This window comes from Mytilus edulis, chromosome 1 (assembly GCF_963676685.1).
Source record: "Mytilus edulis chromosome 1, xbMytEdul2.2, whole genome shotgun sequence".
NCBI lineage: Eukaryota > Metazoa > Mollusca > Bivalvia > Mytilida > Mytilidae > Mytilus > Mytilus edulis.
In genome coordinates this window covers 108,560,991-108,619,417 of record NC_092344.1, presented here as the reverse complement: position 1 = coordinate 108,619,417, position 58,427 = coordinate 108,560,991, and the positions used below count along the sequence as shown (strand labels likewise).

The window sequence follows — 58,427 nt, the reverse complement described above, 5'->3', positions numbered from 1 at the left end:
ATAGAACAATTTCATACTGACGGGATCTTTTATAGTACAGTGTCAAGTTATAAGAACCATAGAAATACAAAAAGTCGCATATACAAAACACACCACCAAAAAATGAAAGACAATACAATCACATTGACGGGATGTATAAAGTCATGCATGCCATACCAGAAGATCACAGGTCCGTCATATGTATGCTTAAAGACAATAACAATCAAAACCAAGGAGTAAACATAGACTCACAAAACCAAAGGACATTTACATCAACAGTTATAAATAATAATTAAGAAACAACACGAACGCCACTAAAAACCGGGAGTGAAATCAGGTGTTCCTAAGGTAAAAGCGATCTTACATGTATCAATCAGCTAATTTGGAATTTTTAAGTTGAATAACTATATAAAAAAAAATCACCTGAGCGTTACCACCCAAACTGTATAGTGAATTGTCATAAATTAAAATTTTCCTGAAACCTTATGTCGATGATTTTTAAGGTTTCAGATCGATCTCGAAATGAATAGATGAAATTGACTTAAATTGACTGCTTATTGCCAAAGGACCTCATATCAAAAGCCCCTTATACTATATCTGTATGTCTTAGTTTATGAGTTACCCTAATATACATTTTTACCACTTGTGTTAAACAAAAAGGGGAAAAACCTCTAGTTACAAAATTTAAGCCTTATCGTTGAACTTTTCGGAGGAGAAAAAAGCCGTATATTGCAGTCTAGACATTCATATGTTTGTATAAATTTTTGCCCAAATGACAACATGTATCTGTGTCTTTACTTGATTGTTTACAATATTTTCGTTTACATTGATATTTACTCTATTGTAAGTTAATTGATAAAATGAAGATATGTTTTAAGATACTACTTACCTCCACGACACATTGTTTTATAGCCACTATGACAAGAACGTGTGGCAAAACACCAGGTAGTTTGTTGGTAATGCGTAAGTCGGACACAGTCTTGTCCTTGCTCAAAGAACATCGAACAATTAGAGGAGGATGTCATACAGTCTGGTTCATTGGAATTGGTTGGACCTTCAGAACACCAATGAACCCAGGTCAAAATGGTATTATCGAACCAAAAAAAGTTCTGCTGGACTGGATCCCATTTCAAACCAATCCAAAACTGAAAACTAAACAACAAAAATGCTATAAATTGTGTGTTTAATTTTGAATTAAGAAGAACATCGAGTGCCGTTCATATCTTTTCTTAGAAAACTTATCTGAACGTCTGATATATGAATTTATCGATGCGCTCTTACTATGAAAAAGAAGGCTTGTAGAATAACTAAAAAGAAGTTTAATGAATATAAAACAGAAGATGTGGTATGATTGACAATGAGACAACTCTTCACAAGAGACTAAATGACACAGAAATTTACAACTATAGGTCAACGTACTGCCTAGAGTAAGTTCTTTTTCAGTATTCAGAACACCAAATAATAGTTATATATCGCCATATTTGTATCTGCCATGAGCAACGTGTTTTAGTGTGATTGGATTGAAATGTTTACTCTGACAGAAAGATTGACTTTAGTTTAGATTTATGATAAAGCATTCTTTGACTTGATTATTTATCCATTTCAGTACGTTTTATCATTAATGACAAAATTTACACATCTTTTCCTTTGTTGAAATGATATTCTAAACTCAATCACATATACCAGGAATAAACGTAAACAACAGAGTAGCGTTCTACCTACAAAAGACCCATCAGTGACGCTCCAACAAAAAAAGACTAAATAAAGTACGAATTTAAAGAGGATCGAGGACCCAAAATTCTGAAATACTCTGGCGAATTCTGATAAGCAACACCATCATCTATATGCCATCAAAGGCGTTCTACGTTTCCATATTTCACCCAATTCATATTAAAATAATAATGTAAGCGTTTACCAAAAACAATTACAAAAAAAGGTGATAAACCTAGTGGAGTTTAAACGTCAAAGTGTCTAAATAATATGTACCGTTAAAAAAAATCTGCGATGTTGTATGTACCCATAAATTCAAAATGTAATTAAGTGCTATACATTTCACAATTTTGATACATTAGTACATATATTATATGTTTTTTCCAATTTAAAAAAATATACAAAACCAAGTTTAAGTCTCGGGATAACTTGTTTTGTTTTAAGGTTATGTAATGTCTTTATGACTTAAGACTAGTGTAATTTCTTTTTGAAAAAAAAATAATGCCACAGTAGCTTTGTAAAAAAACATTAAAATTATATGTAATGAAAAAAACGCAATTACATTTCCTTCGTTTCAAATAAGAAAACGTTTAGGAAGGCAATATAATGCATGTATAGATATAGGAAGATGTGGTGTGAGTGCCAATGAGACAACTCTCCATCCAAATAACAATTTATAAAAGTAAACCATTATAGGTCAATGTACGGCCTTCAACACGGAGCCTTAGTTCACACAAAGGAACAAAAAGGTATAAAGGGCCCCAGTGTAAAACCATTCAAACGTGAAAACCAACGGTCTAATCTATATAAAAAAACGAGAAACGAGAAACACTTATAAATTATATAAACAAACGACAACTACTGTACATCAGATTCCTGACTTACGACAGGCAGTGGGATTAATCGTTTTAATGGTACCAAACCTTCTCCCCTTATTTCTTTAAAAAAAATTGATGTGTCAAAGCGACACGTGTGGCCCGTCTCTCAAAAATTTGAAAAATCTGCAATTCCAATAACACATGTGGACACAAACATGATTGTAGTCTTACATATCTAAAATCAGCTCAAAATCTGGAAGCGTATAGAAAAAAGTCCGTGTAACTGTGATTTTCAACAATATTTAAAGTTGTAAACCCTTAGTTTTGGCAAAAATTAGCGGAGCGGAACGAAACTTAAACTTGATCTGTAACTCATCATTGTTAAAGACATACCAAAAATCAGTCCAATATCTGAAAGCATTTAGAAAAAAGATCCGTATAACTGTGATTTTCAATTATTTTAGAGCCCAAAGCCCAAAATTGTAGCAAAAATTAGCCAAGCGGAACGAAACTTAAACTTGATCTGTAACTCATCATGGTTAACTCACATACCAAAAATCCGCCCAATCTCGTGTAATACGATATTTATCCACTATCGACAGTTGAATTTAAAATATTTAACTGTCTCGAGTGGATAAATATTGTATTACACTCGATGCAGTGGTAGAATCTATATATATATCTTTCTAGAAACTCACCTGATAACAACAGATTCTGATGTTAATTTGTTGATTACTTCGTTATAATCACTGACCGTCTTGATCATCATAATTTCCATATTACCATTTTCCTGGCACCACTGTCTTGAATCGTCATAGTTTCTATTATTGAAATTCAACACTATGACTGTTTGGTCTAAAATACAATATACAAGGAGATGAATTATGTATGCAAATCAGGGTCAGTGTCATCGAACTAAGCTATGTCATAAGACTATCTTATGAGAAGTTTTTGCTCTTAGCCATGATATCGAAACTATTTTATCTTAGGATATGACATAATTTTGGTCCCAATTTTAGGACTACTAATAAGCTGTCTAAGGTCCATCTTAACTTTTAGGAAAACTTTATCAATGTGTATATGTGCGAATCCCGAAATACATTTCACTGTATCCGCTATGAACTTCTTATGTAGAATGATAAATAAACAGACAACAAATTCATGACTTTTGAATAAAATAAAAAATAGATTAAAATGTACTGTTTGTATAAATTCATGATTAAGGTAAAAGATGCAAATGGGGTTTCATCGCACCTAGAGCCATCCTGGTGTAAAATTGATACACAAATAGCTAAATATTAAGAATAGTCCCCGAACAGAGCGTACAAGATTTTCAAAAGCATCAGTTAAGTTTCATTTGCACAACATGAGTATTGATGTTTTATAACTTAACACGGGTTTTGTCGTTCAGCTTGTTGATATTGAATTGAATTCCACTATGCTTTTATCCTGTAGCGATTCATGATTACTGACATTTGAGTTGCATTTTCAGTGTAGGGCAATTCATTCATATTGCATATGCGATGATTCATTTTCACAGAAGGAATTGAATATTAATTCAGCCGAATCTCTTACAAACGTATGAAATCAGATTGACTAATTAAATATGCTTACTTTTTGAGTGAAAGTCTGAGGAAATATATGAAAAAAAAACCTTAACAAATAGCATTTATTGCTGATATAGTAAATTCTATTTTCTCTTATTATTTGTAAAAACCTATATATCATATGACACACCATTATTGAATACATATTCCTTGGACAGTAAAGCAAATCCTCGTCACCGAAAAAGCAAAGTTCTTGGTTTCGGTCCAAAACCGCCAACTAAAAAACTTCATAACAGCTAAATTTCTGATGATTGTAGTTTAAAGGTCTAAGCTTGCTTGCTTTGTTTGTACTCTTGTTTGCTAAAATATTGTGATACAGTTTAAGCAAACACTTATACAAACAAAGAAAGCAAGCCAACCAAACCTTTAAACTACAAGCATTAGGAAATAGCTCCAATGTATGTATTTCAGATAACAAAGAGCGTGCAAACTACGATCTTCATTTCACAATTGAGTGAGCGGTAACGTTTTCATCTCGCTCTTATAAATGCCCTACATATGACTTAAGGATGACTTGATATTCGAAATTTCACATATCGTTTTGTATACATCTTATACAGTAAAGAAAGTTCCAACAAAAATCGAGTCACCTTAATTTATGTTAGAATTTCTAACAAATTAATGTTACAAATAAACAAAAACGTTATAGTAAGAAAACAAGACCATATAAAATACATGTTATAATTACAGTTATAGTAGTTGCAAATGCTTGCTTACAAAAAATAAAAGGTATGTATCTGAACAGAAACAGAACATTATATTCTCGATGGTTTACTAACGAAAGGTACAGAACTTTACCGAAAACAAGTAACAAACGTACAGAAAAAATCCACTTACGGTACACTTTGCTCAACATACGGATTCAACCATGATACGTTGGTTATACCTGTATATATTCAACTACGCTTCTGCGACATAAAATTGTAGATATCATTTAATTTAATAATAAAGTCATTAAAAGACTTTTTCAGTTGTCGAGTGTCACTTTGTCAAATAAAAAAACAAATGAAAATTCATCACACCTCCATAAATTTCACATCAGAAATTATAACACTTATAGTGATAATGGATCGCATTTATAGCTAGAATTTATCGCATATATCAATATTATGGATTGAGCTGCCTTAATTACACTTATTTTGAGCCGACTTTAATCATGTTATTATACATTATTTTTTATTAGTTCTGATGATGTTGTATATGAACATACTTTCAAATCATTTTGACGTTGTTTTCCCCATCATCCTTTACTCTCCGATAGACATACTCGCATACGACAGTGAAAATTAACTAACTGGATATACACTTATATCATATGATTCATATTCAATCTAGTTTTGATTGTAGTAAAATATCCATTCGGAGGCGACCATACTAGATTCTAAAACGCATTTTGTCTTTATAATTCAGAACAAGTTATGTGTTGCTGTTTGTTTTTTCTTTAAAAAGACGATAATTTTGAATTATTTCGCGTAGCGTAAATAAGTCATACTAATCATTTCGACAAACACTTTTGTTTTTTTCTTATTTGCTCTGCCTTTTAGTGGTACAACGGATTGGGTTTGATACATTTGATGTAAAAAATGGAAAACAACACGTTTTATAATTTATTGCGTCCGAAGCGCTTTTCGGGATTTACCTTCATCAGGAACGCTCAAAGCCAAACATATGAAATCCGAAGATGTATAAGTACCGAAAATCGTTGAAGAGCTTTATGTATCTTAAAATAAATAGCCAAATTCATCTAAAGCCACATTTGCCTGAGGGAGTTGAAACCTTAGTTTCATAATAATTTCAAAATTTATAAACAGACAATTTTAGTAAAGTTTGTTAAATCATGTCAGACCGAAGCATTGACTACTGAGCTGATGATACCATCGGGGACTGATAGTCCACCAGCAGAGGTATCGACCCAGTGATGTAAAAGAGTATCATTTAATTATTTTCATGACCCAATAACAGATCTTCCAGCGAATTAAACATATGTTACCTCCTAGTATTGAAGATTCTGTCACTAATGTTGTGACAGTTTCTTCTGTTGTTTCCTTCATCGTAGACACTAATGAACCTATGGTTGTTCTCGATTCCACAGTAAAAGTTGTTTCCTGCATGGTAGATACTGGTGTACTTGTTGTTGTTCCTGATAAGATGTCTTGACATTAAAATCTATATTTTTTTCACTATTACATTACATTTCTGTCCGCCAAAAGTTGGTGGTACCATTGATTAAAACCAACAGTTTACATGTTTTAGTAGCTTTTCTTATTATAATTCTAAAATATACATGTGTCTTATTTATACATTGCCTAATGATGTTTTAACTAATAAAGGTTAGTTCATGTTCATCTTCGTGAAAAGTAAACACAATGTTTAACGGACAAAGTATGATGCTGTTGACAGCTTAAGAAATACATTTGTTTTGTTTCGACATTTTTTGGGGTAAAAAAATCGAAAAATATAGAACTCTATATAAGTCACTTGGTTTCTTACTAAGTCATTTCTAACTCGCTTAAACGTTTTGTTTAGCCTTTTTCATCATTCTATTTTTCAAATCCTTGAATATATAAAAATGTAAACAATAAAAACGTAAAGGGTAAAGAAAAAATATGCCATTCCCCGGATAGACTTTTACAGTAACCACTCTATTAATACACCTATAATACACGTTATGATCAATCTACTAAGGACATTCATTTGAAATTCTTATTTCAATTTATAAATATATGTAATAACAAGAATGTGTCCCGAGTACTCGGATGCCCCATCCACACTATCATTTTCTATGTAAAGTGGACCAAGAAAATTGGGGGAAATCTCTAGTTTGGCATTAAAATTAGAAAAGTCATATCAGAGGAAACATGTGTTCTAAGTTTCAAGTTAATTGGACTTCAACTTTATCAAAAACTACCTCGACCAAAAACTTTAACCTTAAACTTAAACCTGAAGTGGGACGGACGAACGGACGCACTGACGGACGAACGAACGGACGAGCGGACGCACGCACAGACCAGAAAAAATAATGCCCATAAATGGGGCATACAAATAGTGAATGAAGAATTCCAAAATCACATAAAAAATAGGCATTAATAATTGTATTTCTAGTGCTTTTTAAAATAACATTTTTTTTTATATTTTGCAATGTGAAGTTAAAAAATCGGTCTTCTAAAGAGACAATCAATGTTGATGTACATGTTCATAATTTACCTTTTTGTAGGATCAGAACTGCATCTTGAGATAAAGAACTGTTAGCAGAACCAAGCTGAGATTGACGATACAATACACACATCCTTGTTGTAGTATTCAGAACTGTCGTCATACAGGTAGAGGTTATTACACACAAATAAGCACAATGTATACTACTCTCTGCATATTCGACTCCTATCAAATAATCATTCCCCGGGGGTAGGCCTGACATAACATTAAAATTATCTTTTTGTTGTAAAGACATGACCAACATCATAAGTCTCAGAGTAAAGATGACTTGTAGTATACTGGTTTTTATCATTATTGATGGACATATCATTCCGAAATGGTTAAAATATCAGAAAAATTATATTTATATTTTTATGTGGGTCTGAATGTCATCGATACTATATCAATCAAATTCATCAAAGATACTAGACTTATAATTAACGATTTGTTATAATGACAGTGTCCGTGTGAACTTACAAATATTTGTCGATTGTGTTGTTGAAAAGATATGACAAAGAAAAAAGACAAGCCTACTAATCATATACAGGTTCTTAGTAATCATCTACAATAAGAATTAAAACCGGGGCCTCGTTTTCTAACAAATAAATCTATATTTTAATTACTGTTTTCAGTATTTATATCCAAACAAGTAATTATTTCCGAATCTATTTATTTTTCATCTTTAAAAAAAAACCATATTTGTTTCCTATAAATATAACAGTGAATTTGTTGTCCAGATATCTTGAACTAAAGCGTAGAATTGAATTATGTTAATAAACGGATTCTATTAAAACAAATAGATCCTTAATTTAAGTAGTGAATCATGTGGAACAAAACCTAAATTATTTCAACTCCCAAGTCAAAATCGTGAGTTTTGCTAGTCATCTATTTAATCCAGTTATACAACTCTTAAATATCTTAGAGATTTTACAAAATAAACAATTTTACAAATTAACATTAGAATATACACAGCAACTTTTGCATAATTACTATTTCTGTACTAAAAATTTGTAGCACTGAAAATCTACTTTTAAAATTCAGTACTATTTTGTTACTCTAAAATTATTGTTTAGGTTCCTGTATTTTACAGTACTTTATTTGTACTTGAATTTTAGGAACTACAGATTTTTGGTTACTACCGTTACATTTTCAGTATTTTGAAAGTATTTCTATTTCAAATCTCTTAAAGTAATGATTTTCAAACATGGAATATTATATTATTTCTGTACCAAAATATTTAGTACAAATCGAGTGCTGTAAATTACAAGTACCTAAATATTACATTAGTTTTAAAGTAAAGAAATAGTACTAAATATTGAAAGTAAATTTCAAGTACTGCATTTTTTTAGTACAGAAATAGTACCTGTGCAAAAGTAGCTTTGTATAGGAAAAACAATTATCACAGTACTAAACAAGAGGACGAACATATAAAAATAACATAAAGAGAGGATAATCAGTCTGAGAACAAATGGAGAGAGAATGTGAGATGTTGGCATCTAGACTGAAAGTTGAAACGTACCTTATCCAAAATATCACAAGTCATATTCCTTACTTATAATCAGAAGTATGCATTATGTTTAAAATACATCTTTATTTGAGTTGATTGACAGCGAGAGCTTGGGGAAAATAAGACCAACTTATTAAGTTTTACTAAGTAAGGTTTCATCAGCCTATAGGGAAGACATTGTTTTGGGTGATCATAAAAACACAATGTCTCTCTCCTTGTAAATTTTCAACTAGATTGGTAATGCAAAAAATAATGAGAAAATATTAATTTACGTAGTCTAGTTTAAACCAGGTATACAATGATGTTCTTAGGAATATGATATATTTTATAACACATTGCTAATTAATTTTTTCATTTAGTTTATGGTCGGTTACAATATTGTAACTTAACGATATAATTATAAATGGAAGTCGTCTATAGATGCAATATATTATGGTCAATATTGTTTGAAGCGAAGCAATAAAGGCCCGAAATTAATTTTGATTTTGTTTATAGGTTTGTTGACTGGTTAATTGTTTGGTGTTGTTTCACAAAAAGGACAAGAACGGAGTCCTATGCCACAACTATTGGAGACATGTAAATACGAAGAAACACATGGTAAGTTCAAACATTTAAAATTCACGTTTGATCGACAGAACACAATTTGTATTCATTTTCAACAAAAAATTATTACATATTTTAATAAAAATCAAAAGATAAACTGGATTAAAAAATCATCTGTTTTTATTTAACCTTGAACTACTGTGATCCCGTGGATCTGTTTGTAAATTTCGGATAGATAAACAAATTAAAACATTATTTAGTGAAAAGACATCTTCATAAACGTAATGTTTTTCAGAGGACATTGAATTTTTCCACATACAAGAAGGTGCAATGCAAATGAACAGTTTCCAACTAATAAGATTACTTGTACTATTCCAAGTTGAATGGTATGCTACATTTGCAGAAATTACAGACTTGGTAAGTACTAAACTTTTTATAAATGTTAAAAAACGTAAATCTCTTAACCAATTTGTAAAGTAAGGATAAGAACAAAATTTAAAGATAAGAACTAGTACTTTAATTGTTAAATGGTTCACGACGAGTATTGTGTCATGACAAACACTAACGATATGGCCCAACATTTAGTTATTAAATCAGTATTAAATAAGATGATCTGGTATTATTTCTAAGACGACAATAATCCACCATAGTCAAAATGACTTTGATTTAAGAAACATCAGTATGAATTCGAATTTCTCTTGCTTTGTAGCATCTACATTTTAAAAATATTGTTTAGGTAAGTGGCAATGAGAGATCCTTTTATCAAATTGATAATTACTCATATAAAATCTATTTAGATTTACACGATGTAGCCTACTTGTTTCATGCGGCTACAGTGTACTCTATGATGAATGTTCATATCACAAATAGACATGGAGTTTAGGTCCCTTAAATTTAAACAACACCGAAACGGACACATTAAGTTAGCAGTGTTATAGTGATGAAAGGAAATACTTTTCCTCAATTTTTATCTCAAAAATTAGACAACCATGTTTCTCATATTTATATGAATATTCAAATGTTTTATAAAGCTAATTAAGAATACAAAAATAAAATATTATTTGAATACTATTTAACATTGTGTTTTACTTTAATTTTCTCTTTAAACAGGCTCCGAATGGAATAGGTTTTAAAGCAGTATCGAGATATTATAAAATCATGGGACCAGTTGGGCAAAGTCGAGAGGCGTTTGAAGAAGAAGAAGAATTAGAGGTAATGCTTTAATCAGAACAGGAGGTCTGTGCCTTTTGAACCAAAATTGTTCACTCTCGTATATGTAACAGTATAATATATCAATAGACCTTTTACAAATAATAATGTGTTTTAATGAGAAATGTCCTACAAAAATAGAAGTGGTATATGGGGATTATATCCTTCAGGTATTATAACAGCAGCGTAACTTCAAGTGCCAAAAATTATAATTAATCAAAGGTCGAAAACAGTAAAAAAATGTTACACTGACCACTTTCGGTGATAAACCTGGTGTCGTTGATAAGTTTCTTATACGATTGTCTATGAAGAAGACTGTAAAAGTCTTGTTATGTTTACATAAGATTCAAAACTGACATAAGTTGTAAATTTCTGTGTCATTTTGGTTTCTTGTGGAGACTTTTCTCATTGGTAATCATACCACATCTTTTTTTTTCTATAAAAACATTACAAAACTTGTTTATACAGGGTTAGATCAGTATACCCCTGAAGAATAAGTTTATGTATAGGAGGTTTTTGTTGCTCAAGGAAATCTCATAATGTAGTGAATCATTGTTTTAAAATAATTTATAGTTATTTGATCCGTTTTGAAATTAACTCTCTTTTTAATGCAACGCACTAGTTAGATAATCTGCAACGGTCAGTTTGGTACCAACAGCGCTTTTAAAAAGACTCAGGACTATATTAATAACAATGTTCTGTCTCCAAGTCGTCAAAATGAAGTTCTCTGTGATTAATTCAGTACTGTTTAGGCAATTCACTTGCAGTACATCTGTTCAGTTGATATTTAGACTGTTTAGCTGTTTATCGGAATATGAACTTAATGATGTGAAATATCCGGATAATTTTAAACATTTTTAACATTTTACTATGTTTTTCAATTTGTATTTGTTAAAAAGATATATATTTGTATATATAGTGTCTCATAAGCCTTTCTAGGCTGAGTATTTGTCTTATTTCATTATTGTGCAATGTATTTTATATAATCTGTATAAAAATCTGTAGACAAGTATGTGACACTTTATAAATTAGTATTATTATTATTCTTAACAACTTAAAAGGACAAAACATTTTTTTTTAGTTTCAGCCTTTTCAAATGTTGTTAAGATCAAGTGACCGTTTGAGATTCAAATTCGTTTACTTCCAAGTGGTAATCTACGAAAGCGTTTTAGCGCCACACCTTTGTTTTTTTTTTTTATTAAATTTCATTCTATGTTTGCGTATAACGCAAACCTTTGTGAAAAAACACAAACCTTTACGATTAACGCAAACATTTTAATTTCAATTGTACCAAAAGTTTTGTATTTATATGTCCGTCTGTTAAAGTTTGGTTGTGATTTAGTGTGAAGAACCATAAATACAAGGCGAAATCATTATAATAGATATGCGAAGGAATAAGGGATCAACCTTTTAACTTTTAGGGGGAGTTTATGGTTTGTTTCTCCCTAAAACAAATATTCTGATCCCAAATATGCAAACAAAATAATTCTGGTCAAGCAAATGAGAAAAAAAAATATTCTGATCCAGATTTTCCCCATATCTTGTAGTATTAAACTTAGATGATGTGATTGATAGCATCGACAAACTTAAAAGAAATGTTAGCGCTATGCTCGAGAAAAAAAAAATCTGAATGAGAAAGAAACTATTACCCCCCCCCCCCCCATCCCCCCCAATTTTGAAGATAATGGTTGCTCCCCCTAAGTGAATGCTTGAAGTGCATTATTCACAAATAAATTATTTTTTTTTATTTCAGAAAGGTATATAGTTTACCAAGAAAATAAATATGGTATAGGCATAATTCAATGGAATGTCCAAGATTTTGAACATTTTGATTAAGCAGATAGAGGAAAATAATGTGAAGGTCGTTAAACATACCCTTTTAGTCATGTATTCGTTTATATGAAGTATCTGAAAAGAGAAGTATTGACCAGTTTTTTTTACCATGTCATTGTCAGTTTTTTTACTATTTACAAGTCTCAATATTCTTTTTGTATCTGTCGCCTTTCTTTAATAATGAAATTGCGTACTAACGTTTAGACTGTCAGAAGAGAATTATATACGGAGACAACCTGTGTTGTTCAATTGTACTCCATCATTGCATTAGTATTGTACTATCGCTGAATGTACCGAGTTTCGATCTTGTTAACGGGTGTATTGAAAGTGGACTTTCTAGACAATAGACTTGGGAAATGGTCCTTGTTTTAATAAGCCAAGCAATGAAACATTGTGGTATTGCAGAGTTCTCTCAGTGTTTATTATCAAAATCCTTCACAAAAATCTATATTTATCCTTTCTTAAAACATCGTTTGGCAATTGTGATAGGTTGCCGGACTAAAAAAGCAAGAATAAGGAGATCTAAAACTGGTATGGTTCATCCAAATATTGTATTGCCTACGTCTGGAAGAATCCTGACTAGTGAATATATGTTTTTAAATAGTATTGATTTTCGAATTCAAGTGATTGAAAAAGTGGTCTGCATTTTCAGAAAATTGTACTAAATTTAAAAAACAAATCAGTAATTGCCTTAAAAAATACATTCTTAAATCTTCATGTGCATTATACTGGAGCTTCGAACGTGCAGCCTAAACTAATCAAAGATACCAGATTTATAATTCGGGATGTCACACACTTTTTGTTTTGTTTTGATAAGATTGATTAGTGAACCTCGAATCAAACCAGTCGGATGGTCGAATCATATACAAAGTTAAATAGCATTAAAAACCAAAAATTCATAAAATTGAATACGGCTTGTGCAATATATGCATGGTGTAGAAAAAACATTTTTTTCAAGGAATATACCTTTTCATAAACAACCATTTTTAGATAAAGACCAAATAAATATATATCACACCAACACATTTTTTTTGAATTGCTGACTACTGGGTTAGTGATACGCTGGGACGAAACCTCCACAAACAGTGGTCTTTAATCTGTAATCTTTTTTGAGCAAACAAATAAAATGTTATTCAATATATTGAAGTCTTTTTAAAGAAACTGATAATTACTTCGATAATTGCATAGATTTAAGAGAACGACTGTAATTAAAATATTCCTAATACCTAAGTATTCACCAATCTATGAAAAGTTTGATTCCTACTATGACATGTAAAGAGTATACATTTTTTACCTTTTAAATTTCTTTATTCGAAATTGTATTATTACTTGTTCATCTATTCATTACGAAAAGTAGGCTAAAAAAAAGTATAATTACTTATTTAAAACTGTTTTGTTTCCCAATAAATACAATAACGAACATAGTATATAGAAAAAAAGCGATTATAATAAAATCGCTTTATATTATTCAAAGTGTAAAGAGATTCCCTTTTTATTCACCCGTTACCAGTCAGCGACATCTGACGATGTACGATCACTGATGCATATGTAAATTCGTTTTGGTTCATCAGCATAGGATATAAATCATGTTTTCTTTTCACCACCGTTCCCATGACGTGAATTGTCAATTAAAATGTCAAATATGTAAATTTCAATCAATATATTAATTGCCACACGGACAGCGGAACAGATTTTTTTTAAAGATTAACGGTGGCTAACAACACTGTGTTACGGTTTGTTATCCAACTGTTAGACATTAGTTACTGATTTTTTCAGAACTTAATTATTCACTATCCCAAATAAAATCTGTACAAATATGAATACATAAATACATAAAAAAAATATATTAAAAAACCTATACTTATATAAAGGAGATCTGGTATGGTTGCAAATGAGACAAATATCCACCTTAGTTCAAATAAAGTGGATGTTATCAATTAAAGGCAACTTAACGGCCTTCAACAACGAGAAAAACCAATACCGTATAGTCGGATATAGAAGGCCTCGACATTCAAATAAGAATAAATTCAATTGAAAAAAAACTAGCGGCCTTATTTATGATATGTTTGTAATTTTTTTAAACTTATTTTTGTTTGGAAACGATTCATCGATTGTAGACAGATAATCCCAGATACAAAATAGATTAAAAAAGAAATTAACGAACATAGTATTGGAATTAAACGATTGTCATTAAGCTTTGAAATATTAGAATGAAAATATAAACGAATCAAAATTTTATTGAAATCCTGTATATTTGTTGATGATGAGAATATGCATTCTTATTATTTGAACGATAAGGTTTGCGGAAAAAATCGTTTGGTAAGAGCATTTCAAAGGGCTATTGTTGACCAAAACTCGGACAGGCAACATCTATTAGGTAATTTGAATTCTCCTCAGGAATCATGGACAAAAATGAAGAAATTAAAACACATTCTTTGTTTCACTATATGACAGGAAGAAGTTAAAGCAAAGGAGGAAAATGACGAAACATCTGGATACGAATTTGAATTACAGCGGGAAGAAGAGAAATATATAGATTACCAAGAACAAAGAAAATTAGCGAGGGAGAAGGGAGAAGATCCAGACAACGTTAAAGAGTCGTACGATGCTAAACACTATGAAGTATGTTCACAATATGTCTATACTCATTCGATAATATCAGAGTTATAAAAAGGACCTGGATTACCCATTGGTTTAAGTAGCCGAACAATTGTATCACTAGCATGTCAATACTGAGGTGCTCTCGACTCTCAATCTTTATTTACTGGAACTGTTAGTTGTCCTACAAAGGAGTAAGGACTGGTAAGGACTGATTCTGGCCTCAAATTTCAGGTTTATCTAACGAAAGATTTTGGACACTTTTTAATCACTTTAGTTTCTATTTCAGTTGATTCAATTAATGTATGTGAAAGTTTTTACCGATTTAGTCATTACAAACGCTCCGATTCAAGCTTAAATATATAAAAAAATCTATCAAATACGTCATTTTTCAGTTGGTTTGTGTCAAAAATGAAAATGGCCGCATCCGTGTTCATCCTCAACCTTTATATCTGTTATGTATTATCATCAAATACAACTTACATCTCAATATTATGAATGAAAACGAATGCGGCCACTTTCATTTAAGACGGAAACCGTCTAAAATTTAACTAAAATGCTGAAATTGTGAAGATATCAGTAATTTAGCATGACTTTATAATGCTAGTACCCGATATATGTGCATTATATTGTCAAAAACAGTCCATATTTATGTAGCAGAAGCATTCTTCTTTCCAATCAATAGCTAACAGATTACATTTTCACAATTCTGTAAAACTGCTCTATTTTGGGGCCAAAAAGGGGTCTAACTGAACCTACTCCTTTGTCGGTGGTGTGGTTCTCTCCCGTAACGGATAAACGCGGCATCCTCTACCAATGAAACTGACCACCACAAAAAAGACAAATGTGCGTAAAGTGGCGTCAAATCAGTCAATGTAACAATCAGAACTATTAGCAGTTAGATTATATTCAAGTTTAAATTTTTAGACTTCATAACATCCATGTTTGATGTCTTAAAAAGATGTTTACAGTTCCAATATCATACTTCAATTGGGAACCTAAACTTCGTTTTTGTAAATTTTAAATTCACATTGCTACCTAAAGAAAAGAATATGGTGCTATTATATGTTACCTGATTTTATATTATAATTTCCGATTTCGTTATTGATTTTTTTTGTTTCATGTCAAAACGTAATAATCTGTTATCGTTAAAAAATTTTTTTTTTTTAATTCAATCACTGCATGTTATTTCATGTAACGGTTGTAAATAAATATCGAATCTTACAACCTGGACAACACGAAAGGTGGACGATCAGGTGTAAAAGGAAACATTTTGTCTGATGTTTTCCCTAAGTTGATGTTTTTGTTGATCCTTGATGCTATTTGGTTACATGTTTTCCTTTTTTTGGCGTTATGAAAGTAGGTAGGGGAGGAGGGAAAGGGGGATGAATTATGAGTTTAACCGATAATACTCTTTTATAATGACTGAAACATTTTATTTCAGAAAAATTATCACGTTGGACAATCTTCCAAAAATAAATGGCCAAAGAAGACAAGTAGAACAAAGAGACTTGCCATTGAAGACTCTGATAAGTACTGGGATAAAGGAATTATTCCTTATACATTTACAGACACAATTGAAGGTTTGCTGTTACTTTTGTTGTGTATTGCGATAAAACCAAAGCTTATGCCAACATTTTGCATGTTTGTCTATTTATCTTTGTTATGATTCTATTAACACATGAAAAATTAAGGCAACTGTTGTATACCTTGTTCAATATTCATAAATCGATTAAGCGAAAACAAACCCGGATAACAAACCAAAACCGAGGGAAACACATCAGCTATATGAGGTAAATAACGGAACACAAAAAACTGAACTGCAACAACAAAAAACCGCCAATATACATAGAAACGGAGTATTTATTAATACCTGCCATATTTCTGACTTGTTAAAGGACATTTTAAGAAAACAAATGGTGGATTGAACCTGTTTTTTTTGGCTTTTTAGGTTTGTCATGATATAGTCACAGTTTGTGGAATGGAGCAAGGCTGTTCAAAATTACTAATTAAAAGGAACAACTTTTGGGCAAATCGAAAATAAAAAAAACATTGTTTCTTTCTACTTCTATATTACATAGAAAAAATCCGGGAATCTTTCCTTTTGTTGAAAAAAACACCCTGATGGTTTCATTTTTTTTTGTTTATCGTTATTTGTTTTATGGTATTTTTCATTTTGACATAATTGTTATTAAAGGTACCAGGTGTATAATTTAATACGCCAGACGCGTGTTTCGTCTACATAAGACTCACCAGTGACTCTCAGATCAGAATAGATAGATAGCCAAACAAAGAACAAAATTGAAGAGCATTGATGACCCAAATTTCCCAAAAGTTGTGTCAAATACGATTTAGGTTATCTATGACTGGGATAAGACAATCCTTAGTATTTCGAATAATTTATACTTCTGCAAACAGTAACTTTATAAAAATGACCATATGCTAAATATTTTATTGTAGAGGCTAACGTTATGTCCAAGATTAGAGCTAAAAGTAGATTCCATTACTGGAGTTGTATCCGATTTGTTCCCTGGACATCAACTACTAGTCAACAATATTCGTTAGACCATGATAATTATCTGATACATGTTGAGAAAAAGGGGTAAGATTAAACAATGAACACCGAAATAATGAATGTATGAAAAAGAATTTTAACAAGTCTTTATGTATACAGATTATGATTAAATTTTTAAGACTGATAGTATGTAATATACGTTTTTTTGTAATTTAACACTACAATCTTAAGTGTGAGAAAATATTTCTCTGAACAATGGGATGTTAATTATGTCACTTAAAGCACATATGAAGAAACACTGCTTTTTATCTTTTAGATGCTGGTCACATGTTGGAAATATGAAGATGGACGGTCAGAAAATTTCATGTTGTAAAGGTGTAAGTATACAGCAATTTCCTTCATATTTGTTAACATCTTCGAGTTTATGCAGGATGACTTCATTCTTTAACAAAAAGGTACAAGATTTCATTTTTATGTCGCTACATTTTCTAAATAGCGCATCATAGAAAAAAGTAAGAAGAAATATAAAATATTGTCTATATTTAGCTTATTCTCAATTACATAACTAACAAATGTTTAACCGAAGGAACTGAAGTATAAATGTAATATGCGAAATAATAAAATAAAAACCTATGCGGACGATTTTCTCCAAGATTTGCTACAACATACTATCAAAATATATCAAGATGAAAACAGAAACGCATACACATAACTTACCATGCTGCTTTTGTTTTTATGAAACGACAAAAAATTATTTTGTGTAAAGCTCTATTCCTTTATATGGATTTGTGAGATGTGTGAACTTACTTACTTAATGTTTATTTCGTGTCGCAAGTGAAGTTGTGAATTATTAGCATCAGCTTAGATAAAATCTGTATCCTGGAATTTTGGTAATTTGGTGTCTTTTTTAATTTAAGGTAACGTGTATTCATGAACTTGGGCATGCTATTGGTCTTCATCACGAACAGAAAAGTCCACTACGTGATGTCTACATAAGAGTGAACGAGGAGAACATTGAACCAGGTAGATATCTTTTATACACATTGCATCCCTTGTTTATGATGAACTGCAAAGATAGTTTCAAGTATTATTTGTTCACTATCAAAAATATGTGTAATTCTGCCATATTCTGTATGTATGTGCCTATCTCAAGTCAGGAGCCTGTAATTTAGTGGTTGTGGTCCTTTGTGTCTGTGTTTCATAATTGTTTTTCGTTTTAAAACATTTTTTTATTCTTTTTTTTCTTGTTTTTCATTTGTCATTTCGGGACCTTTTATAGCTAACTGTGAGGTGTGGGCTTTGTTTATTATTGTAGGCCATACCGTACCCTATAGTTGTTAATTTCTGTGTCATTCTGTCTCTTGTGGAGAGTTGTCTCATTGGCAATCACACAGCAACTTCTTATTTATAATGGAATTTAGTGAGTTAAGCCGTTTCGATTGATATTTTATGGTGTATCTTTCTATGTTGTGATGTTCCACTATTGTTTTAGATGAGGGCGAAGGTTTGGTACCATTAAAACGTTTAATCTCACAGCAATTGTTTGCACATGTCCAAAGTCATGAATCTGATGTTCAGTAGTTGTCGTTTGTTGATTTGGTTAATAAGTGTTTTTCGTTTCTTGTTTTTGTTAAGATTAGACCGCTAGTTTTCCCGTTTGAGTGGTTTTACACTAGTCATTTTTTTGTGACCCTTTATAGCTTGCTGTTGGGTGTGAACCAAGGGTCCGTGTTGAAGACCGTACTTTGACTTATAATGGATTACCTTTACAAATTATGACTTGGATGGAGAGTTTTCTCATTTGCAAGTTCATACCACATCTTCTTATATCTATTTGATACCAAGTCAGGAACATGACAGTTGTTATCCATTCGTTTGATGTGTTTGAGCTTTTGCGTTTGCCATTTGATTAGGAACTTTCCGTTATGAATTTTCCTCAGAGTTCGGTATTTTTGTGATCCTACTTTCTAATTGAAATAATAAGGTCAGCAGAAATATATTTTAAGGGTTCACTATTTGCCTTTTACTAATAGCAAATACCATTTTACTTTCAAATGTAGTTTGCCTTTGTATTGAGTTTTTATGACATTAATTTCTCTAGATGAAATTTAAAATATTTGTTTATCATTCATTTATCTTTTTGACTTCAAACCAAGTATTTAAATTACAGAAAAAATAAGTGGATACAATGAGGTTGAACCAATGGAATCCAAAACATTTGGATACTTTGATATGGCCAGTGTAATGTTGTACAACAAATACGTAAGTGGCCATAGATAAAGAAATACATAAACTGAATCTCAGATGATAAGTAGCACAACCTCAGTTACAAGTATAGACTACTGACATTTATTGCAATCTCTTGAATACGAGGTAACTGTTCAATATGAGTAAACAAAAAACAGAATGTGAAACGTCGTTATATATTCCTCTTCGGTTACTTAATGTCGTAAACTCAACACATTCGAAATTCGGTTTATCAATATTTTAAGTGCTGATATTATTGTCTAGGGTTATCAATGACATGATATGAAATGCTTCTTATTATAAAGAGAAACTAAACATTTTTTTTTTTTTTTTTAGTGTATATAAAAAGTATATGCATGGTTGAATGGTTGCATTAAAACAATTCCGCGAGTACTAAACCACGGTTGGTAGGAATGGGGACATTTAATCCTATGTCACTGTAACAAATTGCGGGTTCCATAGGTGGCCTCTTACAAGGAAAAACTTCTGTCCCGAACCAACATCTTAATTTTCTTATGGTATTTAAAATTTTATGCATTTCATTCCATACGTTAAATTATGTCCTAAGCAAAAGATGTCGCTAGAGTGTTTTGAAAACGTAACGTAGAATATTTCCTGTTACTAGAAGTATACATATGGCTTACGACTTCATTTGTCTTTGACCTTGACATTTGGGCTTTTACATAATAATTATAGTAATGAAGACAATTCGAATATCTTTATATTTAAGGCTTTTTCAAGTAACGGTATGCCAACATTAACGTTATTTGATTCCAATATGGAGTACCTTCTGACCAATCCAGATCCACATATGTATTACATGTTTAAAGAAGTAACATCTCTGTATAAATGCAAAGGTAAGTAAAACATTCCTTTCTACTTTAACCATGACTTCATAAAAAAGTATATTCATTTCTGTATTTCTTTTTTATACTTTCATTTCGCGAATTCATTAAACATTCGCATCAACTCAAATTATTTCGCCTTTAGCTATAACAAGCAAATTTAACTGTGAACGCAGATTTTCGTAATTAAGAGGTAATATCTATTGTAGACATTATTTCAACTACTAGTATATGATACAGGAAGTAAAACTGTTTTTATTACTTTTCTTTTTAGACATGAAATGTTCAGGTTTTGCTACTGAATGTAAAAATGATGGATATGTTGCATTTGTTCGGGAGACCTGTACATGCAGATGTCCCGAAGGTCTTGATCCTAGATCAGGATGCACCACTGTTTATCATGGAGGTAATCAAATAAAAGAGTACCAAAGTAACCGGTAACATTGCCTTGACGGCTACCTTATTTAAAAAAAGAATATAGATTCCTTTATTTCATGTTACCGACTTCTTCCTGAATACTCTTCAACTTTGTACTTGTTTGGCTTTATAGTTATTCTGAATTGAGCGTCACTGATGAGGCTTATGTAGACGAAAAGTCTGGCGTACTAAATTATAATCCTGGTACCTTTGATAACTATTGACCAAGCGCGTATTGTACAAATGTACTAAAATTTAAAAAGAAGACAAGACTAATTAAAGACCTGACTTGTGTATACCAGATCCAATAATATTAATATTATTTTTAGTTTTGAAACATAGTTTAATGTTTCTTTTTACAAATTTCCAGATAAAAATTTGCAAGGATTGGGATGGCCGTTGGGTGAATTTTCAATCTTGAAACCAGAAGACGGATGTCCCTCCAACTATGAAGAAGGAAATATAATACAATCCGTAGAAAGCACTAGAACATCAACGAAATTTAACTTTGATTCTAGAAACGAAAAAACAAGGTTCGATTTCAAATTCTGTACTAAGAAAACAGACACAAAAATGGATAGTCGTGCTGTTTGGGAACCTGGTCAGTATTGCATTCTAAGTCACAATGGATTGTGTCTAAAGGGTATGTAGTAGCAGTTTTACTGAATTGTAAATCTTTATTCCAGATTCAAACTCTAACAATGAAGTGGCATCAAGGCTTGTATTTGGTCCAAATTATTGTTCAAACAAAGTTGCATAACAACACTAAATGAGGTTATGAAACCCATGCCAAAAATACAGTTGTTCAAAATATCATAAGAATGATTTATTTGTCAGTATTTTCCACGCCATTTACGTTGAGTTATGTTTCTTTGTTCAGACATTCAAATTTATAAAGAGTTAGTTAAGTTATGGTTCGATATTTTCACAATTATCAAGGTTAATTGTGTGTAGATGATAAAAAAATCAGGTTGATCTACGGACAAAAAAAAATGGAACTATCAGTTCAAATAGAGCGTTACATTTCTAACCACATAGCAAATATTAATCGAGATATAGGTGTAAGTTTACAAAATTGTCCGGATTTCAATTATATCTTGGCTGAATAAACGTTAATCTTAGGGTTTGACAAACTAAGATTGAATTCAAATTATATTTTCTTATTACAAACATGATTTTATTGACATATGTTCTGTATTTTTATGGCCCTAGTATTTGGTGGAAGCAAACCTGCCTCCATCGAAACTAGATAGACATAAAAAATTGCGACATCATATGGTTTCGTAATGAAAAAAAAAATCGAAACACAATCGCTCAATCATACATGTTCAACGAAGAGACCCGTTTCAAAGCCGGTATTTCTTTTTTGCTATGATTCAAAATGAAAATGGTCGGGAAATCTAATTGAAATTTTCAGCTGAATGAAGGGATCATATTAGGGCCTTATCGACACCTTAATATAGATGTATTATGTATTTTGAGTTGAAATTTAAAAAGATATGTTAGGAAAGCAATATTATCATATTTCACATCATAATGTAAATGAAAATTAACTTTTATTTAGACTTTATGCACCAGAAACATTCAAGTAGTTAAAACAGTTGAATACCATTGATGTTCACATGAATAAAGAAATCATTGTGAAATTAAAATTATTTTCCTTTTACCTCAGAACATTGACAAACGGTGAATATGCCATTCTGTGCTAATATTAATCGACATTAGCTTCCGACTGAAGAGTTTCATTAACAAATAATTTAAAGCTGACAGTAGACCTAGGCGTCTTTTCTCGTATATCATTCCCTTGGGTTGCTGACACATTCACGCATACCTTCATCTTCAATTATCAGTACATGATTTACATATTCAGAAGTAGTATTAAACATGAATAAAAGTATGCAAAAAACGTTAAAAACAACAGAAACCATCTTTTTAAAACATAGTTGTGTAACATTTTTTAAAGGATTCACTGAGGGATTCATAAAGTTTGGCAATGGCGATGTGAAGATAATTAAGAAACCAATACCGGACGGAAAGTTTACGGGTGATTCCATGATATGGCATTTCTGTTGTAGAGAGGACGGGAGTTGGAAAGATCCAGTATATCTCCCAACAAAAGAACCATTCACATTATTTCCTACAGATAGTGAATGTCAAGAGGTCAAAGGTTACTTCATTGATTGTTTCTCAGAACCTTTTCATAATATTAGTATATGACTTTTATATATGTCATTTAGATGAAATATGTTCCGTTTTGGTAGATGTAGTGTTGCTTGTTCTATGCGTTTTTGCATAACATAATTGTGTAATCTTGTTTGGCATTTGTTAAATTGTTGGTAGAAATTGAAAATACCGTATAAGGAATGCACTAGTTTACATTTGCTTAAACGAATAAAAAACTACTTTTACAGAGTTAAACGGATCACTTGTATGTTAGACCACTCTGATTATAACCAAATGCGTTTTGTTTGAATTGCATTATCAAGTTTTACTAACATGCATTGCTGTACGTGCAAATGGTAAAGGAATGTGTATAATTTCGACCACACATTCATTTAATTAAAAAATGAAGCTTAAAGGGTAAAAAAATACAATCCAGTTTACATCTGTAACGAAGGTAGGTGATGTTTAATGTTTCAACAAGCAAAATAATGTTCAAAGAAGGAAATTGACAAACAAACAGCTGTTTGCCACTATCAATCTCACAATTTCGCAGTCCCTCAAGTATAGCAAAGTGTAGCAACACACGATTTGTCATCTTTCTAGTTTGAATTTATTTTTGTTTGTTTAACAATGTGTGCTTGATTGTGATTTTTTATATATTTATTCTTTAATTTAAGATATGAAAGCAGAAAAGCAATGGTTCATGCTGAAGGGTAGTAGCAGAGTCCTGATTGCTGGACTAGCACCTAATTCACGGATAGCAAGGAAAACGTCGGTTTTTATCAATGTTTGCTACTACTGGCCAATTAATTACGGTATGCTTTTATATCTTTAGTTCTGTATATAAAAATAATGTTTTCTGTTAATAAGAATGCAACAAAGTTAAGATAATGACAGAAATAAAGATATAAAAAATTATAGTACTACTCATAAAAGAGGGATGAAAGATACCAAAGGGACAGTCAAACTCATAAATCTAAAACAAACTGACAACGTCATGGCTAAAAATGAAAAAGACAAACAGAAAAACAATAGTACACATGACATAACATAGAAAACAAAAGAATAAACAACACGAACCCCACCAAAAACTAGGGGTGATCTCAGGTGCTCCGGATGGGTAAGCAGATCCTGCTCCACATGTGGCACCCGTCGTGTTGCTTATGTGATTACAAATCCGGTAAATAGTCTAATTCGGTAGGTCACATTCATGAAAGGGAAGGGGATTGTAGTTACGACGTAAGGAACATATCCGATATCATTTGTGAAACGGTTATTCCATAACGGTCAACCAACTCGTGATGGCGTCCGTAAAATTTACGAAGGGATGATTTCAACTTCACCATTTGGAACTCTTGGTTTAATAGCTTCCTTGTGAGCAGTAACCCTCTATCAAGAAAATCATGATAGGAAATGCAAGCACGGGAATATCGTATCAATTGGGAGATATATACCCCGTATGCAGGTGCTGCTGGAATGTTGCTACTTAGAAATGGAAACCTTTATGTTTTGCATTTTGTTACTTACTTTTGTTTTTCCATACTATCAAATATATCATAAGTATGGTCAATGAAAATATTCATTTATATAAACATAAAAATAGTTGATGATACAGCCTTTATCAAAAATTGATGACACAACCTTTATTAATAACTAATGATACAGCCTTTATTAATAGTTAATGAAACATCCTTTATTAATAGTTAATGATACAGCCTTTATTCATAGGATGGTGCCATGGCTATTTTCCAAAATATACAATGTTCATTTTAAATTGTTAAATAAAAAGAACTGAGACGAACACGTATCTAAAAACAGCAACAACACCAAAATAACCCCTATAATATCATGTAAAAAAACCAGGTGATATAATGGGCGTGACAATTACTGTCGAAATTACTGACTTATAATACAGATATATGTGACAGGTTTTAATCATTTATATCACATTTCAGATTGCGGTGGCATATTCACGATTTCAGAGAAGAACCCGAAGGCCATCATAAGTTCTCCAAACTTTCCACAAGCTTATAATTCTAAGCAACAATGTAGCTGGACAATAAAGGTAAAACTTATTACTTACACAACTGTAGAAAATTATGAGAACTATGATAACAGTTTAGTAGTAAGTTAATTGTACATCATAACATAAATACGTAAAATGGTTTGTTTAACCGTAGTAATTATTATACATACGAGCAGTTATTTCCCCTGATATTGTATTGATTTTAAGAGAATTCCAAGTACACGTTCATTTGTTTTGAAATTTCTGAATTGTCTTTCAATTGTAACATGCTTATATCAATAATTGAAAACGTTATTTTCACAAAAATGCCGATTTTGTCTCAACCGTCCACCTGGATAAAAAAAAGTAGAATTATCAGAATTGTTTATAGTGGTTTATATTTGAACAAAAAAGAAAAAATGAAATGTATACCTCTAAGAGGTAAGCTGTAGAGCTCAATGATAAACATTTTTAATAAACTGTAAGTAGAAAAAAATACCTCTCGATCTAAATCTATGAAATATGTTTCTTTATTCAAAACAAGACATTGTTCTTTTCATTCTAATATATATCTCATTTCCAAAGAAAAATGGTAATGACTTAACGTATATTTACTTTCAGAGTCCGGAAAATACCAAAATGAAGCTGGCATTTGATAAATTTGACATTGAGTCCACTGTTGATAGTGAAAGTTCATTTCCCATATGCGAGGATTCATTAGAAGTACGATTTACACTACCCGGTCATCCAGGAGTCAAGTAAATATTTTTTTTAGCAAAAATGTTTTTTATTGTGTTATGACCCAATATAAGACGATTTATTTTATACACAATTTTTTGGACTAAATAAGCATCACTTTTTACAGAAATTATATAGATTAAACATTTTGATATAAAAAGCAGAATGTTAAAAAAAGTTATGTTTACTCAACCAACTTGTCGGTAAATCTCAAAATAGTTTTTCTTCTCACAATTTGTTTCCGTGTTAGCAAGTTAATTCTGATAAATTATAAAATTGGGAAGTCTACTGTCTTGTTGAGAATTAGATCAAACAATACTGGAAGCAAAGTATATTTGAATAACGTATCCATAAATAAAGATACAATTTATTTTGCGAAAATGTTTTGTTTTGTAGCTATTGTGGACGAAGGTTTAGCTCTATTATTATCTCAGAAGTGAATTATATTGGACTAACATTATCTTCCGGGTTAATAGGAACCGGAAATGGTTTTAAAGCTTCTGTGTCATTGATTACTGGTAAATATATTCTATATTTTGCATTGAAATATCGATTAGATTTAAAATAGATTTCGGTCCCTGATATTAATGAATAAGTTGTTCATAAATAGAATAAAATTTAAGTACATTAGAACATGTAAATAGCACACTTAGTAAAATCATTAAAAGGAACTAAAAAGATCTTAAACAATTTTTGTTATGAAATGAAAGGCGAAATCCAATTTTGATATTATGATATAGTTTCATAGTCACAGCAAACAACGAGTAATGCTGTACAAATCGAATATGATAATGATCGGAATCTAGCAGCTATATCTATGTAAACATACACCGCTATCGCAATGCAATTTTTCCTTTCCTTGACTGAGATTTGAAAGTCAACTCGTTGTACGACAATTAAAACGCAATATGAACATAAACATATATGTTACAATTTATGCATATGAACATTTTTAGATCTACAAAATATCCCAAACTTCTACTTTTATCAGACATGTGTCAATAAACACACATAGCTTTTGAAATAGCTAAACTACTCAGGTCAGAACGATATAGGCCAGATGGAAACTTCCGAAGATCTTTACAAGGACATGATTTTTAATCATCCTCTCTTTCTTATAACAGATGAAGACATGTGCTACACTGGTAAAGGCGATGATTACCGCGGCACTGTCAATGTCACAAGAACGTTTGAATCATGTTTACCATGGACTAGAGTTCAAAACTGTCCTCATCACGCATTTGATTCTGGGTAATAATCTATGTTTCGGTCGTCCATTATAAGAAACACTAAATCTATTCTCTTTTAACCAATTTCCGTTACATTCTCTTTAAATTATAAAATTGGAAAATGGCATTGATAACCAATCTTCTTATACCTTTAAGTTTTTTTTCTTGAACAAATCATGAAGATTCATGTTTTCATTCTTGTAAACGTATTGGTACTTTGTTTAGTTTTCACTGTCGTTTAAAGACTAATTTTGTTTAGTAGACTTGCTAATTTGAAAACTCAATTGAAAAAATTAAATTTTCATTGTTTAGTTTTGCACATATTGCGCTTTGTTAAAACTGTAATATATAAGAATGTTATCAACACAAACAAAGAATAGCAAAAGAATGAAGGCCTGAGAGTGTTTTCTAAATGACAAAAAAATTACATTATAGCTTTTGATTTTTGATTATTTTGTATCTAATTTTTCTATATCCTAATATTGTTCTTGAAGTGTATATGTATTCACCAACACATAATGAGTGTTAATTATTTGTGTACTTCTTATATTATATTTAGTGATTTGGACGATGATTTAGTTGACAATTACTGTAGAAATCCAGGAAGTGGAACAAAACCATGGTGTTATACTCACTATGAAGATTGTAACAGAAATTATTGTGATCCATGTGGTTTAGGTAACATTCATAATTATATATAGATGAAAAGAAAATTGGGGAAAACAAAATCGTTTTCGACTTTTAAAAACATAATTAAATCAACTATGCGAAATCTGATGTTACATGGTTAAAAGATTGTCTTTTTAACTTATTTCAACTGAAATCATAGAAATCATTAAATTGTTTAAAGAGGAAACAAATATATATTATAGAGCAGAAAGATGCATTATGTAAAATTTAATCGTGGTTGAGAAAGTGCAGCTAATTATTTAATTTAAGTATGACGTTCATCATGTGAAGTTTTAATCATTTCAATGCTGTAAATATTAAAAACAATATATGAATAGATGAGACTTTATAGAAATAAAGTTATGACAAAATAATTTCGGACTATAAATGGCTAAAAATAATCGGTCTATTTTTTTCTTGAAATAAACAATTTGATACAGTAATACATCTGTTTGTTAGAATACTCATTTAAATGAACAAAAAACTAATGGTTTTTATTTTAGAGACATTGATATTTTTTACGTTTGAAGTAAATGTTTCCACACTTTTAAACAAGTTTAAACATTTTGTAATATGAAAAGAGTTTACTCAGAAAAAATGTAATTCTAAAAAGGAATAGTAGTGATATCTCCACGACTATAAGATGTTTAGAAGTAGTATACATTAGTTCAAGATGAGTGTTTTGCTGTAAGCTATGTAATCGATCTTGATTACATTTGTTCACAGAAAGTTGCTATGATTTGTTGGATGACTGTGCTATGCTTGTTGCTGAAGAACCAACATTTTGTCAGAACAATGTAGAAGCTCAAAGAATATGTAGACAATCTTGTGGATTTTGTATGATGGGGAAACCAAAGCCAGGTATATAATACACATCAAAGTTATATTCAACTAATAGATTTATCATTATGCGTTCTCGTCCTTCTCGAATATTTTAAAACAAATCTCATTCCTTTCCTTGTTAGGTTTCAAAAATCAAAAATGACTAAACTACATCTTTAAAAAAAACACTAAAAAATCGTTGACTCCTACATTGTCTGAATTGCGTTTAGACATGATGAGTGGACATTGTTAAATTGATATTAATATACTGCAATATCTTATTACAGGTCAATTTATGGATGAAAAATGCGGTCGAATGGATATTTTAACTGTTTAAAAACATATCTAAATTTGTTTTATATTTTCCAAACAATAGACTCATTTATAGACATAATTATCTTATGATTAATGTTGTTAAATGTGTAATTTATTTTACATCACATATTGAATAATGCATGCCTTCATCGTAAGGAACCTATAAGAAGACGTGTTTATTTTACAACCATAATTCCCCCACATCAATACTGTATTACAGAGTCCAAATGCATTAAAACAATATTTATTGTTTAAAACGATTACAATAGGTCTTCAAAAATCTATTCGTTACATAAGTGTAAATTTTACAATCATAACACATTGTATTGGATTTTCAAGAACAAAACGCAACATTGATTTAATGTCAATGTTAAAGCCGCCTGAAAGACTTCATTTTTCTGTTTATTAGGTAATCTATTCCTGTAGATTTCAAGTTATTCATTTTTAATGCTATATAAAATAGTGATCATTGTTAAGAAAATGAAAAATCTAAGGTTTTGATAAATTTATGAAGTTTTTACGATAAAATAACCTTTGTTTGTGTCAATACTTGTTACACAAAACATTGCTGCTTCATTGCAAGAAAACACTATAATTTATATAAGTAAATGCATGCGTATCAGGTACAAGTACACATTCTAGTGTTTATAGTAGTTAGATAGTTTGATCCGTCTTTTTTAAAACACTTTCCTTTTGAATCAAATTTTGAAAAAATAACGGAATCTTACAAAGCTTCCTTGTGAGCAGCAACCCTCTATCATGAAAATCATGATAGGAAATGCAAGCACGGGAATATCGTATATAGAGATATATACCCCGTATGCAGGTGCTGCTGGAATGTTGCTACTTAGAAATGGAAAGTTCACAATTGGAAAGCTGAAATCATCTCTTTTGTCGTAAAGTTTTGTTTTCAACCGACCCTCATTGTCAATTTCTAGATGTAAGTCAAGATATGAGGCCGACTTAACTGTATCTGTAGTACAACAGCTTTTTGACTCCTCGTGTATTTCATGTATTTCGTGGTTCTGATTTGATAGTTTTCAATAAAAACCATCCAATCAGAACTACGAAGTACACTGATTATCATTTTGAATGTTATATGACTTTGATGACTATTATAAATTTCGTCATGTTGTTTTATTTTGGAAATCATGACCACCAAAGGAACTTCCTTTTGTTATTGATAATCTAAGCTTCTAAAAGTTAATATTTCTGTCGCAGTGTTTATTTTACAACCATAATTCCCCCACATCAATACTGTATTACAGAGTCCAAATGCATTAAAACAATATTTATTGTTTAAAACGATTACAATAGGTCTTCAAAAATCTATTCGTTACATAAGTGTAAATTTTACAATCATAACACATTGTATTGGATTTTCAAGAACAAAACGCAACATTGATTTAATGTCAATGTTAAAGCCGCCTGAAAGACTTCATTTTTCTGTTTATTAGGTAATCTATTCCTGTAGATTTCAAGTTATTCATTTTTAATGCTATATAAAATAGTGATCATTGTTAAGAAAATGAAAAATCTAAGGTTTTGATAAATTTATGAAGTTTTTACGATAAAATAACCTTTGTTTGTGTCAATACTTGTTACACAAAACATTGCTGCTTCATTGCAAGAAAACACTATAATTTATATAAGTAAATGCATGCGTATCAGGTACAAGTACACATTCTAGTGTTTATAGTAGTTAGATAGTTTGATCCGTCTTTTTTAAAACACTTTCCTTTTGAATCAAATTTTGAAAAAATAACGGAATCTTACAAAGCTTCCTTGTGAGCAGCAACCCTCTATCATGAAAATCATGATAGGAAATGCAAGCACGGGAATATCGTATATAGAGATATATACCCCGTATGCAGGTGCTGCTGGAATGTTGCTACTTAGAAATGGAAAGTTCACAATTGGAAAGCTGAAATCATCTCTTTTGTCGTAAAGTTTTGTTTTCAACCGACCCTCATTGTCAATTTCTAGATGTAAGTCAAGATATGAGGCCGACTTAACTGTATCTGTAGTACAACAGCTTTTTGACTCCTCGTGTATTTCATGTATTTCGTGGTTCTGATTTGATAGTTTTCAATAAAAACCATCCAATCAGAACTACGAAGTACACTGATTATCATTTTGAATGTTATATGACTTTGATGACTATTATAAATTTCGTCATGTTGTTTTATTTTGGAAATCATGACCACCAAAGGAACTTCCTTTTGTTATTGATAATCTAAGCTTCTAAAAGTTAATATTTCTGTCGCAGTGTTTATCGAGTAATATAAATATTGATAGTTAAACATCCATTCTAGAAAACGAAAATCGTGGGTATTTTTTTTTTTTATCAAAAAACGAAGCTTGACAAACATAATTTCAAGTTTTTAAATCGAGTATGCTGCGTTTGGTGATTTCTCAATGGCATACGTTTAAATACACGCCTCACTCTCCCATCCATGAAAACACACAAAAAAAAAAGAATATCTCTCCTTTTTTCTATTTTTATCATGCCCAAACTGAAGAAAAAAGAAGAGTGTCTTTTTTTACTCTATTGAAAATATATGCAATCTAAAATGAGAAATTATTTTACGAATGCAACCCTAGATTAATAGTACTAATTTTAGCACATTTCTAAGATATATACTTCTCTCAATATATATTAATGCCAAGCGTTAGTAAGTTGTAAAATATTCACAAATATAATGCCTAGCCATGTAAAAATGGGCATAAAGCATGGCATTATAGATTTATTTCGATTCGGATATGAATAATTAGAACTTTTGTACCTTGATTCCATCCTATAATACACACTCAAAAGACAGCGATTTTGATTTGATGAACCAAAAACGTTATAGAAAACCAATAGTTGAACGATAAGAAAATTAACATATACATGTATATGTATGTTATTTTAAATGTGATGCACTGTGGGTTTTTTTCAGTCTCAAAAATAAAATGCCGTTCCCCACCTATGTTATATGATGCTATTAGTACAGAACGTATTAGGAGACGTTACAAAGTCGGAGATGTCGTCACATTCAAATGTAAAACAGGCATAGAAATTGAGAGAAGAATATGTTTGGCAGATGGAAGTTGGTCTGGCGGAAATTTTGTTTGTGGAAGTAAGAGTTTATATCAGCATTTCTTTCGTATATATATATATGCAGTTGTTTTATAATAGAACAAAACAAATTCTTCTATTAAATTTACCGAGATGAATATAGTTCTCCAAAGTTATCGGTAATGAATTTCAATAACGTATAATAAAAAAATTGATATATGCAGTATTTCGTCCTTGTAATTTAAGTTACCGAAATAAACATTTTGTAAGTTACAGGATACACATAATGTTCGATTTAAAATAACGTTAATTTTGATCGTTGTTTACTTTGGATATATAACTTCTCACGTTCACAGGTAGTGACCAGAAATTATCTGACTTTTATAAAGAATCATACCATTATAGTTTTATTTTTACTTTATGGTATAAGTTTATGATAAAGGTGTAGTTCTGGTGTGGAATGGTTTGATCAACATGTATATTCTATCAACTATTGCAGTGATTTAATAACTGGTCTAAATGATCTAACAATATAACATACATTTATTGTTCCTTAAATCATACGTCGAATACAAACTGACAGGACAACATCATGGAAAAAAATAAACGACAAGAAGACAAAATATTAGCTTCTACAAAACATAAAAAAATATTAATCCACAAGGGGGTCCATTGTCTCTTGAAGGGTGTCGTGTCACATTGGCGGACAAATAAGATCTTCAATCAGGAAGGATAAAAAGAATGATTAGAATTCTTTAGGTAAATTTGTTGGGTTTTGTTTTGAAAATTTTACGACTTTTTTGATTGACTGTCATCAAAAATATATAGTGTCCAACGACGGTTTGTAATTCGAGATTTTCTTTACTCTAACTCCAGTTTCTGTTCAGTGTTTTCATGAATCGTGTCTTTCTGTTTTACTGTGTTGCTTGTGATAAGTGCTTTCCTCTTTCAAAATGACTTTTAATAATGCGTCGTTGGTAAAAAAAAATGATTGAACTATGTGATTGCTTCAAACAGAAGCGTTATTTTATTAAGTTTTAGTCTAATTTTCCACTAACTGTCACTCTCCAAATTTTTATACTATTTTTTTAGGATGTCCAAATGGTTGGTTTCCTTTTCAAAGGAAATGTTACCGATGGTTTGACACATATGAGAACATGACACTTTCTAACGAGATTTGTAAGCGTCATTCAGCTGTAATGACATCAATAAAAGATGAAGATGAATTCAAATTTTTATTACGATTAAGGTAAGAATTTTAGAAATTTCAATATTTATTTACCAAAAGTGTCTATTTTGAAATGGTGACATATAATCATTTGCATTGTTTTTTCGTATATTGCTAAATATGCATCTTAGAAAACATGTTAGGATTTTTATATGATTCTTCCAAATACATAATCTCACTTAAAAAAGATACACAGAATTGTTTTCAATTAAGTTTGTTGTAGTGAAAATGATTTTAAACAGGAATGTATTTTTTTTTACATTGCAAAAACGATAATGATGATCAATTAACAATGACGTTAATTCAGTATCTATTTTGATCACCATTTTTAGTGCCCAAAATATAGGCTTCTGTCTGTACGTGGAATACTAGTATTTTTTGTATAGGAAAACTTGATTCTTTACTCCACCAAATTCGGTGCAAGTTGATTAAAGTACAAACCCTCCATGTCTCCAAAATAACCACATTGACGTTGATTTACCTATGTTTAGATAAGGTTATAGTACTTAGTAGTTATGCGTGACCTAACACTTCTTGGGTCATCTTGGGCTGATATAGTCTGATGCAGTCTCTGCTAAAAGTGTGAGATTCATTTCTGGTGATCATCAAATTAGTGGACGATTTCAGTTTATGATACTGTAGCATTTAGACAGCGTTGTTATCTGTCGCAAGGACAGTCTTGTTATAGCGGCATTCAACAGTAATGACTATCGCCTGTTCAATACCTACATGTTTCACATGACAGTTTCCACGATTATTGCACTTGTTATCAAATAGTCCATTTCTATGTATGTTGATGTTTATTTCTGTTGTTCCTTTGTCTTCCTCTTATAGTTTATGTGTTTCTCTCAACCGCTTTATGACTTTTGAATACCGGTACACAACTGTTGCTTTTATTTTACCTCACTTACAGTATCCTGAATTGTTTTTCTGCACAGTTACTTAAGATGTAATTTTGCGGGTATTTATGATTGATTACAGTTGTCTAATGTTAAACTGATCGTACCGAATTTCGGTATTTCAAAGTGACAGACTTAACGAAACTCTGAATAGTAACCAACATCGTTAAACATGCCATTGATAGTAGTTTTATAAATGCACATCATTGTTTCCTTTGTTTACGTATCTAATTATGCCAAATTCATTTATATATTGTATTTAAAAAAAAACCCAGATTGATACAGAGTATATATCATTGAAATAAAATATGTCAATTAAAGGAAAGTAAAGTAAGAAACTAAAGGAAAGTAATTGAGTTAATTTTGATCGTAAACGTAATGCATTTTTGTATTTAACACCTAACACGTTTGACCAAGCATTCGCTCTCTTTCGTTTTTCTGATGTAATTAATAATTAAAAAGAATATGAAAATCGCATTTGATAAATTCATGGTCGGAAGCGATTTTCTAGATTAACCTTGAATGTTAAAACCTTCATAGAAAATCGTCTCACGATTCAATTACTTATATTAACTATCAAATTTGTATGGAATTGTATTACCAAGCTCACAAAGATCATAATCATGTCTTCTTTATATATAAATTAGATTACTGAACCTCCTGGTTAAGGAAGTATTATTTGAAGTAAAACATGGGACAATTTGTGGAATAAAAGTTGTCGTTTCAATTTTGTTTTTATCACTCAACAAATTACAAACTGATTAAAGAAAAAGATCTAAATAAATATGATTTTCTTACCTTTTTTAACATTATAATTATTTATATCATACGTTTATTGAATGATTTGAAATATCAAATTTGTGTACTTGTCTCGATTTTGCTGATGTTGTATGGACTTAATTACTATAATTATTTATATATAGTTTTTTGATAATAAATACATTATATATAAAATTTAGTCCTGGTATCTATGATGAGTTTATTTACAAAAAAACAAAAAAAATATGATACTGTAATCCAAATGATTCCTTTGCATATCAACATCGACCCTAATATTTTGTTGCTGACTATAAAAAAACAATTGAATCAAGATTTCCAATGTTAAAGTTGCAGTCCTTATAGTGAAAGCGTTGAAAATGCCACCGTAATGCCTCATTCATATTGCCTGTACCAAGTCAGGAATATTACAGTTGCTTTCCATTCGTTTGATGTGTTTGAGATTTTGATTTTGCCAATTGCTAATTCCGTTTAGAATTTTCCTCAGAGTTCGGTAATTTTTTTATTTTCTTTTATCATAATGAAAAATTAGTTCATTCAGATCTTATACTTGCAATAATAAATATGATTTTCACAAATGGAGCAGGAAGCCTATACATTTTGACTACCGTATGAAATATATAATGATTCTTATAACAATAATAACATGTCTTCATAAACCTGAGTTGATTCATTACAGTATGGAGTAGATATCTCCCAATTGATACAATATTCTGGAACTTGCGTTTCTCTATCATGTATTCAATTATTTTCAAAATATCCAATCGAAAGTCTTACGCACGCTTTCCTAAGTTGATTGATGGTATTGAATATATGCCTGAAAGGTGACAAAGATATGTTTTATTCCTCTTTTTCTTTGATTATGGCTCCACTGAATGATATTGATCACTGAATGATATTGATCACTGAATGATATTGATCACTGAATGATATTGATCACTGTATAAGTACTCTTCATGATCAATATGACAGATGCTGCATATTATGCAGAATTTACCAACCTTTCCCGCATCCAGAACACTTGAGATCATCCCTGTTCTGATAGGGTTTCTACGTCTTATTTTTTGTGAAGTATTTTTATGACTTGTACGCTTTTCATCTGTTTTATTTTGCCATTTCGTTGTCAGTTTCTCTTTGACTTATGAGTTTTGGATGCCCTTTTAGTGCAATTAATCAGCGATATTTGTTTTGTTACCTTAATGCTGATCTTACACTCAGCAAAGATTTGATACAACTAAGGTGTTACGTTCATTTTCTAATAACAATTTAGATGAAAGTGAACGAGAGTTGAAACAGAAGCTACTTTTTCAGTATTTTTAGTTTTAAGTTTTTGATTTTCCAATATTTTGGACTTCATCATAACTGAAGAGACATTAATTATCAAAATTTGAATAAAGTAGACAGTAGTTGCGTATAGAATATAGTGTTGAGGTCTTATTTGTACGTAGTTTATGTGTATAAATAAAGGCAATAGTAGTATACCGCTGATCGAAAGTCTTAAAATAGAATTTGTATTTTATCGTATATTAATACATCATCTTACAAAACATGTATCACTAGAAAATATTGCTGCATGGAACCGATCTTTAAAGATCTACAAAAAAAAATTCTACCTAAGAAATGCTTGTACCTAGTCAGGAATATGGCAGTTGTTATGCATTCGTTTGACGTGTTGTAGCTTTTGATTTTGCCATTTGATTACAGACTTTCCGTTTTGAAATTTCATCTGAGTTCAATATTTTTATGTTTTACTTTCATTTTCACAAAAATATTTAATTGTTAAAAATGAGGGGAGAAAGATATTAGAGGGACATCCAAACTCATTAGCCGAAAATAAACTTACCATGGCTAAAAAACTCAAAGACAAATAAACAGACAAACAGACAGACAAACAGACAAACAAACAAACAAACAATAGTACCCAAAACACAATAGAAAACTATAGACTGTCACTAAGCAACACTACCATCAACTTGGGGTGGTCTCAGTTGCTAGAAAGGGCACCTCATGTTAATTAATGATCTATTTCAAACGCGAGAAGATCCAACTAGACTGCAAGAAAAATGTATAAAAAAGCAATTGAATTAACTAATAACCTTATAACGTAACAAGATTGAACGTAAAATCATCAGATCCAAATGACCCCTACAGTCTAAAGATAATTTTCTCGTTGTACACGTGTGGTACGTTATAGTCATTATTTTTGTTTGTGTCTATACCAATGGAAGTAGTTTCTTAATACTAACGATATTGAAGGCTTGGTCACTGTCATAAACGACTAGTCTCAATACCACATATTTAAATAATCGGTAAGATAATTCGTAACATAGTGTGCTGGTGACCTTTTACGATATATATGGAGCCAGTATATTTCATATGGTGATTTGAGGTAGGAATTCATTCTCCCAAATTTTACCTCGACTAGTATTTAATTTGTTAACCGGTTAATATAACTCGAGAAAACAAACCCGTTTTGATTTATTACCTTATTTTGTTTTTCTCATGAACAGGAATGATCATAAATAATGTTGATTCTAGGATAAACAGCAACAAACTGAAATTAATGTGTGAAATGTATAAGATTACTTTTTTTGCACAGGACTGATGTTCGGCCATTCTGGCTTGGTTTACGGTTTGATGACAGTTTAGGAGATTCTGTTTGGCTAGAGGATGGTACGACTGTTACCTTCAACAAATGGGTTTCAGGTGAATAAATTTTAGTTCATATTGTTATGCTTTTTTATCATTCTTTTCAGAGCTTACATCAATTAATAAGAATAAAAATTATCTATATTAAAACAGAGAACATTTATCAAATTAAATGTTACTCATATATTTCTAGTCCAAAATATGAACTATTAAGTTTATTAAGAAATGAAATATTCTAACTGTCATGACAAATATGTCCATGTTCGAGCGATATTCAGTTGTAGTGTACGCAACGCTCTATTGATTTCAAATAGAAACTGTTCGATGAACTTCCTTATTGTTTAATTTCGTTTAGGAAACGACAAAGGTTGTGGATATGTGGATAAAATCGGGCAGTGGAAAGGGATCTCTTGTGACAGTGTCCAATATCTCTCTGTTATCTGTAAAATGTCTACATCAGGTTTGATATATATCATTTGATAAATTTGTTATAGAAAATAAAGCATTATTCGTTATCATATTTGATTAGAGCTATTTCAGATGGGTTAACATTGTCATCAATGTCCATTCATTTAGATCGGTTACGTATGCTTTTATTTAAATAAGCTAGTCAGTTTTTAAAACGTCTTTTTTTAAAGTTTATTTCATAATTGTTTTTTATTTTGTTTTCTTTTGTAATTTTAAATGATAAAACATAATTGGTAGAATCAGTGAGATAACAGCAATTGGCCAATAATCTCATAAAAAATAGGAAGGAAAATGATGAGGACATTCAAATTTCCCTATAAGTTATTAGTATTCAATCTTTCTTTGTTATAAAGTACTTAATACACAATCGTTTAAATTAACAAATTTCAATCCTGGTATCTATGATGAGTTTATATACAACTATTTGGTCGATGCCACTTCTGGTGGAGTTTTTATTCGCCATGGGTATCACAAAACCAGTGTTCAGAAATTCTGTGTTGACATGAATAGTCACTGATATTGTCATAATTATAAGTTAACTGTTTACAAAACTTAGAATTTTGAAACGCTATGGATTTTCTACCTCAGTTAAAGATAACCTTAGCTGTATTTTGCAAAACTTTTAGGAGTTGTATGGTCATCAATGCTCTTCAACTTCGTCCTTCATTTGGTTTTTAACTTTTTTTTATTTGAGCTTCAATGATGAGTATTTTGCCTCTGGCACAAATACAAAATTTCAATCTTGGAATCTATGATGTTGTTATTTACAACCACTAGGTCGATGCCACTGCTGGTTGAGTTAATATTCCCCGAGGGTATCACTAGCCCAGTGTAATGTGTTGACATGAATTATCATTGCTATGGTCATAATTACAAATTAACTGTTTATAAAAACTTTGTATATTTTTGAAATACTTATGCTTTTCTACCTCAGTAATAGAGCTTAGCTGTATTTTGCAGAACTTTGAGGAATTTGGTCCTCAATGCTCTTCAACTTCGTAATTTGCAAATTCAAAACTTCAGACTTGGTATCTATGCTGAGTTTATATAGGAAGTAAAGTAGGAACTTTGAAACCACTAACGAATAAAGTAATTAATCTTCTTGCCTCCCCTCACACGAATGGATATTTTGTCGGAATATATTTGACTGTACTCTAATCTATAGACAGAACAGTATGTAATGATGCTAGAGACGACTGTGAGGAATTTATCAGAGAAGATCCTGGAGCATGTGGAGCACATCAAGACTTTGCATGGCACGTTTGTCCAAAATCTTGTAATCTCTGTAATGACGGACCAGGTAACTTCAATTTGTATTTGTCATTAAGTACTTATTTGATTAAAACACAGCCCAAAACTTGCATTTCCTAAAAAAACACCAAAAAAAACCCAGCACATTAGCGTTTGCAAAATGTGCTACAAAGAATTTCCTTATAATGTATAGTTACAAGCGTTACCACATTATGACTAATTTGTTTAGAAGAGTAACGTTGAATCCCAAAAATTCAAAACGGAAAGTCCATAATCAAAAGCACAAAAACATCAAACGAAGGAGGGACAACAACTGTCCTATTCCTGACTTGGTGAATAGAACCCGGTTTTATAGCGCTTACCCTCTCACGTGTATGACAGTCGCATCAAACTCCATTATATTGACAACGATGCGTGAAAAAACAGACAGACATTACAGGTAGCACTTGTAGGTGTCCAACTTAATGCTTAAAGTAAAAGTGAAGGTTATGCCTTGTTATACTTTTAAACCATTAAGGCATTGTATATTGTATATCACGTAATGATAAGGAATTTCTGTTAATCAGTAATTATTGCTTTATTGACAAGGCGCATAATGCAAAACGCCTTCTCGATTAAACGTATTATCGCTTGTTTGTGCATTTTTCCTTTGATCTTGTTTTGTGATAATTTTCCATATCATACTCGCTTGAGATTATCGCTAGAAACTAAGAAAGCACGTGACGTTGCTAATGAAATTGACATGAAATTGAGAACGTCGTCATAGGCAAAATAGCAATAAATAGATTATCATTGGTTTTCTCAACTCGATGACTTTTCTTGCTTTCGCTGTATTGGCTCAAGCGAGAAAAACAATCTCGTTGAGAAGATCAACGATTATTTATAATTCTCACAGTTTAACGTCTTAATAATAAAACATAAAGCTTGATATTCCAGGAAATTATAAAGGTGGTATCTTCTGAATAATAAGATGTGTCGTTTTCTTTATCACAATGTCTTATTTATAAAAAGACTTAATAGAATATATGGTAAATATACTGTTATCAACTACAAATGACACTCACACGAAGAAGCAAACCAATTGATCTTAGACGTAACATTAAATCTTTGTGTTTTGTTATACCACAATATTCCTGTACTGTTCTAAAATCTCACAAATGAAATGACGTTTTGACCAGGAAACATTATATTTTAGGTTGAATGATTATGTTGTACATTTTGTGTTATTATTTTCATAGTCGTGACATGCCCTTTGCCGCCAACACCAAAGAACGTGGAATTGTTAGATAAGGTAAAGGATCTTCATCCGGGTACAATGATAGAATACAAATGTCAACACGGATTTGTTCTAGACAATGGAAATCTAAGACGGGCCTGCTTACTTAATAAAGAGTTCACAGGAAATGAACCGGTTTGTATAGGTAAGATGTCTCGTTTTTTTATTTCTCAGTTTAAATTTTGGTAGTATCTGTAGAGAAAAGCTATTTTTCCGCAAAAATAAAAATACATATATATTTGTTCCATTGATTATAATCACATTAGGGAACATGTTTTTCTTTTGTTTTAACGTTATGCTATCATAATGAGCAATGAATAAAAGAGGCGTGGGTGGGATTTTTTTGTTATAACAAAATGTTTGTATGAAGCTAAACAGATGCTATGTGAGAAAGTTATAACGTGCTTCACACTCTTAAGAACAAAATGCACGTGATAGTAATCATTCTTAACAGAAAGAGGCGTTCTAAAATGTAAGACAGTGTAAGCGGATACATTTGATTTATAATACAAACACATAATCCAAAAACAACATACGCCAATAGCCTCATTAAATTCAATTATCTGATAAACAATAATTGCTATTATTATATATCCTAATTTACGGATTTTTAAACCTATGTGAACAGAATCGCTTGTTTAAGCCGTGCTTTCATATATTTGAATAAAAAAGGCAAGAGTAGTATACCGCTGTTCGAAACTCATAATCGATTGAGAAAAAAATCAAATCCGGGTTACAAACTAAAACTAAAAAATGCACCAAATATAAGAGGAGAATTACGACACAACAGAAACATCACATTAAAATGTAACACACATAGCTATTCTGTTAAGTTTTACATTCACGATTATTACTCTCTTAGTTTCAAGTTTGGTAGTATGAAACCTTATATATTATAAAATAGTTGTAGAAGAGGTAACATAAGGGTTGCAAAATCATAGATTAGGATGTAGTATGATTTTTATGTGACAACCCTTTAACAAAGACCAAATGACATACAATTTTGGTCTATGGTCGGCTTTCAACGATGAGCAAAAGGCATCGATATGACAAATGTAAAACAATTAAAACGAGAAAAAGCACATGCTTGTTCAGTGATTCAGCTAGGATATCTACCTTCTTATGAAGACATTTTCATTACGTTAAGTTCAGTAATAATATTTATACCAGATAAAGATTTAGTACCTTCACCAAACAACAGAATAGAGATACGTCAGAGAACATTAGATGGTAGAGAAGGGATGGCATATACTGCAGATAATGACGCATCAAGAATTCATAGGTCTGGAAAGTTAGTAACATGGGAATTCTATAGTGTTTATAATGGTGAAGTAGCTTTACAAGTATGGCGACCTACCGGTAAAAGTGATAAGTAAGTGAAATTACAGGATATAAAAAAGTTTTTGTATGGTTATATTGCACAATACAACAGTACAAGGCCGTAACTAGGCATCTTATTTTAGTGAGGCAAAATAATTGAGCCGAGCGAAGCGAGGCGAAATTTATTTTTTGGAGGGTATGAAATGAATGGTGCAAAATCCTGCATTCTAGGCATTTTTAGAGAGTTTGATAATGTTTTGAATTTGGACACTTTTTATATAAATTTTTCATTTTTTAAGACTTTTACTAACACCAAATTTTTCAAATATCACTGATTTGAGCCTGCTGCCAGAACATAGAACAAAAATCGATTCAGTAGAGTTTTCCAAATTTTTCTATGGCGGGTTCAGTCAAATCGTTTCAGAATCATAATTTGGTCTGCTGATATCCTTATCGCGATGAACATGGAGCATGGCAAGACCGCACAATCTCTCGCACCTCATGCATGCTCTTTTCCAAGTTTACAATTGTTTCAGAGCAGTCTGTGTTTCTAAAGGTAGCACATCATCATCAACACAATAATCAATGTCTTCTTCCAATTCCTTCTCCACTCAACAATTCGGTAGCAGAATCTGTAGTAACAGTTTTGTTTGCAAAAGGGAATTAAGCTTTCCTGTAAGCACCATCATACAGTCGCAGATACAAAATATTAAACTCGCTTTTATGCTGACATATAGTAGACAAACTAGGGATAGAATGAGATAAGATACATGTATATGATTCTATCTATAGAGTAAGTATATATGGGTACAGGGGAATTGGAATGGAGTTTTTGACGTTTGTACATGTAGTTCCATAATTTCAAATTATTTCTGGAAATAGTTGGTGGTATTTTAGTTCCAGAATCTATAAATTTAGGGTTTGGGGGTGTCCGATTCCGAAACCCCCGAATATAAAGAAACGAAATTCCGTCGTCCCGAATAAGTAAAGACAAAATCCTGTGTTAAAGGTTCTACCATTCCTCAATAATATCAAATTGGAATATGGGATATTCTTTCAATTTTTAAGGTTAAAGAAACATGGATAAAAACTAATCCATGCATTCATGTTTCATATTATTTATATTTCATTTATCTGTAAAGAGAAAGTTTAAAGTTCGTGAAATGAATACGCAGACAGGACTGCCCCCTTGCGATGCCAAGTACTTGATTTGTCAAAAGTTGGTGAAACGGAGACATGAATACGCCAAAGGACTGCCCCCTTCCGAAGACCAGTACTCTATTTGTCAGTCTACTTATCGTTTTTTTTATTGTTCTAATGAAGTTATATGCAATACTCAGACTCTGTTAAAAACAAGAATGTGTCCACAGTACACGGATGCCCCACTCGCACTATCATTTTCTATGTTTAGTGGACCGTGAAATTGGAATAAATTCTCTAATTTGGCATTAAAATTAGAATGATCTTATCAAAGGGTACATGTATACTAAGTTTCAAGTTGATTGGACTTCAACTTCATCGAAAACTACCTTGACCAAAAACTTTAACCTGAAATTTGCACTATCATTTTCTTTGTTCAGTGAACCGTAAAATTGGGGTCAAAACTATAATTTGGCATTTAAATTAGAAAGATCATATCATAGGGCACACGTATACTAAGTTTCAAGTTGATTGGACTTCAACTTCATCAAAAACTACCTTGACCAAAAACTTCAACCTGAAATTTGCACTATCATTTTCTATGTTCAGTGAACCGTAAAATTGGGATCAAAACTATAATTTGGCATTTAAATTAGAAAGATCATATCATAGGGCACATGTATACTAAGTTTCAAGTTGATTGGACTTCAACTTCATCAAAAACTACCTTGACCAAAAACTTCAACCTGAAATTTGCACTATCATTTTCTATGTTCAGTGAACCGTAAAATTGGGGTCAAAACTATAATTTGGCATTTAAATTAGAAAGATCATATCATAGGGCACATGTATACTTTGTTTCAAGTTGATTGGACTTCAACTTCATCAAAAACTACCTTGACCAAAAACTTTAACCTGAAGCGGGACAGACGGACGAACGGACGAACGAACGAACAGACGGACGGACGGACGGACGGACGGACGAACGGACACACAGAATTATTCCTTCTTTACCTTCAGTGTCGCTTTTCCTTTTTCTGCAAGAACCTGTTTTTAACTAAAGATCCATGATGATAATCGAGAAACATCACCCGTTGAGATGCTGAGTTATACCCAGGAAGAATAGTTTAAAAGGAATGATGACAAGTTATAGAAATTAAGGTTGAGACAGAACAACAAATGACTATTATATTTATATATATGTATAAAAAAAAAAATCAGTGTCGAAATTTTAGTGAGGCAATTGCCTCACTTGCCTCAAGGGTAGTTACGGCCTTGCAGTATAACCTGGAGTGGATATCTATTTACCATCCTATATTTATCTATATATAAAATAGATATAAGAAGATGTGTTATGAGTGCAAATGAGACAACTCTCCGTCCAAGTCACAATTCCAAAACGTAAACCATTATAGATCAAAGTATGTTTTACTTGTGTCTGCTCCTTTTTGATTTCAGCAAATGAAATATTTTAAAACTAACTTTCTATCAAACGAAAATTATAATATAGAAACGAAGGGCATTTTGAGCATGCAATTCAAAATGTTTGATTAACTTGCATCACGAGATTGTAAGAATACTTCATGAGTGATATTATCAAAAGGGACATGCTTAAGTCAGCTTTGCCTGAATGAGTTTTAACCATGTTTCTTAATACTTCTTATACGGAAAATATAAAAATTGAACACATTCATCAGATATCATTTAAATGGTAATTTCATGTTTTCTTCGATGTCGATATATTGCTAAGTAACATAATTTGCGTTCTGTAATAACTAATTGTATCTTTACAAATTGTTTTTAAAAATATCCAATTTCATATAAAAAAAGTGAAATAACAAAAATACAGAACTAAAAAAACAAAAACAAAAACAACAAAAAACGGACAGATTAAGATAATCACACAATGTTGTCTGATGTACCCTGTTTTTGACATTTTTACCTATTATGTCTGTTTGTTTTGTGCACTTATTCTTTCAATACAATTTTATGCAACTGTCATACTAGTGAGAGGTTTAATTAGATATAAAACCAAGTTTAAACCACAGTTTTCTACATAAGGAAATGGAAAATTTCAAATGGAATGATTTTGGGTGCATTTTGTGCAGAATAAAACTACCCTAATTTGGCATCGGCATTTTAAAAGTTTAAACTATGCAATAGCGAAACAGATGCATTTTGAAATGCTATATTATTTAATTTGAGATATGTCTTTGAGTTTTCGTCTATTGCAGTAATGGGTGTGTTTGTCTTTAACTGTCCTTGACACATTGACACATTTTTGACACAATTTTGCTCTCTTACATTACAGCTTTTTTAAGTATTGTGTTTTGATTTGATATTCCATTATGTTTTAGGTATAAATTAATTGGACAAAATGTCATAGCCAATACAGGGAATCATCGTTCAAGATCAGTAGATGTTCCGGTTGAGGATCAAATAGCTGTAAAAAAAGGTGATATGGTAGGATTCTTTCTGCCAAAGGACAACAAAGGGGGAATAACGTTTGACAAATGTGTAACAAGGTACACATATGGGGATTTTGGAAATCAAAAAGAGATCAAAACAAAACTTAAGAAGTCTTCTGAATGGAATATTGGTGATGTGTTTTCTGTGAAAAATGACAAGGACAAAGATTGTAAAATTATTTCACTTCGAGCTTATGTCTTGTAGATACTATGAATATTATGTTTTGTATATGAGTAAATTATGTAAATTTCATTAAATCATTGCAGCGTCTAATGTTGATTTTTATAAATAAGTTTCGTTAGTCTGGATATGGCGGTTATATATAAATAAAGGCAACAGTAGTATAGCGCTATCCGTGCTAGTTATGATCACGAGTGGTAAAAAGATACATGTCAAAGACACAAAATTCAAGTTTCACATACGGAATTTTTTCAGAATTTTTTTGCATGAAATGATTATTTGTGTTAATCACAATACAGTTTATTTATATGATTATGTTACCAAACGACTTATGTTTTAACAAAATAACACTGATTGATGAAAATTCGTCCTTTATGAAAAGAGATTTTCCAAATCACACTGACCCTATATCTATTGGCGTTTCCTCCGAAGAATTAGGTAAATACTAATCTTCATCAAGGTCTTGAGTGTCAATCGTCAAAAAAAACATACATTATTTAGCAAAAACATTTGACAAACTTATTATATAGGTTGTCGTCGACACTGTAGGTTTTTATGTCTAGCATCAGTAACGGAATGGTTGCATTATATATATAAACGAAAACGAAAGATCACCCCAAGTTAATGTAAGGTTTATGTTGCGTAGTCTTTAGTTTTCTATATTGTGTTATGAGTACTATTGTTTGTTTTTGTGTCTTTTTCTTTTTTAGCCATAACGTTGTCAGTTTTTCCCCCGACTTTATGAGTTTGAATATCTCATCAGTTTCTTGAGGGCGTTCTATGGCGGTTGTTTTTTATGCCCCACCTACCATAGTAGAGGGGCATTATGTTTTCTGGTCTGTGGCTTCGTTCGTCTGTGCGTCCCTCCGTTCAGGTTAAAGTTTTTGGTCAAGGTAGTTTTTGATGAAGCTGAAGTCCAATCAACTTGAAACTTAGTAAACTTGTTGCTTATGATATGATCTTTCTAATTTTAAAGCCAAATTAGACTTTTGACCCCAATTTCACGGTCCACTGAACATAGAAAATGAAAGTGGGAGTTGCAGGTTAAAATTTTTGGTCAAGGTAGTTTTTGGTGAAGCTGAAGTCCAATCAACTTGAATCTTAGTAAACTTGTTGCTTATGATATAATCTTTTTAATCTTGAAGCCAAATTAGACTTTTGACCCCAATTTCACGGTCCACTAAACATAGAAAATGAAAGTCGGAGTTTCAGGTTAAAGTTTTTGGTCAAGGTAGTTTTTGATAAAATTGAAGTCCAATCAACTTGAAACTTAGTACATATGTTTTCTATAGTATAATCTTTCTAATTTAAATACCAAATTAGATAATTACCAAATTTCACGGTCCATGGAACATGGAAAAGGATAGTGCGAGTGGGGCATCCGTGTACTTTGGACACATTCTTGTTCATCTATACAATGAGTTCTGCAATGTACCTGATGATATTTGATGGACTCAAAATTACTTTATCAGAAAAACTAATTTTCCTTCAGTGGCTGTAAGCTTCTCTTTCTTAATAAATGTTATTTTGAATCAGTATTACACATTTATCTATATAATAGTAAATATCCTTTCGATGATCTGATAAAGATTCACATAAAATCCGGCTGGCCACGTTATTAGAAAAAAAGTTATAAAAGGTAGCAGGATTATAATTGAATACGCTAGACGCGCTTTTCGTCTACATAAGACTCATCAGTGACGCTCAGATCAAAACAGTTTTAAACCCATACAAGTTGTGCCAAGTACGGCCAAGTTAATCTATTCATGGGATAAGAAAATCCTCCGGTGACCTCAACATTGTTGATAACACTTCCCTACGAAATGTGTTATCGAAAGGTCCGAAATATCGTGAGCCTAAATCCATCAATTGGAAATTCAACTTTAAAATTGTGATGTATTCAGTCGAGGATTATGTCAGGCAATGGGCTAAGCGCGAGAAGGAAGACGTAGACATACTTTCCGAATGAATTAAAGCAGTGAGGTTGTTGATACAAATCAGAATTAAGAAACTGAATGGGTCTATCTATATTCCTGCTACTTCAATCTTTAAAGACCCAAATGTTGCAAAACACTTATCCTACCTCCATGACAAATATGTTGTTGTTCCCGCTAGATAAAGCCCCGAACATCATCGGTTTTGTGTGTAAAACTCGTTACATTACTAGTAACTGCTTGATACACGAATTAGATATTGACAATTCACTTGGAAACTCAACATATACCCTCACGACACTTACAAAAGAGGAAATCTTGAATAATCATAGGTCTGTTCTATGTTCCTTTGGTATTTCAACCAAAGATGAAAAGATGAAGAACTGGATCTTCCATCACTATATTTGATTCCTAAACTACATAAGTGTCCTTACAAACAACGGTATATTGCTGGGTCTTCAAAGTGCTCCACGAAACCTCTTTCTAAATTAATGACATCTATTTCATCAGCAATCAAAGACGGGCAACCAAAGGTGGCGTGAATCAGATGTGGATACTTAAAAATTTCAAAGATCTTTTAGAGTACATACAATATAACTATATTTCATCTTGTTATAGTATCAAAACATTTGACACTTCTACACGTTACACAAGTATTCCACATTCCAAACTAAAAGACAAATTGGAAGAGTTGGTATTGCTTTGTTTCATTAAAAGGAATGGCAAGCGTAGATACAAGTATCTTGTCTTAGGGAGGGATAAATCATACTTTGTAAAGAATCACTCTGATTCAAACAAAAAAATTCCTTGAAACTGACATTATCTAGATGCTTGATTTCTTTATTGACAACATATTTGTTATGTTCAGAACACGTCAACGGACTGTCGGCATTGCAATGAGAATAAATTTTGCCCCTCTTCTTGCCGACTTATTTCGTTATTATTATGAGGCTGGCTTCAAACAGGAACTTCTTAGGAAGAAATATAAGAAGTAAGTAAAATCCTTTAACTCTACTTTCCGCTTAAAAGATGATGTGTTTTCACTAAATAATTCAAAATTTGGCGACTATGTTGAATGCATATATCCTATCGAACTAGAGATAGAGGATATTACAGATACAGTTAAGGTGCCCTCATATCTTGACTTACATCTAGAAATTGACAATGAGGGTCGGTTGAAAACAAAGCTTTACGACAAAAGAGATGATTTCAGCTTTCCAATTGTGAACTTTCCATTTCTAAGTAGCAACATTCCAGCAGCACCTGCAACCGGGGTATATATCTCCCAATTGATACGATATTCCCGTGCTTGCATTTCCTATCATTATTTCTTGATAGAAAGTTGCTGCCCACAAGGAAGCTATTTAACCAAGAGTTCCAAATGATGAAGTTGAAATCATCCCTTCATAAATTTTTGGGACGCCATCACGAGTTGGTTGACAGTTATGGAATAACCGTTTCACAATTGATATCGGATTTGCTCCTTACGTCGTGTCTGCAATCCCTTTCCCTTTCATGAATGTGACCTACTTAATTAAACTATTTACCGGATTTATTATCACATTAGCAACACGCCGGTTGTCACATGTGGAGCAGGATCTGCTAACCCATCCGTAGCACCTGAGAGCACCCCTAGTTTTTGGTTGGGTTCGTGTTGCTTGTTCTCTAGTTTTAAATGTTGTGTCATGTGTACTATTGTTTGTCTGTTTGTCTTTTTGATTTTTAGCCATGGCGTTATCAGTTTATCTTCGATTTATGAGTTTGACTGTCACTCTGGTATCGTTCGTCCCTCTTTTACAAGAACACTTGGACAGTTTAAATGACGGGGCAATCTCAAAATATAAAATTATTCGAAACATTATAATTTATCATTTTAGTATAAACCAAAACTGCACATTAAGTTACTGTGTGATCATTTATATTCGTTGGATACTAATTTTCGTGGATTTCGTGGGTATGTATCTCTCAATTGATACGATATTCCCGTGCTTGTATTTCCTTTCATTACTTTCTTGATAGAAGGTTGCTGCCCACAAGGAAGCTATTAAACCAAGAGTTCCAAATGGTTAAGTTGATATCGTCCCTTCGTACATTTTTGGGACGCCACCACGAGTTTGTTGACAGTTATGGAATAACCGTTTCACAAATGATATCGGACAGTTTCTTTACGTCGTGACTACAATCCCCTTCCCTTTCATGAATGTGACTTACCTAATTAGACTATTTACCGGATTTGTTTTCACATAAGCAACACGCCGGTTGTCACATGTGGAGCAGGATCTGCTAACCCTTCCGTGGCACCTGAGATCACCCCTTGCTTTTGGTGGGGTTCGTGTTGCTTATTCTTTAGTTTTAAATATTGTGTCATGTGTACTATTGTTTGTCTGTTTGTCTTTTCTATTTTTAGCCATGGCGTTATCAGTTTATCTTCGATTTATCAGACTAACTGTCACTTTGGTATCGTTCGTCCCTCTTTTACAATAACACTTGGACAGTTTAAATGACGGGGCAATCTCAAAATATAAAATTATTTGAAACATTATAATTTATCATTTTAGTATAAACCAACACTGCACATTAAGTTACTGTGTGATCATTTATATTCGTTGGATACTAATTTTCGTGGATTTCGTGGGTAAACCTAGAATCCAAAGTGCAATGATTTGCAAATTTTACATTGACTTGTACAGACATCAATCAACTGAATATCAGGTTCCTGATGTTGAAAAGACACACATATAATATAACGATTGTGAACAGGATTATAGCATGCAGCCCTTTTCTAACCAAACACCGTGGTTTAGGTTGCACTTTGTAAATGGATATTTATACCACGACTTTTCTATGTAGATATTTAATATTCAAATAAACCACGAATGCACAAATATGGAAGTCAACTCATATGAAATAGTATCAAAGGTACCAGGATTATAATTTAGTACGCCAGACTCGCGTTTCGTCTACATAAGACTCATCAGTGACACTCATATTAAAAAGTTATAAAGCCAAACAAGTTAAAAGTTGAAGAGCATTGAGAAACCAATAATATTAAATGCGTCCTGTCATATCCGGTACACAAAAAAAAGAAACTTCGAAATAAAGGCGGAACAGGTTCATCCGTAAAAGTGATTTCTGTGATAAAATTGAAGTATCTATATTTACAGAAGTGCAACCGGTAACAGCGCAGTCTGAGAACAAGCTATAAATAAGTAGAAAAAGGCTAATGTTATATTTCTTTATTGTACCTTGACTTCTTATTAAATAATCGAAGCCAATAAAATTCAACAGCCTTTAAAGTTTGCTATAAGAAAAAAATTCACCAAATAAATATATCAAATTTTGTTAACCAAGTTAATTTAACAGAAAGCTTAGTTTGGATATTTTTTTAATTAGCATTTTGGTACTGGACAGAATTCCCAGATTACATTTGGATCAGTAGCATAACACCAAGGAGCTCCTGTGTTGTCGGGATCTCTACAATAATTTGTATTCTTATCTGGACCTGCTGGCATTGCCCCTTTCAAAGTCCAGAAATCGCATGTAATACCAGTAACCGTACAGGTGACCTTTCCTTGATATGTAGTGCTATCAGTGTAACAATCTTCATCTGTCATAAAAAAAATCACAGTTTAATCTTTCATATACAATCTTACTAGACACTTATTATATATTAAACCATGAACGATTCAGTATTTCATTTCAATAAGATTATTTACCGGGTTTATAATAACATATGCAACATGACAGGTGCCACATGTGAAGTAGGTTTTCTTACCCTTCCAGAACCCCTGAGATCATCCCAAGTTTTTAGGGGTTCGTATAGCTTAGTCTTTAGTTTTCTATGTTGTCTTTTGTGTCCTATTATTTGTCTGTTTTTCTTCTTTGTTAGCCATGATGTTATCATTCTATTTTCGATCTATGAGTTTGATTGTCCCTCTGGTATCTTTCGTCTAAAAACTGACACAATTTGGAATATTTTAAGTCTTGAAATATGATTGGACATACATGTCAAATATTATACTTTTGTATCTAAATCGTGTGATTGTTCTTGGTCAATATGGTATAGGGTTAATTTATATGTGATACTGAGGTTAATTTTTCATAAAACTCTTGTAAATCGAATTATATATATGGCGCACATTTGTCTCATTGAACAGTGTGCAGTGAATTTTCTAAAATGTTTATCTAATGTTTTATCAAAGGTAGGAGTAAAGTTTAGTATTGGTTAAGTTCATTGTATAGGATTTAATGTATGATTGTAAAAAAATCTGTTTTATCTCTGACTGATTGTTAGGCAAATTAATTCCACTTATATATCAAGCGTACCTGTGCATGAAACACTATAACCAGTCGTCCACTGATCATCCGAACCACATTGAGACACAGGACAATGATCTACGGAAGTTCCTGGTGACAGTGTATCGCATGTGAACACCATTCCGATGAATTTCCCAACGTGGAAGAGGGATGTTGTGTCAGTCGGTACCACAGGGAGTCTTTCATCCACACCGCAGGCATCACCTGTTTATACAAAATATGTGTTGTTTTAAATCACTTTAAATCACAATAATTTTATATTCTAAAATTTTGTAAACAGTGAGACGCTATGAATTCAACACTTACTTTCCGACAAATACTACAGTAATTTTATTATATCCCAAAGTTGGAATTGCAAGGATAACGTATTCGCCATGTAATTGGTCCATCTAGAATTAATACCTTCAAAATGTGTCTCAAAGTTGACTAAAAAAAATAAGACATTTTTATTAGATTCTTCAGAATGTAAGTAATAACAAACCTCTTAAAATAACAATCAATTTTCTATAATGTCTCAGTTATTATCTAATCTGTTAAAATATTATTGTAGTTATACTTAATAATTTTATATTTTAAAATTACAAATTAAGATATACTTACATTTCACGATGTAACAATAATCCCAGTTTACAGCTGGATCAGAAGTGTAACAACCAGGACAACCTTCGTAATGATTTGTTTCTCTGCAGTAGTTTGTGTCATGTGCTGTTGTGTCTATAGGTAAATACTGCCTTTGGTGTGGACTATCTGTGTCCCAGTACTGACACTGGATACCACCGGTTGTATAACTGATTGTACCACTATATTCCGAACTAGTTGTCCAATAGCAATCATCCACTGAAAGAGGCAAACAAATATTGTTCACACTATTTATTTTCGCCGTATATTTTAATTTTGAATCGCAATGTTGTGTATCTCCAACAGTGTAAAATAAATAAATGATGTCGGCGTGGTTGTAGAAATGAATATATACATTTTCTTAGTTAGAAACAAGATATATTTTGCGAGTATGGTCTTGAGGAAACGATGATAGTCCATCGGAAGGGGACGATAAATGGCTGACCCGTGTTAAGAAAGAGCCATATCTCTTGCACGTTTTAGACACCCTTGTAGATTTCGAAAAAGAGTAGGCTAATGCCTCTACAAGGCACCACTCGCACCCGCAAAGTGGAAAGGGATTAATATAAGTTGCAAAACTTGTTTCCCAATCCACTATAATTAAATATGTTTAAACTAAACAAGATATAATAATCTTACAATTTTGGACTTATGGAAGAACATCCATGAATATGAACTCCCCTTTAAGCTACTGCAATGTGCTGTAATATGCAGATAATGTGATGATTTTGCTAAATGAAGCTTACGATTTCATGACCTTATTTCTACCGGACTCATTTATCCATTTAAACATCCTTCATTATATATACTACTAAACTTCTTACACGTCTATGATCTTTCACGAAAGCAGTTACAGAATTATACTATATGCTTACATAAGCACAATCATATAATATTCCCATATACAAACAATACAAAAAAGAAGATGTGGTATGATTGCCAGTGAGACAACTATCCACAAAAGACCAAAACGACACAGACATTAACAACTATAGGTCACCGTACGGCCTTCAAAAATGAGCAAAGCCCATACCGCATAGTCAGCTATAATAGGCCTCGATAAGACAATGTAAAACAATCCAAACGAGAAAACTAACGGCCTTATTTATGTAAAAAAATGAACGAAAAACAAATATGTAACACATAAACAAACGACAACCACTGAATTACAGGCTCCTGACTTGGGACAGGCACATACATAAATAATGTGGCGGGGTTAAACATGCTTGCGGGATCCCAACCCTCCCCTAACCTGGGACAGTGGTATAACAGTACAACATAAGAACGAACTATAAAAATTAGTTGAAAAAGGCTTAACTCATCAGATGGACAAAAATACAATTATACGTTTACTTCATAGTGGTGTACCTACATAGACACAAACATAGAAAATTCATATCTACCAACAATGATTAGATTTCATAGTCATACTTAATGGATGTTACAAATACTTCCACCACTATATATATAAAGCATTTTTTTTTAAATTTGTTCTATGAGAAGCATAAGCTTGATAACCTGTAAAGAAATAAGGAAACAATACTAGCAGAACAAAATAGAAGGAATGAGTCCAACAAAGAAACATGTATATCATTTTTCGATGACGCAATAATTGGTGAATCTAATGGTAAAATTTTGTATAGGAAGTACCTCCAAGTATTGTCCAGTTCTTTTGTTGTGAAATAATAGTAGAAGTCTCTAATGCTGTTTCTTGGGCTGTGGATAGAGATTTATCTTCAGTTGTTTCAAATTGTACAGTCTCAGCAAAATTCGTTGTGGTATATATATCTGAAAAAAATAAAATAATTGAATACCTTTATTGGCGGAATGTTAGTCAATTAATAGTTTCCTGGTATTTTCTAAACCGCGGATATTGATAGCCATGAAATACGCATAGGTAAAACGAAAATCGCTTGCAATGCAGGGTTTAATCAAAGCTCTGATTTATTTACTAGGTATGGTTTTTCGTAATTTACAGTTAAACAACTCATAAAAAAAGAGGCGAAAGATATTAGAGGGACATTCAAACACATACAGACTACACAAAACACATTATAGTAAACGGAAGGAAGAAAATAAAGTGTTGTAGATGGTTACGGATACATACAGACTACAATTAGTACACAAAACACATTATAGCAAACTGAAGGAAGAAAATAAAGTGTTGTAGGAGGTTACGGATACATACAGACTACAATTAGTACACAAAACACATTATAGCAAACTGAAGGAAGAAAATAAAGTGTTGTAGGAGGTTACGGATACATACAGACTACAATTAGTACACAAAACACATTATAGCAAACTGAAGGAAGAAAATAAAGTGTTGTAGGAGGTTACGGATACATACAGACTACAATTAGTACACAAAACACATTATAGCAAACTGAAGGAAGAAAATAAAGTGTTGTAGGAGGTTACGGATACATACAGACTACAATTAGTACACAAAACACATTATAGTAAACTGAAGGAAGAAAATAAAGTGTTGTAGGAGGTTACGGATACATACAGACTACAATTAGTACACAAAACACATTATAGTAAACTGAAGGAAGAAAATAAAGTGTTGTAGGAGGTTACGGATACATACAGACTACAATTAGTACACAAAACACATTATAGTAAACTGAAGGAAGAAAATAAAGTGTTGTAGGAGGTTACGGATACATACAGACTACAATTAGTACACAAAACACATTATAGTAAACGGAAGGAAGAAAATAAAGTGTTGTAGGAGGTTACGGATACATACAGACTACAATTAGTACACAAAACACATTATAGTAAACTGAAGGAAGAAAATAAAGTGTTGTAGGAGGTTACGGATTTTTAAATATTTTCATTTCTTAAGATACATTTATTTACCTTTTACGTCATTTTGGAGAGTTTTCTTACTTGCCATACCACATAATTCTTTTTTATATTATTTGTTCAAACACGCATCTAATGAGGTAAAGTTAATACCATTTTATGTGATGATATTTCTTTTCCCTTATCAGTTTATTAAGAATAGACATACAAATATACTCCACTAAGTAATTTAATATAATATATAGTTTTTTACTTTCTTCAATTTATCTTCACACGTTAGCGTTGACCTATCCCACAACATAATTCAGAATATTGTCCATTTCATTTAATATTGCTTGATAAATTGAACAGTGGCGAGTTCATCCTGGAATATTAATGGAGTTATTGTTGCTTAACTTTAATTTGTCTTGTAGTACGTGGTGGAGAAAACTGCCTACTTAAACTACATTTTTTGTTGATAGTTTAGTCTTAGATGCATGCTTTTTTTATTAGTTGTTAGTGGCTTTGACCTAGCTGTCAGATAACTACGAGTACTCTCAGATCTGTTAATTGTGTCTTTTTGTGTCGGGATGTATAAGTACCCGGCCACGTCCACTTGTATTTTTGTCCATCTGATGAGTTAAGCCTTTTTCAACTGATTTGTATAGTTCGTTCTTATGTTGTACTGTTATACCACTGTCCCAGGTTAGGGGTAGGGTTGGGATCCCGCTAACATGTTTAACCCCGCCACGTTATTTGTGTATGTGTCTGTCTCAAGTCAGGAGCCTGTAATTCAGTGGTTGTCGTTTGTTTATGTGTTACATATTTGTTTTTTTCGTTCATTTTTTTTTACATAAAAAAGGCCGTTAGTTTTCTCGTTTGAATTGTTTTACATTGTCTTATCGGGCCTATTATAGCTGATTATGCAGTATTGGCTTTGCTCATTGTTGAAGGCCGTACGGTGACCTAAAGTTGATAATGTCTGTGTCATTTTGATCTTTTGTGGACAGTTGTCTCATTGGCAATCATACCACATCTTCTTTTTTTATATTGTCTGGTAATTTTCGAATTAAGATTTAAAATGTGGTTTTGCTATCTTCCTATGCATTGTTAAATATTTATATTGATAGAAAACATATTCAAGTGCTAACGTTTTTCTTATGAAAAAATCTATTTTAAAGATGTTTTTTTAATTATTCAACATATAAGGCAACATTGTGAATTTTAAGAAAACAAATGGTTTGAAATACACCGTTTGTAAGAAGATAGCATGCTATAATTGCATGGACAAGTATTATAAATCTTGCATCTTTTACTGTCACGTGAATTAAGGATGTAAAACAGTTTGATTCATAAAAAATAAGTTGAGAGCGAAAATACATATGAAGCTTCAAAATACAATTTAGGTTGAAGAGCTTTCTTAGGTTGATCGATAAACATATTCATCATGCCTATTTAAATTAATAACCATCAAACCGAGAATGGTGCGTTACTTTGATAGAAAAAGTTGTAAAAAAACAACATTTTCCATATACCGTATTATTCGTATAATTGTTATATTGTTTCAAATATTTATTTTCGTATGGTATTTAAAGAATCTAACTTTATATTATATCTGAACATAGTATTACAAATAACAAATTTTAAACAGATTGTAGTTTTACTGAGAATACTTTAGCTTACCTTTCGGAATGGCCAAATATTGGTTTTCGTCCGTGTCATTTGTAATAAAAATAGTTGAATAAATTGTTCTATGAAGTTCACATGCTTTAGATAAGTCGTTATAACTTGCTGCATTACAATGTGGACTTCTAACACATTTTGATGCACAGTAATTTATGTTTTGTACTTCCACCGAAAGTTCTACAATCACGGTGTTATTTAAGCGATAGCCTTGCCATACTGTAAACTGTTCCTCTTGTATTTGGTAACAGTGTGACATTATAAGAAAGCATGGTAAAATGTGAAGCAACATAGTCATCCTTAATTTATGCTATGGATTTCAATTTTGTGTTCTATAATATACACACTTCCTAGGACATACGTACCAAACGTAATGCTGATTGGTTTAGTTCATTAGTTAAGTACTTTAAGTCCAATATCCAATGAAAGCATAGTGTGATTTTATATAGGAAACTATTGGTTTTAGAGAATATTAAGACAAGGACCAAATTTTGCATCAATGTTTGTAAAATCAGTGCAAATAATGAGAACCTGAACTAGTCTCATGAAAATCATAAAATATATTGATTATTTTAAAAGGAAAGTTCTATCTTTTGACTTTAGAGAACTTTTGCGATAAATTTTATATTATAAGGTTGAATAGATTTTCAGACTTTGATATAAATAGATTACAATATATTTTATGATTGTCATTAATCAGTTCAAAATTATCATTCTTTGCTCTGATCTACAAATATTTCAATGTTTCATCAACATTTTTGCAAAAGTAATAAATATATCCTTTGTTTAAACTATATTTGTGAGTAGGTTTCCGTCCTATAACGAAACAAAATCACATGAGATCTTTAGTCCTTCAAGAGCGTAGGTAACTTAAACGGCATCAAATATTAATGTTCAATGACGGTTCTTTTTTCATACGGCAGCTCAGCTAGGGCTAGTATAATAACTGAATAACTGGTTGCCACCGCATGTTGGTTTCTAGATATGCAATATGAACTTAGGTATATTACACTGAAATAAATTTGTAAATTAGATTTAGAATTGCTGGCTCTTATTAAAGAATTGTACGGCGTAAGAGTTTTGTGGAATTTGTTCCGATACGCAAAAGATCATTGCTGTTTGTAAGTGAAGTTTATTTTATAAAAAAATCGGTTTCATTTCTGTCATTGTGTTGGCTAAACTATACGTCTTTCTAAATATCTATATTCTGCTTGTGAATCTTAAGTTACTTCAACATTTTCTATTTTGTTTAAACAAGATTCCAAATATTTTGATAACCAGAAGTCTGTTTGAAACAGAGTGGCAAAGTGCTGTAATATTAAAACAGTTAATATGCAGAATAAAAGTGACGATATAATTTGTATATATATCAATATGAAAACTATATCAAAGTGCTGATTTAC

General features: G+C 31.6%; 2 protein-coding genes across 2 annotated transcripts; one reads left to right on the top strand and one right to left on the bottom strand.

The window, feature by feature from the left end:
* The first annotated feature begins 9,286 nt into the window (after positions 1-9,286).
* Positions 9,287-45,772, top strand: LOC139517369 (uncharacterized). Its single transcript, XM_071308345.1, has 28 exons — positions 9,287-9,410; positions 9,652-9,773; positions 10,467-10,568; positions 14,853-15,020; positions 16,441-16,579; positions 17,457-17,598; positions 17,828-17,888; positions 18,429-18,534; positions 19,682-19,773; positions 20,489-20,615; positions 20,878-21,009; positions 21,391-21,663; positions 22,984-23,187; positions 23,861-23,998; positions 25,139-25,248; positions 25,810-25,946; positions 26,323-26,444; positions 27,051-27,177; positions 27,715-27,833; positions 28,551-28,685; positions 31,904-32,083; positions 33,115-33,271; positions 37,526-37,632; positions 37,931-38,035; positions 39,209-39,343; positions 40,533-40,715; positions 41,741-41,942; positions 45,388-45,772. Exons 1-28 carry the CDS (start codon positions 9,368-9,370, stop codon positions 45,701-45,703), a joined length of 3,984 nt encoding a protein of 1,327 aa, XP_071164446.1. The 5' UTR covers positions 9,287-9,367; the 3' UTR covers positions 45,704-45,772.
* Positions 45,773-50,893: 5,121 nt separating this feature from the next.
* LOC139517373 (plasminogen-like) lies at positions 50,894-57,372 on the bottom strand. Its single transcript, XM_071308359.1, has 5 exons — positions 57,025-57,372; positions 54,199-54,336; positions 52,531-52,767; positions 51,940-52,134; positions 50,894-51,220 (listed from the first exon to the last, which is right to left on the bottom strand). The coding sequence occupies exons 1-5, from the start codon at positions 57,320-57,322 to the stop codon at positions 51,003-51,005; spliced, it is 1,086 nt and encodes a 361-aa protein (XP_071164460.1). The 5' UTR covers positions 57,323-57,372; the 3' UTR covers positions 50,894-51,002.
* Positions 57,373-58,427: the final 1,055 nt, after the last annotated feature.

Bases quoted from the DNA above. Each gene is read 5' to 3' on its own strand.
- LOC139517373 (XM_071308359.1), bottom strand. From the start codon at position 57,322: ATGACTATGTTGCTTCACATTTTACCATGCTTTCTTATAATGTCACAC. The intron at 54,337-57,024 runs GTAAGCTAAAGT...TATTTTTTTCAG, and splicing joins ATATTTGGCCATTCCGAAAG to ATATATATACCACAACGAAT. The intron at 52,768-54,198 runs GTACTTCCTATA...TGCCTCTTTCAG, and splicing joins GAACTGGACAATACTTGGAG to TGGATGATTGCTATTGGACA.
- LOC139517369 (XM_071308345.1), top strand. From the start codon at position 9,368: ATGCCACAACTATTGGAGACATGTAAATACGAAGAAACACATG. The intron at 16,580-17,456 runs GTTTGCTGTTAC...ATTTTATTGTAG, and splicing joins ATTTACAGACACAATTGAAG to AGGCTAACGTTATGTCCAAG. The intron at 27,834-28,550 runs GTAACATTCATA...ATTTGTTCACAG, and splicing joins TTGTGATCCATGTGGTTTAG to AAAGTTGCTATGATTTGTTG.